The following is a 72089-nucleotide window of genomic DNA, read 5'->3' as shown; positions in this document are numbered from 1 at the left end:
ACTATTTGTGTGTGCCGTTTGATGGCTGCCTTGAGTTTTAGTACTGTTTCTTTTACGTACATGGGTGCTTTTATATTAGGGGCATAGATATTCAGGATTGAGACTTCATCCTGATGAATTGTTCTTGTTATGAGTATAAAATGTCCCTCTCCATCTCTTCTGATTGATTTAAGTTTGAAGTCCGTTTTGTTAGAAATTAGTATGGCCACACCTGCTTGTTTCTTAGGTCCATTTGCTTGATAAGCCTTTTCCCATCACTTTACTCTGAGTAGGTGCCTGTCTTTGTGGTTGAGGTGTGTTTCTTGTAGACAGCAGAATGTTGGATCCTGTTTTCTTATCCAATCTCTTAGCCTGTGCCTTTTTATAGGTGAGTTGAGCCCATTGACATTAAGTGATATTAATGACCAGTGGTTATTAATTACAATCACTTTTTTAGTAGTAGAGTTTGTGTGATTCCCTTCTTTGAGTTGCGCTGGTGAAGGGTCTCTAGATGTCTGAGTTATTGTGGTCATTGTTGGACTCCTTGGTTAGTGATTTTCCTTCTATTACATTCTGTAAGGCTGGATTTGTGGCTACATATTGATTAAATTTATTTTTATCCTGGAAAATTTTATTTTCTCCATTTATAGTAAATGAAAGATTGGCTGGGTATAGTAGTCTGGGCTTGCATCCATGGTCTCTCAGTTTCTGCAGTACATCTATCTAGGACCTTCTGGCTTTCATAGTTTCCATGGAGAAGTCAGGTGTAAGTCTGATAGGTTTACCTTTATAAGTGCCTTGGCCTTTTTCCTTTGCAGCTCTTAAAATTCTTTCCTTATTCTGTATGCTTTTTGTTTCGATTATTATATGGCGAGGGGATTTTTTTTTTGATCCAGCCTATTTGGTGTTCTGTATGCTTCTTGAATCTTCATAGGTATATCTTTCTTTAGGTTGGGAAAGTTTTCTTCTATAATTTTATTAAATATATTTTCTGGACCATTGAGCTGCACTTCTTCTCCTTCTTCTACTTCTATTATTCTTAAGTTTGGTCTTTTTATTGTGTCCCATATTTCCTGAATGTTTTGTGATGAGAGTTTGTTGGACTTGCTGTTTTCTTTGATCAGTGTGTTTATTTTCTCTATGTTATCTTCAGAATCTGAGATTCTTTCTTCTATCTCTTGTATTCTGCTGGTTATGCTTGTTTCTGTAGTCTCTATTCGTTTACTTAGATTTTCCATGTCCAGCCGGCCCTCTGTTTGTGTTTTCATCTTTGCCTCCATTTCAGTTTTCAAGTCTTGAACTGTTTCCATTATCTGTTTGATTGTTTTTCCTTTGTTTTCTTGGGTATCATTCAGTGATTTATTCAATTCTTCAAACTTTCTGTTATACTTCTCATCCATTTCCATAAGGGCATTTTTTTACATGCTGTTTAAGGGCGTCAATCACTTTTATAAAGTCAATTTTTTCTACTTCTTCTTGATTAAGGTGTTCTTGTCCTCCTGTTGTGAGGTTGCTGGGTCTGGTGGTTTCATGTTGTTCTTCAGATTGTTGGGTGAATTCTTGCATTGGCGCGTGCACATTTCTTCCTCCGAATGCTTCCCTATTTATCTTCTTTTACAGGATCAAGTCTCCTTGCCTACTCATGTACCTTCCCAGTGATGGCACTCCCCAGTGATGGCTCTCCTGGTGCTCCAGTGATGTCTCTCACCAATGATGGCTCTCCTGGTGCCGAGATCAGATCTCTGTGCTGGTTGGGTAGCTCGTAAACAAAGTGCCTACCTTTCTTGCTACAGCCAGGCTATTGAAACAAAGAGCTCCAGCCCGCTTGGTTGCCCTCGGGATTAGGCCCCAGCGCCCCGAAGAGGGAAGGGAGGCAGAAGGGAGGAGGGTTCTGGATGCAATTTGGGTGGGATAGGAAGGGAGAGGCAGTATGCTGGGAGTATAGGCCCAGCAGGAAGCCCAGGACGTATAGGGAGGATGAGGAACGTCTGAGTTCTGTGTCCCGTCTGCTGCTGTGGGTCCGAAATTCACCCCAATGATGGCTCTCCTGGTGCCAAGATCAGATCTCCGTGCTGGTTGGGTAGCTCGTAATCAAAGCGCCTACCTTGCTTGCTACAGGCAGGCTATTGAAACAAATGAGCTTACGCCTGCTAGGTTGCCCTCGGGATTCGGCCCCAGAGCCCTGAATAGGGAAAGGAGGCAGCTTTATATTGTTTTTTGATGACATGTGGGGAAACTTTAACTACTACATCATCTACTGGTATTACTCAGCTTAGCACATGATGGTTGCACATTGAGGTTTGCGACTGGCTCCCTCCTACGGGCAGTTGCCAGGACAGGCTTTTCTGTACTGCAGCCAGTATGAGAGAGTATGGGAATCCACAATGTGGCTTATCCCACGGCTTGCTGGCAGCTCAAGCCTGCAGGCAAGGGCCCAGAGATGAGTCCCTGTACTGTGTCTGGCATGAGAGACAATAGCTTAGGAAGTTGCTCTTGGCTCTGTTCCTGTGTGGCTAGACCCTTTCCCAAGCTCTCTCAGGTTTTATATGGATGTAGTTTCCAAACTTTGGGTGCCATTTGTAGGCACAGTTTTCCTGTTCCAACTGTCCACTCAGAGTTTTAATATTAATTGTAAATGCTCAGCAAGTAGCTCAGGTTTGTTACTAGCTAACTCTTACAACTTAAATTAATGTATTTCTATTAATCTGTGGCTGACATGTGGCTAGTGATTTTACCTGTCCTCAAGCATGTCTTGCTTGCTCCATGTCTACTGGCATCTTCTCTGACTCCACTCTTCTTCATCCCAGCAGCCTTAGTGTGTTTGTCCTGCCTATACTTCCTACCTGGCTACCAGCCTGTCAACATTTTATTAAACCAATTCAAGTGACACATCTTTACAGTGTACAAAAGGATTATTCCACAGCAGTGCTGGGAAATAATAAGAAAATAAGAACCTTACTATGTTGCCTTGAGGTTATTTGTGTGATATTTTATTGAAGAATGTGGTTGCTTTTCACCCTTGTCCAAAGAGAGTCTGCCTGAAGACAACCTAATGAGTTTTGGATTAATTCTGTTGGCAGAAAAAATCTCAAAATAATCTAGTATAGACTCTGCCATATGGTTATTGGTATTAACTCTAATGAACCTTATAATGAATGAAAAGGAGCAAGCTCAGCATATTAAAACACAACATGTAGAACAATTTGAGGAGAAAAGGAGCATGCGGAAGTGGAATAAAGCTAAGTTGTGGTTCAAGGAGATAAACAGATTAAGAAATGGAATAAAGAGACGCACAGAGGCGCAGCGGCGGCGGCGCCAGATGCACAGAGGCGCAGCGGCGGCGGCGCCAGACGCACAGAGGCGCAGCGGTGGCGGCGCCAGACGCACAGAGGCGCAGCGGCGGCAGCACGGCGGCGGCGCCGACGCAGCGGAGCAGCGGCCAGACCCAAGCGGCTGGGACAGGCGTGCAATAAGGAGAGCAGATCGCCCTACTACAATTGAATCAAAGAGGTAGGCCTTTGGTTGGCCAGGTCACTGGCACAAGGGGGGCCTGGTCCTGTCCTGAAGATCCTTCGGAGGGGTGAGAGGGTTCTTGGCCTGCAGCAGGAACCACGAAAGAGAGTGAGGGCATTTTGTAAGCGGAGCCCTTGGCCAGTAGGGAAACCTAATCCGGTTTCTAAAGGATCCATTGGATAGGATCAATAGGAGGAGATGGGCAGGCGCCAAGGCAAGAACTCACCCAATAATCTGAAAAACAACATGAAAACATCAGAACCCAATGATCTTACAACAGAAGTATTTGAACAACCTAACACAGAAGAAGTGGAAAAAATCGACTTTATGAAGATAATAGAGTCCCTTAAACAACATGTAAAAAATGCCCTTATAGAAATGGATGAGAAGTATAACAAAAAGTTTGAAGAAATGAGTAAATACGTACATGATACCCTGGGAAACCAAGAAAAAACCATCAAACAGGTAATGGAAACAGTTCAAGAATTGAAAACTGAAATGAAGGCAAAGAAGAAAATACAAACTGAGGACCAGCTGGATATGGAAAATCTAGGCCAACGAGCAGAGTCTACAGAAACAAGCATAATCAATAGAATACAAGAGCTAGAAGAAAGACTCTCAGATGCTGAGGACACCATAGAGAAAATAAACGAACAGATCAAAGAAAACAGCAAAGCCAACAAATTCTCAACACAAAACATTCAGGAACTATGGGACACAATAAAAAACCAAACCTAAGAATAATAGGAATAGAAGAAGGAGAAGAGTCACAGCTCAAAGGCTCAGAAAATATTTTCAACAAAATTATGGAAGAAAACTTTCCCAACATAAAGAAAGATATTCATTTAAATATTCAAGAAGCATACAGAACACCAAACAGACTGGATCAAAGAAAAACATCTCCTCGCCATATAATAATCAAAACACAAAATATACAGGTTAAAGAAAGAATATTAAGAGCTGCAAAAGAAAAAGGGCAAGTAACTTATAAAGGTAAACCGATCAGACTTACACCTGACTTCTCGATGGAAACTATGAAAGCCAGAAGGTCCTGGATAGAGGTTCTGCAGAAGCTAAGAGACCATGGATGCAAACCCAAACTACTATACCCAGCCAAGCTATCGTTCACTATCAAGGGAGAAAACAAGACATTCCAGGATAAGAACAAATTTAAACAATACATAGCCACAAATCCAGCCCTACAGAAAGTAATAGAAGGAAAATCGCAACCCAAGGAATCCAACACTGCCAACACTGCCTACAATAACCCAGGCATCTAATGACCCTTCACGAGCACATCTCAAAGAAAGGAGACACACAATCTCTACTACCAAAAGCAATAAGAATAACCGGAGTAAACAACCACTGGTCATTAATATCACTTAATATTAATGGGCTCAATTCACCTATAAAAAGGCACAGGCTAAAAGATTGGATACGAAAACAGGATCCAACATTCTGCTGTTTGCAAGAAACACATCTCAACCACAAAGACAGGCACCTACTCAGAGTAAAGGGTTGGGAAAAGGTGTTTCAAGCAAATGGTCCTAAGAAAAAAGCAGGTGTGGCCATACTAATTTCTAACAAAACTGACTTCAAACTAAAATCAATCAGAAGAGACCAAGACGGTCACTTTATACTCATAACAGGAACAATTCATCAGGAGGACGTCTCAATCCTGAATATATATGCCCCCAATATAAAAGCACCTACTTATGTAAAAGAAATATTACTAGAACTCAAGGCAGACATCAAACCACACACACTAGTAGTAGGAGACTTCAACACACCTCTCTCTCCAAGGGACAGGTCAATCAGACAGAAACCCAATAGAGAATTAAGAGAATTATTGGAGGTAATGAAGCAAATGGACTTAACAGACATCTATAGAACATTCCACCCAAATAGGAAAGAATATACCTTCTTCTCTGCAGCTCATGGAACCTTCTCAAAAATTGACCACATACTCGGAAACAAAGGAAACCTCCACAGATACAAAAAAATATCAGTGTCCACCTGTGTCTTATCAGATCATCACGGATTAAAGTTAGAAGGCAACAACCACGCTTCCCCCAAAAAACCGACAAACTCATGGAAACTGAACAGTCAACTACTGAACCACACCTGGGTCAAGGAAGAAATCAAGAAAGAAATTAAAGTCTTCCTTGAATTTAATGAAAATAAAGGGACAACATACTCAAACCTATGGGACACAATGAAAGCAGTGCTAAGAGGAAAGTTCATAGCACTAAGTGCCCACTTAAAGAAAACGGAGAATGCATATATTGGGGACTTAAAAACACACCTGAAAGCTCTAGAAAAAAAGAAGCAGACACGCCCAGGAGAAGTAGAAGACTGGAAATAATAAAACTGAGGGCTGAAATCAACAAAATAGAAACACAGAAAACAGTCCAAAGAATCAATGAAACAAAAAGCTGGTTCTTGGAGAAAATCAACAAGATCGACAAACCCCTATCCAATCTAATTAAACGACAGAGAGAGTACACGCAAATAAATAAGATCAGAAATGAAAAGGGGGACATAACCACAGACACAGAGGAAATTCAGAGAATCATTAGATCTTACTACAAAAGCCTGTATGCCACAAAACTGGAAAATACAAAAGAAATGGACATTTTTTAAATAAGTATCATATACCAAAGCTAAACCAAGACCAGGTGAATGATCTAAATAGACCGGTTTCTCGCGAAGAATTAGAAATGGTTATCAAAAATCTCCCTTCGAACAAAAGCCCAGGACCAGATGGTTTCAATGCAGAATTCTACCAGAACTTCCAAGAAGAATTAATACCTATACTCCTTAAGGTATTTCACAATATAGAATCAGAAGAGTCATTGCCAAATTCCTTTTATGAAGCTACAGTTACCCTGATACCAAAACCACAAAAAGACCCAACCAAGAAAGAGAATTACAGACCGATCTCACTCATGAACATCGACGCTAAAATCTTCAATAAAATACTGGCAAACCGAATCCAAGAACACATAAGAAAAATTATCCATTATGATCAAGTAGGCTTCATCCCAGAGATGCAGGGCTGGTTCAACATACGCAAATCTATCAATGTAATCCACCATATAAATAAACTGAAAGAAAAAAACCATATGATCATTTCACTAGATGCGGAAAAAGCATTCGACAAAATTCAACACCCCTTTATGATAAAGGTCTTGGAGAGAATAGGGATACAAGGGTCCTACCTAAATATAATAAAAGCTATTTACAGCAAGCCAACAGCTAACATTAAATTAAACGGAGAAAAACTCAAAACCATCCCACTAAAATCAGGAACACGACAAGGATGTCCACTCTCGCCATACCTCTTCAATATAGTGCTTGAAATTCTAGCAATAGCAATAAGACAACATAAGGAGATCAAGGGGATTCGTATTGGAAAGGAAGAAGTTAAGCTTTCGTTATTTGCAGATGATATGATAGTGTACATAAGCGACCCCAAAAATTCTACCAAAGAACTCCTACAGCTGATAAACAGCTTTAGTAACGTGGCAGGATACAAGATCAGCTCCAAAAAATCAGTTGCCTTCCTATACACCAAGGATAAGGAAGCAGAGAGGGAAATCAGAGAAGCATCACCTTTCACGATAGCCACAAATAGCATAAAATACCTTGGGGTAACCCTGACCAAGGAAGTGAAAGATCTACTTGACAAGAACTATAAGTCTTTGAAGAAAGAAATTGAAGAAGACACCAGAAAATGGAAAGACCTCCCTTGCTCTTGGATTGGGAGGACCAACATAGTAAAAATGGCAATTCTACCAAAAGCAATCTATAGATTCAATGCAATCCCCATCAAAATCCCATCAAAATTCTTCACAGATCTGGAGAAGACAATAATCAACTTTATATGGAAAAACAAAAAACCCAGGATAGCCAAAACAATCTTATACAATAAAGGTTTGTCTGGAGGCATTACCATCCCTGACTTCAAACTCTATTACAGAGCTACAGTATTGAAAACAGCTTGGTATTGGCATAAAAACAGAGAAGTCGACCAATGGAATCGAATAGAAGACCCTGACATTAACCCACAAACCTATGAACACCTGATCTTCGATAAAGGAGCTAAAAGTATACACTGGAAAAAAGAGAGCATCTTCAACAAATGGTGCTGGTAAAACTGGATGTCAATCTGTAGAAGAATGAAAATTGATCCATATCTATCACCATGCACAAAACTCAAATCCAAATGGATTAAAGACCTCAATATCAGTCCGAACACACTGAACCTGATAGAAGAGAAAGTGGGAAGTACTCTACAGCACATGGGCACAGGAGACCACTTCCTATGTATAACCCCAGCAGCACAGAAACTAAGGGCATCATTGAATAAATGGGACTTCCTGAGGCTGAAAAGCTTCTGTAAAGCAAAGGACACTGTCACTAAGACAAAAAGACAACCCACTGACTGGGAGAAGATCTTCACCAACCCTGCAACTGACAAAGGTTTGATCTCCAAAATATATAAAGAACTCAAGAAACTAGACCGTAAAAGGCTAATCAACCCAATTATAAAATGGGGCACTGATCTGAACAGAGAATTCTCAACAGAAGAACTTCAAATGGCCAAAAGACACTTAAGGTCATGCTCAACTTCCTTAGCGATCAGGGAAATGCAAATCAAGACAACTTTAAGATACCACCTTACACCTGTCAGAATGGCTAAAATAAAAAACACCAATGATAGCCTTTGCTGGAGAGGTTGTGGAGAAAGGGGTACACTCACCCATTGCTGGTGGGAATGCAAACTTGTGCAACCACTCTGGAAAGCAGTGTTTCGGTTTCTCAGGAAATTCGGGATCAACCTACCCCTGGATCCAGCAATACCACTCTTGGGAATATACCCAAGAGAGGCCCTATCATACAACAAAAGTATATGCTCAACTATGTTCACGGCAGCATTGTTTGTAATAGCCAGAACCTGGAAACAACCTAGATGCCCTTCAACGGAAGAATGGATGAAGAAAGTATGGAATATATACATATTAGAGTATTACTCAGCAGTAAAAAACAAGGACTTCTTGAATTTTGCATACAAATGGATGGAAATAGAAAACACTATCCTGAGTGAGGTAAGCCAGACCCAAAAAGAGGAACATGGGATGTACTCACTCATATTTGGTTTCTAGCCATAAATAAAGGACATTGAGCCTATAATTCATGTTCCTAGAGAAGCTAAATAAGGTGAATCCAAAGACAAACACATAGGCATCCTCAGGAATATTAACCTTCATCAGGCGATGAAAGGAGACAGAGACAGAGACCCACACGGGAGCACCGGACAGAAATCTCAAGGTCCAAATCAGGAGCAGAAGGAGACGGAGCACGAGCAAGGAACTCAGGACCACGAGGGGTGCACCCACACACTAAGACAATGGGAATGTTCTATTGGGATCTCACCAAGGCCAGCTGGCCTAGGTCTGAAAAAGCATGGGATAAATCCGGACTAGCTGAACATAGCGGACAATGAGGAATACTGAGAATTCAAGAACAATTGCAGTGGGTTTTTGATCCTACTGCATGTACTGGCTTTGTGGGAGCCTAGGCAGTTTGAATGCTCACCTTACGAGACCTGGATAGAGGTGGGCAGTCCTTGGGCTTCCCACAGGTCAGGGAACCCTGATTGCTCTTCGAGCAGATGAGGGGGGGGGGGACTTGATCGGGGGAGGGGGAGGGAAACGGGAAGCGGTTGTGGGGACGAGGCAGAAATCCTTAATAAATAAATAAATTAAAAAAAATGGAATAAAGTAAGTTGTGACCTCGGGGCAAGACCTACCCAGCTACGTTTTCAACTTAAAAAAAATTAAAGAAAATCTTAGAGCAAAGTGTTGATGTGCATGCCTTTAATTCCATCTTGGAGAAAGCAGGAGCTGGTAGCTTTCTGAGTTTGAGGTAAGCCTGGTTTACAGAGCATGTTCCAGGACAGCCAAGCTTAGTTAGTGAAGGTAACAAACAATCAAACACAGAAAGCTGGTGAAGATGTAATTGAACAAAGGAGCCATGTTCCAGCTCTAGCAAGCAGCAGAACTTGGCGGCTTTAACCACTTGGCCATGGTTTTAAAGTTAAAGATAGAAGAAACAGTAGGATCAGAAACCTATTGCCATTGTTCTTGAGTTCTCAGTAGTCCTCATTGTCCGCTATGTTCAGAGAGTCCAGTTTTATCCCAGGCTTTTCCAGACCCTGGCCAGCTTGTCTTGGTGAGTTCCCAGTAGAACATCCCCATTGTCTAAGTGTGTGGGTGCACCCCTCATGGTCCTGAGTTCCTTGCTCGTGCTCTCTCTCCTTCTGCTCCTGATTTGGACCTTGAGATTTCAGTCCTGTGCTCCAATGTGGGTCTCTGTCTCTGTCTCCTGTCATCGCTTGCTGAAGGTTAATATTAAGGAGGATGCCTATATGTTTTTCTTTGGGTTATCCTTATTTACCTTCTCTAGGATCACTAATTATAGGCTCAATGTCCTTTATTTATGGCTAGAAACCAAATATGAGTGAGTACTTTGTGGGAGCCTAGGCAGTTTGGATGCTCAACTTACTAGACCTGGATGGAGGTGGGGGTTCCTTGGACTTCCCACAGGACAGGGAACCCTGATTGCTTTTCGGGCTGAGGGGGGGGGACTTAATTGGGGGAGGGGGAGGGAAATGGGAGGCGGTGGTGGGGAAGAGACAGAAATCTTTAATAAAAAAATAAATTAAAAAATTAAAAAAAAGATAGAAGAAACAGGCTATGGAATTTGTCTCCACATCCAAGGAAAGCTACTGAGGGAAAGCATGTGTCAGGGGTGTCCCCGAATGAAGGCCTGGAGAGACCATAAAGGAAAGCTGTGAATTGCCTTGGAGATGAAGCCTGGATTGCTTTAGAGACTCCCAGATGTTAGCAATGCCAGAATCATGGGGTGTAGCAAGCTGCGTGGTGTCACACCTGATGGAGATGTATAATCAACTCCTGAGATGGCTAAGGCCTGACCTATGCTATGATCATGCAATGATCATCAGCTGCCTGCATATGCATGAACCTATGGGCAGTGCCCACCTGGCGATCTGGGATTGGCAGCCCATGCCTACTTAAGGGCTGGGAGAGGTTTGCCCCGGGAGAGAGGTCAAGGAGAGAGGGGAAGGAGAGAGGTCAAAGAGAGAGAAAAAAAGGAGAGAGAGGAGAGAGAGAGAGAGAGAGAGAGAGAGAGGAGAGAAAAGAGTGAGGGAGAGAGAAAAAGAAAAAGGAGAAAAGAGAGAGAAAGTGAATAATGTCCTGGAATAAACTGCAGTGAGAAGAGCTCTGGTGGTAGCATCATCCTTGCGGGTTGAGGGTGGACGTGACGATTGGTGGCCTCGTACGGGGAACCTCCAAACCTCTCTCCGTGGAGCCCAGAACTTGCTGCAGTCAGGGGGTGCACCAAATAATCCTCAAGGTAAAGATTGGGGATCTGCGACAAAAAGTGGGTTTTCTGCTCTCGCCGGTAGAAGAAGGGAGAGTGGGGGTAATAGGTCCGCTACCAAAGCGGATGGTTTAAAGTCAGAGCCACGATCAAAGTGGATGGTTTAAGAATGGGATTTTAGAATGGGCTCTTCAACATCACACCTGATTTTTCTGGCTCTTAACGAGCTGTTACAGAGCGCTTTGGAGAGGTTTTTGACTGAATGTGACACAATTGCTCCTTGGTTTTCCATCTCTGGCAATCTTAATGTGTCATCCTGGGATAAGCCTGGTAGAGATCTGGATTTTGCCACTGAACAAGGTATGCTAAGGAAGGGAGTGATGTTCATGTGGTTCGAATTACCGAGACCTCCAGAGTTTGCAGTGCAGTTTGAGCAGCTGAGGCTCTAAGACCAAGGAGCTACAGGCAGCTCCAAGGCCAAGCAGTGATGAGGATCTGCGAAGCTGCAAACACAGGGACCTGCCTCAGGGCATAGAAGCACAGCAAGAGGTAGGATCTGTTGGCCTGAACCTCTGTCCTAGCCTGGGGCAGCCACGCCTCCACCTTCCAGCTTGGTGGGGAGGAGCCTCTGCCTCTCCCCCTCCTGTCGCTGTGACCTGAGTCCCTGAGTCCCAGCGCGACTGTAGTAAAAACCTGTGAGAATGCAATGTCCCTGCTCAGCAGGAAGTAGCCAGAGAGATTGACAACGCCCAAATTCCCTAAAATGTAGTTTAAGCAGGGTTCTTTCAGAGCAGAAGCAGGATCAGCTGAGCTGCCAGGGAAGCCAAAGAGGTGCACGAGGGAGAAGGTGTCTTCCATGCACTCAGCTGACAGGAATAAATGAGCCACGGGGTTATGGCAGATGGGGTATGTTATTTAGGGGACTGCTGAAGGAGCAATGGTTTCTGACTGCTCCTGAGGTCATGGCAAAGCCACTCCTAATGACAGGAGCAGGCAGAGGAAAGCCAGGGAGGGGAAAGCAAGATGGCCTCCCCTTCCTCTCCTCTGTGCTGGCCCCTCTGCTACCAGGTCTGACTGCCCTTGCTGCTGCCACAAGCACAGCCGTGGCTGTGGCAATTGGCTCAGCTTGGCTGTGAATGGAAGTATCTGGGGCTGTGTGTGATATGAAAAATCTAAAGAATTGTCTAGATATTGTCTAGATATCTTTTAGGTAATTGGTCTGGTGAATTCGAACAACAACTGGAAAAGTTGCGGGTGGCGATGGTGACTGTGAACTCCACACGCATGAATACCAGCCTGGCAGAAGGACTATCCTCCTGGATCACTCATGGATCATCTGAAGGAGTGGGCGGGAGTAGGAGCCCTGGCAAGCTTAATGGTGCTTGCCTCCCTGGTGATGCCTATGGTGCATTTGCCACATAAGGGTTTCACAGCATCGCAATGCAGTTATGATCATTCAGGCCTTCACGGCTATTGAAGCAGGACAGTCCCCTCAAGCTTGGTTATCTATATTTGAGCACAGGATGCGAGGCTTGCACACTGCACTTGAGGTAAGCATACATCAGCCTCAAGAAGAGCAAGTCTGATTGCATGTGGGTTGGTGTCTAGCTCCCACCTCTGTAAAAAGGCACCGGACAGGTCTAGTGTTCTCTGAGTGGATGACACCTGGACAAACACTAGTACATGTTTCATTTCTTACCTGTGGCTTTACAAAACAAAAGGGGGAACTGTAGCGAGCTGCGTGGTGTCACACCTGATGGAGATGTATAATTAACTCCTGAGATGGCTAAGGCCTGACCTATGCTATGATCACGCAATGATCATCAGTTGCCTGCATATGCATGAACCTATGGGCAGTGCCCACCTGGCAATCCGGGATTGGCAGCCCATGCCTACTTAAGGGCTGGGAGAGGTTTGCCCCCGGAGAGAGGTCAAGGAGAGAGAAAGAGAGAGGGGAAGAGAGAGAATGAGAGGGAAGAGAAGGAGAAGGAGATAGATTGCTGTGAATAAAGTCTTGAAAACTGCTGCAAGAAGAGCTCCGGGTGTTGCGTCATTCCTTGCGGGATGAGGGTGAACGTGACAATGGGGCATCTTCCAAGGAAAACTGCTAACAGGGAATGGAACCTGTGGTGATATTTTGTTTATGCTCTAACAAATAAAGCTTGCCTAAAGACAGAGGGTGGAGCTAGCCACTTGTTAACCATAGAGGCCAGGTTGTGGTGGCTCACACCTTTGATCCCAGCACTTGGGATTTCATGCCTTTGGTCCCAGTACTCGAGAGACACAAGCCTTTAATTCCAGCACTAGGGAGGTAGAGAGAGAAATATAAGGTGAGTGGAGACAGGATCTCAGTCCATTCGGTTTGAGAATTCAGGAGAGGTAAGAATTCTCTTGCCGGGCGGTGGTGGCGCACACCTTTAATCCCAGCACTCGGGAGGCAGAGGCAGGTGGATCTCTGTGAGTTCGAGGTCAGCCTGGTCTACAGAGCTAGTTCCAGGACAGGCTCCAAAGCCACAGAGAAACCCTGTTTCAAAAAAACCAAAAAAAAAAAAAAGAATTCTCTTTACTGGTTGGCTCCTTTACTTCTCTGTTCTTTCAACATTTAACCCAATAGCCGACTCCAGGTTTCTTATTATTAAGACCAATTAGAATTCGTGCTACAGGAATCAGCCCAAGAGAAAGAAGTACACTGCAGTCAACAAAGCTGAAAGGAATTGGAGATCTGAAGAGCACTTTGACAAGAGACCTGGAGGAGCAGAGTTTGGAGTTTGCCCAACTGGTTTTCAGCCTTGCTTTGGTCCAATATTTCCTCACTATGCTCTCTTCCCTATGTTTCAGGATGGTAATGTATAACCTGTGCCATTACATGTGTGAAGTATGTAATCTGATTTTTGATCTTGATTATATAGGGTATTACAGTTAAAAGGTTGCATGAGTCTCAGAGGAGACTTTGAACTTTGGACTTTTAAACGTTGATATTGTGATGGACTGTGGGGACTTTTGAAGTTGGACTAAATGCATCTTGCATTGTGATATTCTTATAAACTTATGGGGGCCAGGGAGTGGAATGTGGTTGCTTGAATGTAATTGGCCTCCATAATTTCACAGGGATTGACACTATTAGGAGATGTGGCCTTGTTGGAGTAGGTATGGTCTTGTGGAGGAAGTGTGTCTCTATGAGTGATGGGCTTTGAGGTCTCTTATGTTTAAGCTGCTGCCAGTGTTACAGTTCACTTCCTGTGGCCTGTGGATCAAGATATAGAACTATCAGCTCCTTATCTGGGAACTTGTCTGCCCGAATGCCATCTGCCATGATGATACTGGACTAAACCTCTGAACTGTTAGCAAGCCACCACAATTAACTATTTTCCTTTGTAAGAGTTGCTGTGATTGTGGTGTCTCCTCACAGCAATAGAAACACCAATTAAGACAGGAGATGTGTCCTGTTGGAGAAAGTGAGTCACTGGATATGAACTTTGAGGTTTCATGCCAAGTCCTGTATCTCTGTCTGTGGATAAGGATGTAGCTCTCAGTTACTGCTCCAATGACATGAGTGCCACCATACCCATTCCATAAGTTAAATGATGAACTAAACCTCTGAACCTGGAAGCAAGCCCGCAATTGCATGTTTTATAAGAATTGTAAGAGTTGCTATGGTCATATGTGTCTCTTCAAGCAGTAGACCAGTAACTAAGAGAAGGCCAAACTGCCTTGAAAGAAGGGCAATGTGCAAGAACTAATGCTTCCCCCTTTAGAAACCATCCACAAAGCTACAACAAACAGTGAAATGGTGAGACCAGCCTAAGATTGATCTGGAATTTAATACACAAAGATTGTTATTTTGATACAAGCACTAAAACGTATTAACTAACAATTTTACTTAAAACATAATGATTAGTCAATGGATAAACTATAATATCTCCCAAAAATGTTAATGAGATGCATGGATATTCACAAGAAAAAGAATGTAATTGGCCCTTGCCACTAACCACACACAAAGTTAATATACAATGGATCAAAATCTAAAATCAACTTAAAAAACAAGAGTAAAGTTTTATGACACTGGGTCAAGAAACAGTTTCTTAGATCTATAGAAAATAACAAGAGATAAAGTTGCTTGGTTAGATGAGTGGGGTATGCCTTTATCCCAGGATTCCTGAGGGGGGAAGCAGGAGAATCTCTGTGAGTTTAAAGGCAGTCTGGTCTACAGAGTGAGTTCCAGAATAGCCAGGGCTACATAGGGAGAATCTAGCTTCTCCCCCTTCCCTGCCACCATGAATTGTATTTAACCAAATAGAAAATATTTGTTTATAATACAAAGGACATCATGAAATAAAAATGCCCCCAGCTGTGGTGCCATGAGCCTATCATCCCAGCACTGGGGAGGTGGTGGCAGGAAAATCAAAAATTCAAAGTTATCTTCAGTAATGTGGTAAGTTCCAGGCTAGCCTAGGGAATGTGAGACTTCTTAAATACATATATGTGTGTATCTCTCTCTCTCTCTCTCTCCCTCCCTCCCTCCCTCCCTCTCTCTCTCTCTCTCTCCCTCCCTCCCTTCCTCTCTTCCTCTCTCCCTCCCTCTTTCTCTGTGTGTGTGTAAAATGTGGGAGGGGAGAAAGGATTATGGGAGCCAGAAGATCCAAGGACACCACAAAATCAGTTAACCTGGGCTCATATGGCTCAGAGACTGAATCACCAACCGGAAAGCCTAAGTAAACAGGAAGTGCATTGTAAGCAACTTCCAAAACTCTAGAAATGACAGAGACATCTCACTGCCTGGACAGTCACCCAGAGTTCTTCTGTACCGTTGGGGCATCCATCTTCAGCTTACAGGCCCATAGTATCCAGCAAACATTTTCATGAAGCAGGAAATTTTAAAGACAGTTCCGTCACTTTCTTCTGTGTCCTGTAGAATGCCTCCCAGACTCTTTCATGAAACAGGAACCCTGAAGGATCATCTCACCTTTAGGCAATTAATTTTATGGAAGTTAGTATATGAAAGAGATTCGTAAACATCCTCAGTTTTCTCTTTTCCTGTCCCCATCCCCTCTCCTGACCAGTCTACTGCTCATAACCCTCACAGCTCTCCTTCCTTTTGACTCAGGTCAGGAACCCATCACCTCTCCAGGCATTTCTGCATCAGTGTCTCCATGTACACTTTACCTCTTAATTTTCCTCTTCAATACAGTCTTTTTTATTTTAATTTTTTAATATTTTCATCAGTATATTTTGATTATGTTCTTTCCCCTCCTCGAAGTTCATATTCTTTCTCCACCCACTCTCACTTTTAAGACAAAACAAAGCAAACAACAAAAAGTGTAAAAGATAAACTAAAAGACATAAAAAGAAAAACAAAAAAACTACAAAAGCAAACAAACATGGAGTCAGTTTTGTGTTTCTCAAGTCCCCCTGGGCTTGTGTACTGCCAGGAGTGTGGCTGAATATACCCAGTGGCACTCCATTGGGAAAAACTGACTTTCCCTTTCCTAATAGGTATCAGTTGCAAATAGGTTCTTGGTTAGGGCAGGAGTTTGTGTCCACTTCTCCATGTCAGTGTTGGGCAGTTGTGGGCATCAACTCTTCATATGTCTGATTCATTTTCTCAAAAATTTCACACTGGTTCTATCTGACCCCTGTTTAAAGCCATTTAAACCCCCATACCCTGCTCCTTTCATCACTGTGGCGATGTGTGTGTATATGTGTGTGTGCGTATGTGTGTGTCTGTGTGTGTGCCACCTCCTCCCACCTATCAGAGTAACAACAATAGATCTACATGCTCTGCTCACTGAAGATCAGTCTGAGCACACAACTATCATCTCTCTCTCTCCATGCTCCACACAAGCATTCCCAGCATCTTGCCTGCCTCTCTCTCACCTAGTTTCTCACCATGGAGGAGTACCACAACCTGCACCTTGTTGCCCACACTATAGTCAGAGCAGGACTCAGCTCAGTCAGGAAGCCTTCCCTGTTATGCTATCACTGCTCACCCCGAACCTAAATAGGTTACACCCTACATTTCTTATTCATTGGCCAGTTATAATCTAAAGAATCCTAAAGGGGCCTGATATCAATTTTGTTACCAAACAACTTGGTCAAACACTTTGTTATTTTCTTGTTAACTGAAACCCCACACAACTAAGAAAGAATTGTCTCTGATGGAGTATGGCTGTACGGGTAACTTCCTAACCTTTACAAAAATTAAAACAACTAATATTTATTGGGTAAATTGTATAATATATCAATTGTTATACTAGCTTTAGCTTAAAATAACACATTTCTGAAGGAAGTATTCTTACCTGTGTGTTATAGATGAAAATCTACAGCCGAGAGAGGGCATCTTATGCCAAAATTACAATCTCTGCATGGGAGAAGCGGAATGTCATTAGAGCCTGGCTCTCAGTCACCTTCTCTGCTTCTAGCACACAGGCTCAGAGGTGGGAGGTGAGGAAGGCAAAGTCTTCACATTGTCCATCAAGTTGAGCTTATGGAGACTCAGCACAGGCCAGAGCCCTCCTAGGACAGAGCTAGATGGCTAGTCACAGACCATCTCTCCTGAGGAGATTTTCCCTCCTGTCTGAATGTGAGAGACCCTGGGATGTATTGAAAGTAGAAGGATCCAAGGAAAGAGGATTTGAAGCGTGTTTCCATAGAGCAGGCAATGAGGGAAGAAGTTTGAGGAGTTTGAAATGTATGTACCAAGTACCAGAAATTGGGTAGACTGACTACTTCTCATCTCTAGTACCACAGATGCCTAGGTCTCACCCAAAAACTTATCACCAAAGACTATCTCGCCACTAGTAGAGCCAAGGAATGTTTCACTGAGTGCCTGTTTCTTCCCCCTGTAGGAAACCTGAAGCAACTGAGTCAAAAGACTAAGGATTTGAGGTTGCTCAGTTTCCAGAAAAATTTCAAGGTAAGGCAAAGTTTGAGGGTTGAGTCTCTCACTCCTCAGCAAGTAGGCCAGCACTGGATCCTGAAAATGGCGCTTATAAAATCCCGTTTAACAAAGGCAAGCTCAGATATTTTCACCTCTTCCCTGGGACCAGCTCCTGGGGTTTTATGACCCTGCCTCCTCTCTGAGATTCCCCAGGAGAGCTGGGAAAGGACCATTTCTGTTCCCAGTAGGGATGCAAAGATGATCTCCGGATGCTGTCAACAAGAGCACTACAGGGAGACCCTGGGGGGCAGAGCTGGAGAAACAGCCCATAGGTGGAGAAGTGGTGACCTGTTCCCTTTTCTAGACTAATTGGGGGAATAAGAGCAGCTCAGAGAAGAGGAGGTGAGACCTGGTTACCTGATACACAGGACAAGGACTTAAGTTCTCATTCTGATTCCTCTTTTACTGCCCAAACCCTGAGTCCATATTTGAATCACACTTCTCTTCCTTCCTCAACTACCTTGGGGGCAATCATAGTCCTCCCTTCTCTGCTGTGTGATATCTGAGCAGGTTACCCAGTCACTCTGGTGTTAATGAAGAGTCATCAACAATGGGGCCTGACTGGAGAGGTGGCTCTGGGAAAAACAGGATTTGCTGTGCTGCAGAAGACCCAGTTTGGTTCCCAGCACTCACATGGCTGCTCACAACCATATATATCTTTAATTCTAGAGAATCTGGTGTTCTTTTCTAACTTCCCCTGAGACCAGACATGCATGTAGTGTACATATATATGTGCAGGCAAAATGCTCATACACATAAACAAAAATAAATGAAAAAGAGTCAACCATGACATGCCAATATGAAAGTCAGCAGTAAACCTGAGGATTGTAAGGATTAAAGACCAAATCCACAGTTGTCCGACTAAAGGAAGCTGTACTTTGGGGTGCACTCCGGACTGGTCTGCTGGCTGTCTCACCCTAGGTTTGGATTGGAGAGAGAAGCCCTAATGGCCTCCCAAGTCCCTTTTATAGGGGAGATAAAATGTTCAAAGGGGTAAAAGATTTGGCTGTGGTGCATTGTTAGAAAAATGCAACAAAAGGGAAGGAACAAGGGTAAGACATGAATGAGGTCAAAATTTTAGTGCAGGTTGAAACCTGGCTTTACAGTTTATATCAGTTTTTTTTTTTAAAAAAACCCAGTAAGTTATTCTTCAACTACAAACAGAAATCTTAACTTTCCAGGACTTAACACAGTACCAACAGGAACTTATTCTTAACTGTCTTCATCGCAAATAGAAACCTTAATCTACAAGGTATGCTGTTCCTGTTTTGGTCTCATATTCCCCCCTTGAATTGTATTCTGAGTCAAATCCTTGACTCTGTAGTGGGCATCTGGTTATATTGGGATCTAATAACCATCGTCAACTTAATGGCTCCAAAATAGGAATTTATATATTTAATTAAGGCATTAGGATGCAAGGGCCAACAGTAATTAGTAGAAACAGAAGGGCCAAAGGCCCTAGCTGACACAAATTACTATCTAGGAGGAGCCCAAATGTGAGAATGATCATCAGTCATTTTTTTCATCGCCGGTCCCATTTTTGTAATGTTTCTTTGGGTATAGCCAAATTATCTCTAATGATTCCTGAGTGGTTTTGTATAGAAATAACAATTTTATTTTAAGGCCATATAATATCGCCTTGTTCTATATAATTCACATGTAATTATATATAACATATATAACATAATATTTATATATAATTCATTTTGTAGAACTACTTCACCTAATGAATCTACCTATGGACAAATCTTGGCCTATATAGTTTCAACACTTACTTTTCCTGGTGTAGCAATAGGCACTATAGGTAGCCATTTTGTCCCCTATGCCAGGGAATTTCCTTTTGACTCAATATTCCAATCTACTGAGGACAAGGGACAACATACTCTCTTCTGTAACTACTTCCTGTTAAAACTAGGATGTCATTGCCAGGGCCCAGGTAGCCTGGAATGCTAGTTAAAGGCTGGGAGGGGACTCAGGCAATGGGGCGTTCATCAGAAGCATCTGGTTAGCTGACCAAGCTTCAGAGAGCAGTTGTAGCAGCTGGCCTGGCTCACATTAGCTTTCTGCGAGTCCAGGGCTCGCAGCAGTTTGGAGTGTGTTGTAGCAAGCCGCTGATTCCTGGATGGTGTCTGCCAGACAACTAGAAATCTGCTGATTCGATATGGACTAGGAACAGAAGTTAAAGTTTAAGAGCTTAAAGGTAAATCTTATATTTGGAACTTTCAGGCCCATAGTCCTGACATAGTAATTGGTGAAGAGAAGATATCCCCAGACCAAAGAAGAGAGAGCAAGATTCCATCCTTAGGAATAGGAAGGTGAAGAAACTTAGGCTGTACTTACCTGGATTCCATTTGACCTATGAGAGATGGATCCTTAATTTCCTGAAGCTTTCATATTTTTTTAAATTTAAACAAAGATAAAAGTTTTAGATATATTAGCATTACCACTGTTGGTAATCTGTACTAAAATCACTATTACCAAGAAAAATCATTGCAAAACAAGTTCTTTTAAATAAAGGAATAGTAAAAAGTTACATCTGAAACCTGCTTTTCCTTTAATAGTAAGGCTGTTAGTAAGGCAAGCCTGTCTGTCTATCTCACCAGGAGACACAGTAGCTCTATAAAAAATGAGACCTGGTTTTTTACATATGAAAGAAACTCACAAGGTGGCTGCAAGCTTGGGGGAAGAAACTGGTTGTGTGCTGCTGTTAAACTGACAAAGTTACAGTTAATCTAGTTGTCAATGCCATCAGAGATCTGAGAAGGATAAGTTATAGCAAGAATTATAGTCCAAATGACCTACGTATCAATTAAAACAACAGAAACTTACCCATTATCTAGATGGTCACCCCAGGCTATGGTGATTTTAATTACTTCCTTGGGGGCAGAGGTCCCAGGGTAGAATTTCTCTTCAGTTGCCAGACCCATGTCTGAGAAAGTTTCTGAGATTTTCAGTAGAAAGAGAACTTGTGAGACTGACTTTATTCTGTTTAGGCAAAGTGGGGCAATAAACTCTCAAAGATCCTGCTGTTTTTATTCAGAAATGATGGCAGGTCCCTGGTGGGCTCATGGGGACGGAACCGCTAGCAGGTCCCCTCGGAACCCCGGAGCGTCCTAGTGGCAAGTGGCAGACACACAACAGGCGGGCAGGAATGAGGCGAGTCCCGGGCAGGTCCGGGAAGGGCCCAGCTGCTGCTCTCACTGGCGGAGCCACGCAGAGGCACTGGCAGCTGTGGTTTCCCAACAAGCAGGCCGTGGATAGGCGTAAAGCTAAAATATTTATTACAGGAGAGAGGGGGAGAGGGAGGGGGAGGGGGAAAGGAGAGGGAGAAGAGGGGAGGGGAGGGGGAGAGGGAGAGGGAGAGGAGAGGCAAAAAAACCCGTGTGCACCCCAAAAAAGCAGAAAGAGAAGAGAGAGAGATGGCGGCGGAAGGTCAGAGGTAGTGTGAGTGGGCGTGGCTTGTCTCCCAAAGAGACAGGAAACCACAACACCTGCCTGTCCACAATTTGCGCTGGGCCCTGGCAGCAGGCAAGGCTTTGAGGGAATTTTTCCAGTGGTTAGTATTACTACAATCCAGGGGCAGTCACCATGCCCCATCATCTTCTTTGGAGACCTTGGGGTTACTCCCAGGAGCTGGAGTCTCTCTGTCATAGTAAGCTTTTTCCATTAAGTATTTTATGCCATATTCAGCAGATATCTGGAAAGTTTGATGACCATTATCTATTAAGTATATCTGAGCTAAACAAACTTTGCTTGTTTTTATTTGTTTCCTTTAGGCTTAACCTTGGAAGCATATACAGGGGGCTAAATAAGACTTATTTCTATAATTAATTACTTTAGCACTTAGTATAACAAGTATAGTTCTGAACACATTAAAGAGTCTGATCCTTTATGAGGCAACTGACCATTAACTTGCATGTCTTAATTATCTTTAACAGCTTACAATAAGCTAACAGCTTTTATAAGATTAGGGCCTTACAACTTTATCCCTGTTAAGTTTGAGTCTTAAAAAAATCTGAATTGAAGCTCCTTTTAGTATCAAAATAAAATTTTAAATCATGAATACAGCCCATAGGGAGACTGGCAACTTTATAATTTCCTGGTTCTTATAGCTTAGAAAAATAGCTGAAGCTTAACAAAGTTAGCAAAGACAAGGGGGCTAGACATCCATCCGCAGTCTCTGTCAGCTTGAATAAACCTTAGGTAAGGAGGGACTCTTCGCTAGACTGCTTAGGTTGTTGTCTTGCTGAATCATAAGGTAGGAACATCCCAGTTACTTGTGGTTAATGCCTGTTGTTCATATCTGTGGACCTAACTCATTAGCCTTTTAGTTATTTCTTAAAATTATATACTAATAATATAAAACATTTTATAAATTTAGAATGTCCTATAGCCTTATTAATTTAAATATTTTATAAAGGCTAAAAACATCCAGACCTTTTTATTTAAATTTGTGTAAAACTCCAAAATTTCCTCTTAAAATAGTAAAAATCTCTAAACTATGTATTCCTTCAATATCAAACAAAGTAAAATAAAAAAATTGGGAGGTGGTGACACATGCCTTTAATCCCAGCACCCAGGAGGCAGAGGCAGGCAGGTCTCTATGAGTTTGAGGCCAGCCTGGTCAACAAAACAAGTTCCAGGACAACCAGTACTGTTGCACAGAGAAGCTCTGTCTCAAAAAACAAAAACACAAACAAACAAAAACAGGAAAGTACCTCTTTTACTTTAAGAGGGAAGACATAGGGCACAATCAGCACAAGGCAAAATCATGCTCTAAAAATGCAAACAATTTAATATTCATTATCTGGGTGTAGCGGCGTAAATGAGTGCAGACAGACTGTAATAATATATACAGCTTTAATGGGGCAATAGACTTACAGAACCACAGGTTCCCGCGGAGAACAGGAAAGCAGAAGGGGCGGTTGGGAGCACGCCCACAATCTTTATAAGTAAAAAATATCCTCGGGGGACCCTGCCCCCTGCTAGCAAGGTGATTGGCTGGGTCTCTCCTACATCTTGGATTCCCTCATAATCTCTGGACTTTCCCAAGGGACTCAGGTCACCTCTTTGGCCCCACCCTAAGCAGCATATATAGCCTTTTAGAACCTAGCCAGCTGAATATCATTGTCATTGGTGTTTCTGGTGACTATCATATCACTTGCATTGCCAAAACTGCTAGGATTACCCCACGACAACTGGGTTCTCTTCAGGAACTCCAGGTCTGCCACACAGGCAAGCCTCCGCTGCTCTCCATGGCCGCTTTATGCCTTTGAAACCAATACCACGGGGCTGGAGAGATGGCTCAGAGGTTAAGAGCATTGCCTGCTCTTCCAAAGGTCCTGAGTTCAATTCCCAGCAACCACATGGTGGCTTACAACCATCTGTAATATGGTCTGGTGCCTTCTTCTGGCCTGCAGGCATACACATAGACAGAATATTGTATACATAATAAATAAGTAAATATTAAAAAAATAAAAAGATAAAACCAATACCACATGGGTGACTCTTACGTTACAAAGTTTGGCTACCAATGCAAGATACATTCTTGTATATGAACACATGAAGGCACAGCTTTAATACTTTATTAAACAAGCATTTTTTAAAAATCTTATCTTTCACAAAACTTGTTTTCAGGACAGGAAATATCATATAAAATTCCAGTCTAATCCAAATATCTTGGAAACATGCTGGTGCCTCCTTGGTTAGCCCACACTGTGTGGTAACGTTTAATCTCGATGGTAAAGTCACATGACATTCATCTTCTCCAATCCTAGCAAAGATGGTTGTCAGCTACATGGCTGCCTAAAGATGGCAGTGAAGTCACATGCTGTTTATGGTTCAAGGTGCTGTCAGACCACAGAGACCCTTTAAGATTACCTATGCATGTACTTTAACTAGCAACCCTGTGTTATGAGTTTTAAGTTAAATTTTTTGTTACAGATTTTTATCCATACCCAATAAACTTAAAAATCTTGAGATAAGGTTTATATCTTGGCAAAAGGTTTAGGCAACTAAATGAAAACATTCATCTTTTTTAGCTGTTCTGTTTTGTCTCTTCTCCGTTGCAGCATCAGATGGTTCGCCAGACCCCAGATAGATATTTTAAAAGCATGTCTGGGTCCAAAATGGGAAGAGCCAGAACCCAATTCCAGAGCCATCTTTTCAATAAAGTAGAATAGCATAAAACAACTTTATTATCCACACTTAAAAGACATTTGAATTTTTATTAAACTGGACCTGCCCAGTGGCCAGAAAGCTCAAAGATAAATTCCAAGCCCCAAACATCAAAGCAGCCATGGAAGCTTTGGAAGCTCACATACAGAGACCCATCTGGACCAAGCATGCTATCATCATACATTCATCTGAGCCTGACCCACTTCTGCCTTGTCTCCATGTTGGCAACAACACTGACAATCACATTAGAGCGCATAAACCTATCTATTCACGTAGAGCAGACAGACCAAACCTTCCCTGCTATTAAAGCCTGGGAGCAATCACTGAATGCTTCCCTACCTCCTTCAGTGTGGTAATTCTGAGAAGGCCTGCCACGGTATCTGCTGCTGTTGAATCCAATATTCAGCGGACTCTAGTGCCTGCCTGTACGGTAGAGAGAAGGGAAGGCAATGGAACCTTCTGGTACAGTGGGAGGCTGTAAGATCAGTGTCTCAACGACGCCATGAGCTACCGCAGTAAATGTTTATGCAGCTCAGTGCTGGGGCCAGAGGGCAGGGAAGCTTACCAGTCTTGCTGCCCATGTCTCAGATCAGCTTCAGTTACCTCAAGTCGGAATACACAAAGACAGGTAAAACACAAGGCAAGACACAGAGCAAAAGTGAGAACAGAAAACACAGGACAATGACATCAGCATTGGAGCCATTCAGAGGTCCATAAGTTTGGTCAAATGAATCTTCCTAACAAAGAGCCCCTTTTTCCTCAATAGCCTCCCCGTATAATCCAGGTGCCAGGAACCCACCAGAAGCCGGACCTCTCTGAGTTCTCCTTGGCTCCCAGAATGCCTGACATCCCAAGCTGGACCTCTCCACACCGTCAGCTTGGCCCCCAGGGATGTCCTATGGTTCCTCAGCTCTGTTGTGCACTTGTAGATGAGTACCTAGGTGCCAAGCTTCTCCTGGTCTTCCGGAGCTTTTCAGCTCTTGCTCTTCTCCAGGGCATTCTCAGGATTTCAAGGCAGGTCAGAGAATAACTGATAGCTGTCTGAACTCCCAATTAACCAGAAATAGCCAAGGGTCACGTGACATCTCACTTTTCCCAGAACAGGGGTCCATAGATTTTGTCAAATCCTTCCTGTTTCCCAGATGGGGATCCCACAGAACCAGAACCATACATCATAGAAAACTAAAAAGACTTCTATGACTTACCAAAAGGAGGCTTCTAGGGGTGATGCTTGCTGTCTCCTTTTTCAAGCCATTCGTTCTGGGAGTGCTGTATAGGACCACGGCACACCCTGGAGCCTTGGATCAGCAAACCAAATGGCACAAGCCCTGGGTGGCTCAGCCTATGGAACATCCTATAGCAAAGATCTGGCTCAGAGTTTGAGTGACTGGTCCTATCTCACTGGGGAACTCAAGATGTTAATCTGAGAATTGTGAGGAGAAAAAAAAATCAAATTCACAACTGTCCAAGTAAAACAAGCTGTATTTTGGAATGTACCTTAGACTGGGCAGCTGCCTGTCTCGCCTTAAATTGGAATTGGAAAGAGCGGCCCCTGCTGGCCTCTTGGAGTCCTGTTTACCGGAGAAAGTGTTCCCAAGGGTGTTAGAAAACTCCAGTGAAAGAGAAGAACAAGGGTGTGGGATATGCATCATGTGGGTGACTTTGCAAGTTCAGTTCAGGTTGAAAAACATGCTTTACAGTTTACATCAGATCTAAGAAACAGTAACTTATTCTCTAATACAAACAGAAACCTTAGAAACTTTAACTTACAAGGACTTAGCATGGGACAGACAGGAACCTGCGGCTTAACTACAAATAGAAAACTTAATCTGAAAAGGACAAATAGAAATATATTCTTAACTGTCTTAACTGAAAACAGAGCCCTTAACCTCTAAGGTGTATTATTCCTGTTTTGGTCTCACATTCTCCATGGCAATAGAATGAGAAAACTCTCCAAAAGGCTCATGTCTCTTGGGTTCAAATAAGAAGTGGGGTCTAAATATATCAACCTCTGGATCATGTTCTCTTGAACTTGGTGTTATTCTGCTTCGGCTGCCTCTTCTATAGAATTCCAATAGTAACCTCTTCCCTTCTAGGATGTCTAGAGAAATAAAATGTCGTAATGTCAGACCCATACCACAAGTTCTGGCCAGTGTTCCTGACCTGGAATCTCCATCTTTGCCTTCTGTGTCCTGGTTTCCTAAGGATTCAGGAGAAGATAGATCAAAAAAGTATTCCTGCTTGAGAGTGATGATTTAGATAAGGGGTTAGAATTCCTGTGAGCTGCTTATTAAACACAGCCAATATTAAAGGTTATTTATAAAATGACAAATAAATTGTGTTGGAAACAAGACAGAGTGCCTAGGAATGTGCTCAACTGCATAGCACCTGAGTAAATAGAGTGCTTGAGGTTAGAGTTTGCATCATAGCATTTAAAAATAAATGTAAAAGCAACACAAGCTCTGAACTCCGCACATCCTAATGAGCAATCCGATTCCCTGAGCTCTGTGTTCTGGCAGTTGTTTAGTGTGATGCATTTGGTGGTTGGAACACTGTATAATGACATGTAATCTCAACTGCTGCTCAGTGGCATGGTGACCATCATAGGTATATTTGCACCTTAGTCATTGGCAATCATCATGAATTAGAAGCACCTTGGCCCCTGCAATGCTGTTGCTAAGTCTTGATCCACAACTCTGACCCCAACTCTGCTCATTCCTGTTGCTGATCCTCATCAGCTCTGAGAGGCATTTGAGTCCAGGCAGAGATTCTTCTCCACCAGGATAATAAGGAAACAGGTTCAGAGAGAAGCAGAGAGAACCCATTGAGTGCCACATATAGAAACAACAGCCCTGGCTCTGTTGTTTTCAGTCATCGAGATTTTATTACGGATTCATGTGGATCTTAAAGTTCAATGGAAAGTGCAAGGAACTCAGAAGAGGCAAAACATTCTTGAAAAGGAAAAACAAAGTAGGAGAATTTCTGCATGCCAAGTTCAAAACCTACCACAGAGCTTCAGAAACCAGGAAGTTATGGTATTGGCTATAAAGACTAACATGGAAGTTAGTGGACTAGAACTGACAGCTCAGATACAAGTCAATCAATTTTATTCAGGGACATACAGATCATTCAGTGAAGAAAAGATAACATTTTCAAACATGGTCTTGAGACAAATCAATGTTCACAAAGAGAATAAAAAGTGGGCATCTCTATCCTACCACCATTATCATTATCAAGGCATGCATTTATTTTACCACCTCACTACAAAATCTGTGTGTCAGGGTCTTGGACTTGGTTCCACATTCTTGAAAAATACTATAATTAAGTTTTCTGTCCTTGAGGTAAGAAGAGTTAATGAGTGCTGTTTTTTATTGTATCCTGCTTGTTCTGTACTGACATCATGCATTTTGTCAGTAGGGGTCGATGAACGGGCAGTTCCTTGCCCAAAAGCCAGTTTGCCAAGAAGAAAACAAGCTCCAAGTGAAGTTCTCAACATTCTCTCAGGAATAGATCAGTGCTACCAGGAGCAATCGTGTCTCATGTCAACAGAACCCTAAGTTATTGAAATGCCATACTCTACAGCTCTTTGAAGTGATTGAAGATTACCTATCTACGCAAAACACAATCTCTATATATCTAAATAATCTGATTAGTATCACTATACGTACAACAAATATGGATGACTATTGACCTATAATTCTTAATACCTATATAGCTTAAAGACTTAGATTTCATATTAGAATATTAAACAGTCTTTAAACAATCTTTAAACAACTGTTGAAACAAATGAGGACAATGACCTCAAAAGGTAAACAATGTATAAGTATCTTGATCAGAGGTAAAAATGTATAGTGCATTATGATACATTTATCCTAAAATTATATCAATATACAAAATGTCTTAAGCAGAGGTAGAAGCATGCATGTATATAATATGACAAAATAACTATGCCTAGGTGCACACATATTGTAAACAGAAATAGGAACATTGTCAATATAATTCGAATTTGTATCAATATACAAGAATCTATACCAATGCAAATTGCCTATAAATAATATCTCACAACTATTCACTCTATTACTCACTATTATTATTAGTGTGAGTAAGCTATTATCCCATCCCATTTCTCTCTTTTTTTAAGAGATCCCTGAACCTACATAATTTCCACCCCAAACCCCAACCTTATACCAATCATAATCAACCCCGAATTGATGTCCTTAACTCTAAGGACAAACCTTGTTGGGAGAGGGGATGTCATCTTCTACAATTACTTCCAGCTGTCATGGGTGTGGTGTTCTTTTGTGGGATCTTGTGGAAGTAAAATGATGGTTAAGTTTCAAGATTGCTGACTGGTATAATTGCAAATAGTCTCTGAGTATTCGGTAGGGTTTTTCTGAGGTTCCTATTTGCAGTTCTGGCCAGAGCGTTGTAAAAAGGTGCACCATTTGAGCTAAGCAAGTTGGAACCATCTTGAGCAGCTGGTTCCCAAAACAGGTCATATAGTAGCGCTATCAGCATCGTAATGTAATATCAACCAGGTGGAATCATTATTGAGGAGTCCCATCTTCTTCCTGGAAGCTTCAAAGAATACTGCAGGAAAATTCATTGCTCATTGTGGAAAACTTAAACATTATTTATACAGACATATATATATATACATATTTATATATATATAAAATGAAAGGTACAATAGAGACATAAATAGGTATGAAGAAAAGTAAAATTTTTCCTAAATTCTTTCTTGTTTCTGTCCTATACCAGATGGCTCCTGACTTGAGAAAGAAACTCTGAATTTATTTTTAACAACATGCTCGGATTTAGAGAAGGACAAAGCCATTGTCCAACTCCAAATCCAGCTTTGATTTTTAAGTGAGTCATGACTATTATTCTAGTAGGTAGTATTTGTGTGTATGTGTGTATATGTGTATGTATATTCAGTGATTCTTACCCTTAGATGACCTGCCCTCATAAGTCATATTCCTTTTTGCTTGGTGATCCTTTCTGAATATCTATTTTTGTCCTCTTTATACATCGGCACATCCAGGGTCTCTTGACTTTCTGATGATGTGTATTTTTCTGTAAAGACAAGAACAGAACCTTGCCCCAAACCTTATGAGGTTTCCTTATCACTTGTATGTCTATCACCTCTGTAGATGAGCTGTCATTTCTCTTTCTCAAGAGGTTTCTCTTTTTCAAACCGAATCTTTATTAGTTTTGATGGTATCCATAGCTTTTCTTCTCCCGTGGAAACAAGAGCAAAACCCCTTCCCCAAGTGTAGAACATCTCCTGGTTTCCATTGTGAAGTCAACACATCCTTGAAATACACCAGCTAATTTAATTCAGAAAATTTTTCTATTATCCAATGTCTCTCTGGGATGTTGTTCCTTTCTCAATAGCATTAAGAAAATTCAAGGTTAATAAAGCATTATGCAATCTATTTCTGAGGGTATTTTTCATTTCTTTCTGTTTGTTTAACATATACTTTATAGTTTGATTTGATCTTTCTATAACTGCCTGACCTTGATTGTTTGGTATACCTATAATATGCTTTATATTATAGTAAGCAAAACACTGTTTCATTTTCTTATAGACATATGCTGGACCATTACCTGTCTTTATTTGTGCAGATATACCCATGATGACCATAACTTCTAATAAAGGCGTGATTACTGAATCAGCCTTTTCTGAACTCAAAGCAGTTGAAAATCTGAATAAGAGTCAATGATGTGATGTACATATTTTAATTTTCCAAAATCTCCAAAGTGGAACACATACATCTGCCAGATTTCATTTCTTTGAGTACCGTTGGGGTTATTCCCTGCATGTAGTGGTATTTGGTTATAGAAAGAGCATGTAGGACATTTCTTTTTTTTATTTATTAAAAATTTTATTAAAAATTTCAACCTCCTCCCTTGCTCCGATTTCTACCCCTTCCCCCACCCCCTTCCCCTCCCTCTCCAGTCCAAAGATCAGTCAGGGTTCCCTGCCCTTTGGGAAGTCCAAGGTCCTCCCCCCTCCATCCAGGTAAAGGAAGGTGAGCATCCAAACAGACTAGTCTCCCACAAAGCCAGTACATGCTGTAGGATCAAAACCCAGTGCCATTATCCTTGGCTTCTCATGGCAGAATTATCCCCCATGTTCAGAGAGTCCGGTTTTATCCCATGCTTTTTCAGTCACAGTCCAGCTGGCCTTTTTCCATCCATTTACATGCAAAATTTAAGATGTCATTGTTTTTTTTTTCCACTGAGTAGTACTCTAATGTGTATATATTCCACACTTTCTTTTCCATTCTTCCATTGAGGGGTATCTAGGTTGTTTCCAGGTTCTGTCTATTACAAATAATGCTGCTATGAACATAGTTGAATAAATGCTTTTGCAGCATAATTAGGCATCTCTTGGGTATGTTCCCAAGAGTGGTATTGCTGGATCCTGAGGTAGGTTGATTGCCAATTTCCTGAGAAATCGCCACACTGATTTCCAAAGTGGTTACACAAGTTTGCATTCCCACCAGCAATGGATGAGTGTTCTCCTTACACCACATCCTCTCCAGCAAAGGCTATCATTGGTGTTTTTGATTTTAGCCATTCTGACAGGTGTAAGATGGTATGTCAAAGTTGTTTTGATTTGTGTTTCCCTGATCGCTAAGGAGGTTGAGCAGGACCTTAAGTGTCTTTTGGCCAAGATCTATTTGACAAGAACTTTAAAGCATTGAACAAAGAAATTGAAGAGGACACCAGAAAATGGAAGGATCTCCCAGGCTCTTGGATGGGTAGGATCAACATAGTAAAAATGGCAATTCTACCAAAGGCAATCTATAAATTCAATGCAATCCCCATTAAAATCCCACCAAAATTCTTCACACACCTTGAGAGAACAATAATCAACTTTATATGAAAAAATAAAAAACCCAGGATAGCCAAAACAATCTTATCCAATAAAGGAACTTCTGGAGGCATTACCATCCCTGACTACAAACTCTATTACAGAGCTACAGTATTGAAAACAGCTTGGCATTGGCATAAAAACAGAGAAGTCGACCAAGGGAATTAAATAGAAGACCCGGATATTAACCCACAAACCTATGAACACCTGATTTTCAATAAAGGAGCTAAAAGTATACAATGGAAGAAAGAAAGCATCTTCAACAAATGGTGCTGGCACAACTGGATGTCAACCTGTAGAAGAATGAAAATAGATCCATATCTATCACCATGCACAAAACTCAAGTCCAAATGGATTAAAGACCTCAATATCAATCTGAACACACTGAACCTGATAGAAGAGAAAGTGGGAAGTAGTCTACAACACATGGGCATAAGAGACCACTTCCTATGTATAACCCCAGTAGCAGAGACAATAAGGGCAACATTGAATAAATGGGACTTACTAAAACTGAGAAGCTTCTGTAAAGCAAAGAACACTGTCATTAAGACAAAAAGGCATCCTACTGACTGGGAGAAGATCTTCACCAACCCCACATCAGACAAAGGTCTGATCTCCAAGATATATAAAGAACTCAAGAAACTAGACTTTAAAATGCTAATTAACCCAATTAAAAATGGGGCACTGAACTGAACAGAGAATTCTCAACAGAAGAAGGACATTTCTTTATAATCTCCTTGGCTTCTTGACATGTAAAAGAAAACTCTTTCTTTAAACCTTAGATATTGACATGATGTTTATTTTGAGATTCTGAGGCCTGCAATATGCTTCCAATCAATAATTGATCAATTTCTACATTACCTTGTGTTGGCGGAAGAACTGCATGGGATCAAATGTGTCTTATGATTATGCAACAAAGCCTATTCCTGATTATATCTTGTACCTGTATGAATAATGAAGTCAATTCTGTATCATCTGGTATAAATTTAGTAGTTTCAATATGCAAGACAACTCTCTGCTTATTGCTGTTAGAGGAGCTGCTTGTTTGTCCCAGCTGCCCGGCTAGCTTAGACCCAAAATAATCACATAGAAACTATATAAATTGAATCACCGCTTTTACCATTAGCTCTGGCTTCTTATTGGCTAATTCTTACATCTTAATTTAACTCATCTCCATTAATCTGTGCATCACTATGAGGTCATGGCCTACCAGCAAAGTTTCAGCACATCAGTCTCTGGTGGTGACTCCATGGTGTTTTCCTGACTCTGCCCTTCTTCCTCCTAGCATACAGCCTAGCTTTCCCCACCTAGTTCTGTTCTTCCTTGCCATAGGCTCAAAGCAGTTCTTTATTCATTAACCAATAAAAGCAACACATAGGCAGAAGGACTTCCCACACCATATTGTGAATTATTAACTATATTGAGAGGTTCTTTAAAATCCCTTAGTACTATGAGATTAACATATAATTCTGCCTTTTGGACAGAATTATAAGGGCTTTGTTCCACCTTACTTAATTCTTCTGATTTGTAACCTGCCTTTCCTGATCTACTTGTATCAGCAGAGACTGTATGGACTCCATTTATTAATGTGTCACGTACAATGCAGGGAATAGTCCAAGTAGTCCTCTTTATAAGGTTAATTCTATCACTTGTGAGATAATTGCTATTAATCTCTCCTAAAAAAAAGAGAGCACAAGCTCTTTGCCAAGATTCATTGTCTTCCCATAAATTTTTAATTTCAACAGTAGTAAAAGGCACTATAATCTCTGCTGGGTCTATTTCTGACAGTTGACAAAGTCTCAATTTTCCTTTTATAATTAATTCAGAGACTTTTTCCACATAAGTTTTATATTTTTTACTTGGTTTATATGGTAAAAGGATCCATTCTAAGATAATATCTTCCCGGGAGACCTGATCTCTCTGTGCCAGGAGAGCCAACATTGGGCTTGCATTCAGAACCCTCCCCACTTCGGCCCCACTGCCCTCTTTCAACACATAACACCACCCAGCCCAGCCTGTCTGGGCACTGGGTCTGAATCCTCGGGGCACCCAAGCGGACGGGAGTTCCTTTGTTTCGATGGCCTGCCTGCACCAAGCAAGGTAGGCGCTTTGTTGGCGAGCTGACCAACCAGCACGGAGACCTGATCTCTCGGCGCCAGGAGAGCCAACATTGGGGTGAGTTTCTGACCCCGCAGCGCCAGCCCGGGAAAGGGAACTCAGAAGTTCCTCAACCCCCTATCCTTCGTGGGCTCTCTGCAGGGCCTCTACTCCCTGAATACTGCCTCTTTCTTCCTAGCCCACCCAGCTTCCATCCAGAACCCTCCCCACTTCGGCCCCACCGCCCTCTTTCGGCACACAACATCACCCAGCCCAGCCTGTCTGGGCACTGGGTCCGAATCCTCAGGGCACCCAAGCGAGCGGGAGTTCCTTTGTTTCTATAGCCTGCCTGCACCAAGCAAGGTAGCTGCTTTGTTTACGAGCTACCCAACCAGCACAGAGACCTGATCTGGGTGCCAGGAGAGCCAGCATTGGGGAGAGCCATCATTGGGCATGGAGATCTGATCTCGGCACCAGGAGAGCCATCACTGGGGAGAGCCATCACTGGGAAGGTACATTAGTAGGCAAGGAGGCCTGATCCACTAAAAGAAGATCCATAAGGGAGCATTTGGAAGAAGTGATGGGCAGACGTCAAGGCAAGAATTCACCCAACAATGCTACCCCCAGAAACCCTACAAATTCACGGAAACTGAACAGTCAACTACTGAACCATGCCTGGATTAAGGAAGAAATAAAGAAAGAAATTAAAGTCTTCCTGGAACTCAATGAAAATAAAGAAACAACCTACTCAAACTTATGGGACACTATGAAAGCAGTCCTAAGAGGAAAGTTCATATCACTAAGTGCCCACTTAAAGAAAACAGAGAAAGATATAGCCTGCCTGCACCAAGCAAGGCAGGCTCTTTGTTTACGAGCTACCCAACCAGCAAGGAGACCTGATAGCTTGGTGCCAAGAGAGCCAAAGTTGGGGTGAGTTTCTGACCCCGTGGCACCAGCCCGGGACGGGGAACTCAGAGGTTCCTTGGCCCCCTGTCCTTCTTGGACTCTCTGCAGGGCCTCTGCTCCCTGCATACTGCCTCTTTCTTCCTGTCCCACCCAGCGTGCATCCAGAGCCCTCCCCACTTTGGCCCCACTGCACTCTTTCGACACATAACATCACTCAACCCAGCCTGTCTGGGCACTGGGTCGGAGTCCTCGGGGCACCCAAGCAGATGGGAGTTCCTTTGTTTCTATAGCCTGCCTGCACCAAGCAAGGTAGGCGCTTTGTTTACGAGCTACCCAACCAGCACGGAGACCTGATCTCGGCACCAGGAGAGCCAGCACCGGGAAGGTACATCAGTAGGCAAGGAGACCTGATCCTGTAAAAGAAGATCCATAAGGGAGCATTTGGAAGAAGAGATGGGCAGACGCCAAGGCAAGAATTCACCCAACAAGCTGAAAAGCAACATGAAGCCACCAGAAACCAGCGACCTCACAACGGGAGGACAAGAACACCTTAATCAAGAAGAAGTAGAAAAGATTGACTTCATGAAAGTGATTGACGCCCTTAAACAGCATGTAAAAAACGCCCTTATAGAAATGGATGAGAAATATACCAGAAAGTTTGAAGAATTGAATACATCAGTGAATGATACCCTAGAAAACCAAGGAAAAACAATCAAACAGATAATGGAAAAAGTTCAAGACTTGAAAACTGAAATGGAGGCAAAGAAGAAAACACAAACAGAGGGCTAGCTGGACATGGAAAATTTAAGTAAACAAACAGAGTCTACAGAAACAAGCATAACCAACAGAATACAAGAGTTAGAAGAAAGAATCTCAGATTCTGAAGATACCATAGAGAAAATAAACACACTGATCAAAGAAAACAGCAAGTCCAACAAACTCTCATCACAAAACATTCAGCAAATATGGGACACAATAAAAAGACCAAACCTAAGAATAATAGGAGTAGAAGAAGGAGAAGAAGTGCAGCTCAATGTTCCAGAAAATATATTTAATAAAATTATAGAAGAGAACTTTCCCAACCTAAAGAAAGATATACCTATGAAGGTTCAAGAAGCATACAGAACACCGAATAGGCTGGATCAAAAAAAAAACCATCCCCTCACCATATAAAAATCAAAACACAAAGCATACAGAATAAGGAAAGAATTTTAAGAGCTGCAAAGGAAAAAGACCAAGGCACTTATAAAGGTAAACCTATCAGACTTACACCTGACTTCTCCATGGAAAATATGAGAGCCAGAAGGTCCTGGATAGATGTACTGCAGAAACTGAGAGACCATGGATGCAACCTACTGACTGGGAGAAGATCTTCACCAACCCTGAAACAGACAAAGGTCTGATCTCCAAAATATATAGAAAACACAGGAAACTAGATTTTAAAATGCTAATTAACCCAATTAAAAAGTGGGGCACTGAACTGAATAGAGAATTCTCAACAGAAGAAGTTCAAATGGCCAAAAGACACTTAAGGTCATGCTCAACCTCCTTAGCGATCAGGGAAATGCAAATCAAAACAACTTTGAGATATCATTTTACACCTGTCAGAATGGCTAAAATAAAAAACCCCAATGATAGCCTTTGCTGAAGAGGCTGTGGAAGAAGGGTTACCCTCATCCATTGCTGGTGGGAATGCAATCTTGTACAACCACTTTGGAAATCAGTGTTTCAGTTTCTCAGGAAATTCAGGATCAACCTACCCCTGGACCCAGCAATACCACTCCTGGGAATTTACCCAAGAGATGCCCTACCATATGACAAGAGCATTTGTTCAACTATGTTCATAGCAGTATTATTTGTAATAGCCAGAACCTGGAAACAACCTAGATGCCCTTCAATGGAAGAATGGATGAAGAAAGTGTGGAATATACAAATTAGAGTACTACTCTGCAGTAAAAAACAATGACTTCTCGAATTTTGCAAGCAAATGCATGGAAATCGAAAACACTATACTGAGTGAAGTAACCCAGACCCAAAAAGATGAACATTGGATGTACTCACTCATAATTGGTTTCTAGCCATAAATAAGGGCAACAGAGTCTACAATTGGTGAACCTAAAGAAGCTAAATAAGAAGGTGAACCCAAGGAAAAATATATAGTTATCCTCTTGGCTAAGGGAAGTAGACAAAATTGCCAGGGAGAAAATTGGGATCCTGGGGGTGGGGTGGGATGGGTGTAAGGGGAGATGGGGAGAGAAAAGGGAGAAGGGGAGGATGGGGAACTTGGTGAAACAGGATGATTGGGATAAAGGAAGGTTGGATAGGGGAGCACGGAAGCACAATTCTTAGTTAAGGGAACCACCTTAGGCTTGGCAAGAGACTTGAACCTAGAGTGGCTCCCAGGATCCCAAGGCGATGTCCCCAGTTAGTTCCTTGGGCAGCTGAGGATAGGGAACCTGAAATGACCCTATCCAATAGCAATACTGACGAATATCTTGCATATCATCAGAGAACCTTCATCTGGTGATGGATGGAGATAGAGACAGAGACCCACACTGGAGCACTTAACTGAGCTCCCCAGGTCCCAATGAGGAGCAGAAGGACGGAGAACAGGAGCGGACCACGAGGGGTCCACCCACCCACTGAGACAGTGGAGCTGATCTATTGGGAGCTCACCAAGGCCAGCTGGACTGTGACTGAAAAAGCATGGGATAAAACTGGACTCTCTGAGCATGGCGAACAATGAGGGCTGATTAGAAGCCAAGGACAATGGCACGGGGTTTTGATCCTACTTAATGTGATGGCTTTGTGGGAGCCTAGCCAGTTTGGATGTTCACCTTCCTAGATATGGACGGAGGGGGGAGTACCTAGGACTTACCACCAGGCAGGGAACCCTGACTGCTCTTTGGACTGGAGAGGGAGGGGGAGAAGAGTGGGGGGAGGTGGAGAATGGGGGGAGGGGGAGATGGGTGGGAGGAGGCTGAGAAGTGTGGGAGGAGGGGGAGGGAAATGGGAGGCTCGGAGGAGGTGGAAACTTGTTTTTTTTCCTTTTCTTAATAGAAAAAAATGCATATAAAAAAAGATAATATCTTCCCTTTCCATTAAAATTCCCGTAGGGGAAATTGTAGAAGGCAATATGACTAAAATGCAATGAAGATTTGGATTCACATTATCTACATACGCTTCCTGTAATTTTTCTTCAATGATAACCAATTCATTTTCAGCTTCAGCTGTTAATTTCCTGGGACTATTTAAGTCTTTGTCACCATCTAAGGCTTTCTGTAAATGAACTATTAGATCAGGTGTTATCCCCAACAGCTGGTTGTAGACTGGAAATGTCTCCTAAAAGTCTTTAAACATCATTAAGAGTCTGACATTTGTCTCTCTTAGTTTGTGCCTTTTGTGTTCTAATTTTCTGCAAACCTATTTTATAACCTAGGTAATTGACAGAATCTCCTCTCTGTATTTTTTTCAGAAGCAATTTGCAATCCTCGTTTAGGCAAAACTCTCTTTATTTCTTCAAATATTCTTTCTAAAGAATCTATGTTAGGATCAGATATCAAAATGTCATCCATGTAATGGTAAATTATAGATTTAGGAAATTGTTTATGTATTATTTCCAATGACTGACTTACAAAGTATTACCACAGGGTGGTGCTATTGAGCATTCCCTGTAGAAGGACAGTCTACTGGTATCTTCCAGTGGGCTGAGAATTATTATAAGTAGGCACTGCAGAGGCAAATTTTTCTGTTCTTTTTCTTGTAAAGGTATAATGAGGAAACAATCTTTTAAGTCAATAACTATAAGAGGGCATTCTTTTAGTAATAGAGAAGGTAGAGGAATTACAGATTGTAGAGGGTCCATAGGTTGAATTACCAGATTTCTTTTTAACAGCAAATACAGGAGAATTCCAAGGGCTGGTTTATTCTTCAATATGGTGAGCATCTAGTTGCTCCTATACCAGCTCTTCTAAAGCCTGCAGTTTGTCTTCTATTAAAGGCCATTGTTTAACCCACAATGGTTTCTCCATTAACTATTTTCTAGGTAGGTACCTCTAAAGGTTTGCTAGGTGCTTTGTGTTCTTGTACAGCCTGAATGGCTGGTTACTTTTGTATATAGTACCTTATAATATCATTCCCAGAAATATGAGTTTCTGGGACTGCAGAAATGTTAATCTGGGTATTCCATTGCTGCAGCAAGTCACAACCCCATAAATTCAATGTGAAATTAGCCCATATATGGCCTCGGCCTTCCTCTCTGTCTTTCTGACCCTATGCATTCAACTCATTTCATGCTTTGTTTCACTTGAGATAGGGTTCCAATTCCTTAATCATTTCAAGTAATTTTACTACTCTCTTTTGTAAAGCCTGAATCTTCTGGCCTGTATATATTTCTAGTGATTTCATTGAGGCACCTAGCCTCTGGGCCTCATTTTTCACATGTGATTTCAAGGTCTGAAGATTTTTCTTTAAAAATGACATCTTATTTTGGACATTATTTAGATAGTGTTCAGATTGCCTTCCTGGAGAGATATCTGCTAACCTATTACAACTTTTTTTTAAGTAGGAAAGCCTTATTTTTTATTCATGATTGAATGGAAATTGACTTTCTAATTCATGAAAGTCAATTAGAGCAGGAAAGACATCACTATGAATGTATGACTGCTTGTGCATGTCCAGGGAGATCGGGAAACAGAAGGATGAAAGAAAGTACAGTTTGAAAAACCAGAAACAAAGAAAATCCAAAAACCAAAACCAACAAAAACACAACCACCTCAAACTCCAACCACAGACGACCACTATTATAACTTTTTAACAGATTTTGATTGTCAAATTCAACAGTATGTATTCTTACAGATAATTTCTCAGTACTCTTTGACATGGTTTGAATTTTATCTGTCAAATTGATGTTATACTTTTATTTAAGAGTATTATTTTTTTCAGGTAACTTTTGATTTTCAATGGTTTTAATCTTGTCAGCTAGCCTGTTCATTTTTAGTCTGTAAAGACTGTATCATTTCTAAAAGTGCCTCATTCTTAGCTCTGTTATCAACCCATTTTCTTAAGGATATGATATGGAAAAGAAAAATTAGTTTTGATATCCAATAAATGGATGTGTCAGAAAAATCATATAACCCTTGCAGAATACAATCCATAGTATAAATAAAAAGATCATTAAATTTCTGGATGGTAATATTGTCTACAATTATATAACTTTCAAGTTTATTGATTTATGTATTAGTCAAATAGTTACCTTTGTTATTAGATTTCAGTAAATTGCTATAGATGTAATAATCTTTATTGTCCAGCGGGTGTCACAATTGCAGCTGCATGTAATGGCATTTAATGGAGATGTAAATGGCAGTGGTCAGCATGAACAGTCCTGCACCACTTTGGTTTCTTGCCTTGGTGCCTGATTGAATACTGACAAATATGCTTTGCTTGACAAATTAAAAGCAATTAAATCAATTCCATACATGAAACAAGGAGCCCAGAGCTCACAAGCAGAGAACACAAACTGGAAGCTGTATAAGTCAACACACAGTGGGGAAAGTGGAAGTTGGGGGGAAGCGTGTGCAAGCCTGGGAAATTTCCAAGTCACTGCACTTAACTCCACTGTGGTGGGGTTTTGCAAAAAACCACTTAGTAGTTGAAAGCAGGCAGGGGTGAGAGACCTTTTGGGCTGCAGACCTTTTGGGCCTTTCAAACCGCTCCATCTGGTTGGCATGGAGTTGGGATCCATGTGGGTGCCAAATGAAGAAGGATGCTAAAAAGAAATCCCACACTAGCTCAGAATTGAGTATTAAAAAGGGTTATTTAGTTAGGGGTAAACTCACAGATCACATTCCTCTGCACAAACGGGGAAACAGGAACAGAATCCAGCAGCCAGAAGAGAGAGTGAGCATGTACTTTACATCAGCATTTATAGTATAAGAAGCCATTCCCAAGTGGGTGGGTAACTTAAAGGCTACTGGCTGAAGGAGTTCCTACAACAATCTAGTCTCAGCCTAATGATTCCTGTAGAATTCAAAGTTGTATGCAAAGGCCTTGTGTGTCTTGAGTTTTTGTTGTGTTTTTGAGATAAGAGTCCCACTATGTATCCCAGATTGTCTTCAAGTTCAGAATACTTGCACCTCAGGCTCCCAAGTTTGGTATCACAAGCAAAAACTGCTATACCTGGCTATTCTCTTTAGTCACTTCTAGCTTTAGCATGTGTACTGAGTCTCTTTTTATACCCATGTTCCTGTGTTCTAAAACCAAATATTTTTACCTCTAGATATTTTATATTCATTTGTATGTCCTGTAACTCAAAATTATAAACAATTCTTCATGATGTTAAATGTTTTTAAGTGCTTCTTTGAAATAGTCAACAAATACCAATCAAAAAAAGTAAATTAAATTTGCAAACATCAAGAATGAAAAATGGAACAATATTACATGCCATTTAAAAGATGAATTAAATGCTAAAAAAAAAGCTTTAGATGGGGACTGGAGAGATGTCTCAACTGTTAAAAGCACCAACTGCTCTTCCAGAGGACTCAGGTTCAATTTTTAGCACCCACATGGCAGCTCACAACTGTCTGTCACTCAGGTCCCAGGGCATCTAACACCCTCACACAGGCATACATGCAGGCAAAACACAAACACACATAAAATAACAATAAATAAAGTATTTTTTTAAAAAAGCTTTCTGCTGGTAAGCTGGACAGTGTAAATGAAAGAGAAAGATGTCCTCACAAAACACACATTGCCAAAACTGACACAGAGGAAGAGAAGTCAGAAGAGGCCATTGCTGCACTTAAAATAAGACTGTAAGTTTAAACTTTCCTAAAAGAAAACTCATTTGTAGTTTAGTAAATTCTTCCTATGCTTAAAGAAAAAAAACCCATTCATTATAACACATTTTCCAAAGAATAGGAAAAATATTGAAAACAATTTATTCCATGTGACAAAATAAATTTGATATCAGAAAATGACAAGAACATTACAAAAACCATACACAATTATCCATATAAGCGTGTTGGAAAACTTGAAAATACAGTATTAGTTGAACTCAGGAGTAGAGAGATGGTTCCATGGCTAAGATCACTGACTGCTCTTCCAGAGGACCTGGGTTCAATTCCCAGCACCCACATGACAGATCACAATCATCTGTATCTCTGTTTGCGGGCATCTGATGCTCTCTTGATATGATCACAATTGTCTCTCATCAAAAACGATGACAGAAAATGTTAAAATGAATGATGAAACATAAATTTCCTTTCCGTAAGAGTTCTTACCCAATAGAAAGAAATAAAATATTAAATGTTAGAAATGAAAAAAGAAAGCCGTCATCTGTAGATTCTGTGATGGTGTGGGTGGAAAAATGAATACAAAGAAGAATTGAAATTAATAAGTAAGTGCCTACAAGTAAAAAGAATTCACCATTAAATTTAAAAAATAAAATAAAATGTAAAAATGGGCTGGTGTGATGATCCAGCAGGCAAGGGCACTTACCATGTAATACTGATTTCTGAATTCAATCTCCAGAACCCACATAAATAAGGAAGGAGAAATCTGCCTCCACGGAAGTTGTCCTCTGACCTCCTCACTTTCACAGCAGCACCTTCTCTCTCTCTCTCTCTCTCTCTCTCTCTCTCTCTCTCTCTCACACACACACACACACACACACACACACAGCAATAACAAATGAAATAAATTAATTAAATATATAGACATATAAATATATAAATAAATTCAATAAAAAACTTGTAGAGAAAAAATTAGTTAAGTTATTGAAGACCTCTACAATTGATGGAACATGTAATAAACAATATAATGATGAAAAAGTGATTGGTAACTTTGGTATACTTCCAACCAAATCTAAAAGCTTCTATTTGGGGAGTTTGTTTGTTTTGGCAAAAATCAACACCCTAATTAGAAAACTTATATGGAAAACTGGAGAATCTTAAAGGAAAGAAAAAGTTCTGGAGGCCTATTGCACATCAAGGCTGGATATGGGGAGGCTAAGTAACAAGGAGAGCTCAAGGAGGATGTGTGCATCTTCCTGGGAAGGGAAATAGAATAAATTTTGTGGATGTACTGGACACAGGAGGGATCAAGCGTGGAATGGATGAGGGGAATGGAGGAAAAAGTATTTGGAGAGACAACAGGAATTGGAGGACTTTGGGGAGGGGCGATGTGGAAACCACAACACAGTGGAAGCTTCCTGGAATCAATGAGAGTGATCCTAGGGAAGATTCCTAGAGCTTCATATCCAACAGAGGATATATGACCAGGCAAATCTTCCAGTGGTAGGGCTGGGACATCAACCCAGCCACAAAACATTTGACCTACAGTTTGTCCTGTTTGCAAGATGCAAGAACTTGTAGGAGTGGCTGACTAATGACTGGTCCTACTTGAGGCCCCCACCATGAAAGTAAGTTCATGCCTGATACTGCCTGGATGGGCAGGAACCAGAGGCTGGATATCCCAGAGACCTAGGATAGAGTCAAACATACTATCTCAAAAAAGTCAATGAAATGATTCCTAATAATATGCTACTATACTCAGACCAGAGACTAGACCAATCATCAAAGAGGCTTTATCTAGAAACTGATGGGAGAAGACACAGGGACACTCAGCCAAACATTGAGCTTGGAGAATCCTGGTGGAAGAAGGGGGTGGAGTATTGTAGGAGACAGAGGGTCAAGGACATCACAAGAACACAGCCCACATGATCAACTAAGCAGGGCTCACCGGGGCTTACAGAGATAGAAGCAACCACCATTAAGCCTGGATCTACATTAGGTGTTCTGCATATATGTTATGATTGTGCAACATGGTGTTCTTGTGTGACTCCTAACAGTGGGAACGAGGGTGTCTCTGACTCTTTTGCCTGCTCTCCAGACCCTTTTCCTCCTACTGGGTTGCCTCATCCAGTCTTGAGATGAGCGTTTGTGCCTAGTATATTGAATGTAGTCATGCCTTATTTGGTTGCTATCCCTGGGAGGCATGCTCTTTTCTGAAGAGAAACAGAAGAGGAGTGAATCTGGTGAGGGAGGAGGTGTGGATGGGGATAGTGGGAAGAATTGAGGGAGGGGAAACTGTGGTTGGAATGTAATATATGAGAAAAGAATTAAAAACAAAGAAAGACTGCACCAGAATGTGCAGCTCACGTCAGAGTCCATGCCTGCACAGTCTCGTGGGTTCAATCCCTGGTATCATAACAGCAAAAAGTAAACAAGGCTCACTATGAAGTTGCAGTCATTAAACAAGTATGAAATTTACCTAAGAAGAAACAGATGAACAGGCAGAACAAACCAACCTCAGACACAGGCTCATGTGTATGCAGTCAAATGATTAAAGATAAATTTGATCCTACAGTGCAAAGGGGGAAAATGGAATTCTCCATAATGCTGAACCATGTGGATATTCCCACAGGAGAATTCTTTGTGTGCTAGCCCTACCTCAGAGCGCACAGGAAAGTCAATGTGATCCCCCAGAGACTCACACCTCACAGATGCAAAGGCAGAATTTGGATCTAGAAAGTTCTGTTGCATGTTCTCTTAAACCCCCTGTTATTCTGACTCAGTTGTTTCGTCTTTGAAGTGTTGATAGCAATCTCTACCCTCTGTGGTTGCTGGGAGAGTTAAATGTGACAACTGAGCACCCTGGCACACATGCTGGCCAACATTCTACGACTATGAATGGTCAGACCAGATCTGCCTGTGCTCTATTTTCCAACTATTTAGAAAGAGGTTGAACTATAAGGCCCTTCGAAGTCAGGCCACCAGAACAACTGATAACAATTTAGAAATTATAAAACAATATTTCAATAAACTACAATAAAAACAAAGGTTGTGTGCCTGGAAATGTGACTCAGAGACAAAGCACTCAACTAAAATGCTTGAGCCCTAGCTTTGATCCCTAGAACTAACAACCAACTAACAAAAAATAAACAATGCAAAAAAAAAATCATGAAACTCCCAGCACTCAGGAGGCAGAGAGGCGAAAGGATCTCTATGAGTTCAAGGTCAGCCTGGTCTACAAAGGGAGTTCCAGGTCAGCCAGGGCTGTCCCTTCCCCCAGAAGGGAAATTAATTGATTAATTAAAAACTCGGTGACACTAAATGATCAAAACTCTTTCCATGCCAATTATTTGAATATATTTTATTTACTTAGTCTCTCTCTCTCTCTCTCTCTCTCTCTCTCTCTCTCTCTCTTTGTGTGTGTGTGTGATGACAGATGTTTGTCTACTGGGTTTGTTTGGTAATGAGTCAAAGTGCAAACACATTCAAGAATAGAATAATAAGACCTTGACTATGACCACTATAGGTGTATTTATACTACAGAGTTTGGGGACAATTCAAATTCAAAGAAAGAAAAGAATGGAGGGAGAGAGAGGAAGGGAAGGAGGGAAGAAAAAAGGCCAAATCGTTTCCAGCACTAACCTAACTCTTCCTACACGTCACTAACCCTCACTCCAGCACTAACCTAACTCTTCCTACATGTCACTAACCCTCACTCCAGCACTAACCTAACTCTTCCTACACGTCACTAACCCTCACTCCAGCACTAACCTAACTCTTCCTACATGTCACTAACCCCCACTCCAGCACTTTTCTTTTGAGACAGTCTCACTATGTAGCATGAAACTCACTAGATAGATCAGGCTGGTCTCAAACTCTATATAAGTTCAGGCTGCCTCTGCCTCACTCCATTTCTTATAGGGCAGTCCAATCCAGAAGATGATTCATCTCACCTTAGACAAATGAGGAAACTGAGGCTCAGAGAGTTGGGGTCACTTGTCTCAGGAAAGAAACAATCTAGGGCTGTAGACAGGATGAAATGTTAACCACCTGGATTTTTAAATATCAGAAATACTTCAGAATAGTCCAGAGTGGTTCCACCTGCCTGTTTTTCAGACAAATGAATCCAGAAAAGAGGAGCAATCTGGCAAAGATCATGCAACTAGACAATGGGAACATCAAGGAAACCTGGCTACTTGCCTCCTGAGTCAAGTGTGAATCTACAAAGTACATATTAAGCTTAATTACCTAAGTTTATGATAATGGTTGTACAGGAACTCAGACCAAAATGACTCCTGCTGCTGAGAGCCATTCCCACTCCACCTTGGGCATGGAGCTACCAGCCCAGAGGTCAGCCTAAGGAATAAGGGAGACTCTAGAGTTTTCTTTCTCAATAAGACAAGACCACAGACTCCAGAGAGGTGCTAAGCCTTGAGAAAGTCAAAGCTAAAAGTTAACTGCAATTCTAACAACCAGGGATGCTCTACTGGACCCAAGCTGACAAGGCCTCATTGAGAGTCAGCTGACTTTGGTAAGATGAACACTTCAGAGGGCTTTTCTGGGTTAGGGTCTAGAGAAAGACAAAGGGGGTAACAGGAAACTATGAGGAACCTAGAGGTGGTAACATTCATTTGAGACACATTTTTTAAAAAATTTTCTTCAGTTCAAGGATGGTTATCCACAGATCTCTCCCCATACTCACGCTCACAAATTATTTAATTAAGTTCTATCCAAGTCCCTGACTATCTGGCCACACATCCAGCTAACTCATGGCCAGTGGGCATTAGCCAATATAAACTTTTCCCTGTACACTGCTTTTTCTTCTAAGTCAAAAGAACAAGCGAATACCCTGCTCAGTGTGACCTGTCCCCCAGAGGGTTTCTCTTCACCATTGTTCTCGGGCATGTTCCAGAAAGACACATGGTGTTCTAGCTATCAACTTGCAAGTAGGGCAGGCACACCACACAGAACCATCTGTCACCAGCATGCATGTGTTCCTACTCAGCCAATCACAGAGAACTCACCAGGGAGACTACAAGTTCAGACTGTGGAGGAGAAAGTAGCACTTGGGCCACTTCCTCATGCAATCTGATATGGCTTTCCGGGACTACTTGTGATCATCTAGAATGCACATTGACATCTGATGGTGTGTACTTGCTGCAGATGCCAGCTCTGTGACCTTAAAATTCAGATACCATTGAGTTTACAATGTGGATGTAGTCACTTTAGGAATTTTAAAGTTCATGTGTCAGACTTTAAATTGTTTTTTAAAGGTTTGTTTTATTTTTAATTACGTGTATATGAGAGATAGCATGTGAGCTTGTGGTTGCTGGTGCTCATAGAGTCCAGAAGAGCGCTTCAGATCTTCTGGGGTTGGAGTTACAAGCAGTTGTAAGCCACCCAACATGGGTGCTTCAAACTGAACTCGGCAAGAGTGGTATACACTGTTTTTTGTTTGTTTGTTTTTTGAGACAGGGTTTCTCTGTATAGCCTTGACTGTCCCCATACTAACTCTGTAGATCAGACTGGCCTCAAATTCACAGAGGTCCACCTGCCTGTGCCTCCCAAGTGCTGGGATTAAAGGTGTGCGCCATCACCTCCCAGTCAGTACATACTCTGAATGGCTAACCATCTCTTCAATCTCTTCACATTATTAAGATGTCAATATGTCTTAAACTGATTAATCGGAAGACTCAATCAATGCACTTCTATTATAACCCTAGCTGCTAGTTTTCTTTAGAGTAGTCAAGGAACTCAGAATGGGTCAAACAACCTTGAGAGGTAAGAATATAGCTGGAGACCTCTTGTTCTTCAATTTTAAAACCTACCACTAAAGTAATTAGAATTGACAGTCCAGACATAGTCTTAAAATGTGTTGTCAATTAGTTTTCAGCAGGAACACAGAGATTGTTCAATGAAGAAAGAATAGTGTTTTCAAAAATTAGCGCTGAGACAAAGAGATACCCGTGTGCAAGAAGAAAATTGGGCCCTGCCATATCTAATACAGAAAATTACTTCAAAATGAATCAAAGACCTAAATGACACTTTTAGGGCAAAACATAGGATTAAATTTTCATGTTCTTGGGTCAGGCAATCGTTTCTTAGATCTACTCCAAAAGTAAGAAGAGAAAAAAATTAATTGAACTTTATCAAAGTAGAAACCTTTATAAGACAAAGAAAACCATCAAGAAAATTCAACCAGGTGTGGCATCACAAGCCTGTAATTCCAGTCCCTGGGAGATACAGACAGGAAAATCAGGAGTTCGGTTTCAATTGCATCTACAAAGCCAGCCTGGACCTGGCAGCTTGATTGCACTTCAGGGGATGGTCTGTTACCTACAAGTATAATAACAGTTTGCTGTGGAGTCGATGGGTATTAAATAAAATGTTTTAAGGGAGAACACAAAGTTGGGGAGTTAGAAAGATGGGGATGGATCTGGAAAAAGCTCAGAGGAGGAGGTGAGGGCGAATATGATCAAAATACATTGTATGAAATTTTCACAGAATTAGTAAAAAAAATAAAATATCAAAAGAGAAAAAAAAGTGATAGGACAAATGCACAGAAAAACATTTTCACATAAAATATCTGACTAAGGTTGTAGCTACAATATAGCTTTCAAAGCCTTAAAGCCCAGGGCTGAAGATTAAGTGATTAAGAGCACTTGCTGCTCCTCCAGGGACCCAGGTTCAGTTTTCAGCATCTACGTGGACACTCATAAACATCTGCAACTGCAGTCCCAAGGGATCAGACCCTCTTCTGGCCTCCACACTGCACATATGTGGTGCACAGACATATCTACAGGCAAACTAAGTATGCACATAATATAAAACAAATATTCAAAAACAAAATTTTAAAGCTCAAGAGTTTAGAGAGCGAGAACTCATTGTCAAGATGGACAAATGACCTGAAAAACATTTCTCTGAAGAGCATATATGACTGACCAATAAGCCTAATGTAAAAGAAAGGTGTGGCAGCTTGAAAGAAAACGGTCCCCGTGGGGAGTGTCACTATTAGGAGCTATGGCTTTGTTGGAGTTGGTGTGGCCTTGTGTCACTTTGAAGGTGGGCTCTGAGGTCTCCTTTGCTCAAGCTATCTATGTCTAGTGTGAAATGCAGCTGCTCATGCTGCCTGCAGAACAGGATGGAGAACTCTCAACTCCCTGTCCAGCACCATGTCTGCCTGCATGCCACTATGTCTGCATACAATGAAGACAGTGGACTAAACCTCTGAAATTGTAAGCCACCCCCAATTAAATATTTTCCTTTGTAAGAGTTGCCATGATCCAGCCAACATTGAGTCAAGTTCAGGGAGTCCTGCTGAGGAGAGGGAGGAGGGATTGTAGGAGTCATAGGGGTCAGGGACTTCAGAGGAATATCCACAGAAATGGCTAGCCCAATACAGAGGAGGAGTGAATGGGGGCAGGAGGAGGGGAGGGAGGAGAGGAGGCTGTGGTTGGGATGTAAAATAAATTAATTAACTAACCTTTCAAAGAATAAAAATAAGAAATAATTATTGTGAAATTTTTTTAAAAAGTGTTGCCATGGTCATGGAGTTTCTTTACAGCAATAGAAACCCTAAGGCAATACTCCCCATCAATAGCCACTGGGAAAATAAAAATCAAAGCCACAGAAAGATACCATTTCACACTCCCAAGGTGCTATGCTAGATTCTTCATACACTGCTGAAATAATGATTTACTTCCAGGAACATGGGTGACTCATTGGTTGCTCTACCATGAAAGTCTCACCGCAACTCAACCTTCTGCCTCTTATATACCCTACCGTCCCCAAGATCCTGTGCAGCTGGGTCAGGAGGGAATGGTGATCAGACTCTCAAATGAAGGACTAGAGAACCCCCTCCCACAATCTCCTTCCACAGAAAGTGTTAGCAGCCTCATTATCCTGGACATAGCTACGAACTACATAATAGTTACAACAGGATAATGCAGTTATAATAGGGTAATTAGGTTATCCTAGACTTAGCATTGTCTGATTATTCTATTGACTTGTCTGTGGGCAAGGTCTTCCCAAATCACCATACCTGCTCTGCTTCAAGATGGTGATACTCATGACAAACCTAAAGAAAACAGTTACACTCTACACATCCTCTCAGGTCAGCCTAGAAACAGTATGAGGCATATGGTGACATAATCCAAGCAATCGGGAAGCTGAGGCAGAAGGACTTGGAGTTCAAGGTCATCCTAATCTATACAACAAAACACTTCTTTAAAAAAATGCTGGGTGGTAGTGACACACACCTTTAATCCCAACACTTGTGGAACAGAGGCAGATCTCTGAGTTTGAGGCTAGCCTGGTTTATAGAATGAATTCCAAAACAGTCAAGACTATACAAAGAAACTCTGTCTTGAAAAACAAGGCAATATTATTATTATTATTATTAATAATAAAGTTCAAATCAAATTCTTAGGAAGAAAGTATTGTTGGCCTGTATCTCAAAGAAGAAAACCCAAGCTCAGAAAGGTATCAGTTCTGTATCCCAAGTCACATAACTCTGCCAGGACAAATCAGGACTCAAACCCAGTTCTGTTGATTCTATTGCTACTGCCCTTCCCCCGTACTACTCCTGGAGCCAGGATCCCAGTCTTGGGCCCTGGATACTGTGTGCCCTATCTACCCCCACTCCTGCCCTCTCCCAAGCCCCATGCTGCTGGTTGGGTTCAGACTTTCTGTTCATTTCCCTTGCCAGCCAGTCTGTGAACAAAAGCTAATCTTGGCAGAATAGCTACCTGGCTCCATTCCTTATGGGAAGGAAGTCCATTGCTAGAGAAGTACACTGTGTCTAAGGAAGCCCTGAAGGTCCTAGGGGAAGGGACAGAAAATGTTCTCCTCTGCAAATGGGTCAGGCAAGAGACTCCTGCCTACCTGTCTACTTACCAGGGACCCTTAGAAGGAGGAGGGGACGAGAAAAGCATGACCCTTGCACAGGAGCTCATGGCCAGATACCTATTTCAAACAAACATCAGAACAAAGGGTTATAGTGGACCAGCATTGGGAAAGCAGGCACTCTGTAGTGGGAGTAGTCAGAGCTCTGGTTTGTGCCGTAAGTTCATAGATCGATGTCTAACCCAGTCCTCACCCCTTCTCAGGGTAATACAGCAAGTTTAGAATGGTCTACCTACTCCCGTTCCCCTTCTGATCCTTTAGCAACAGGAGGGCTGGGCTGGGAGATGGGACTTTTCCTAGGAGAGAAGATTGTGGAAGGTGGGATGAAGAAGATGTGGGGAGGGTGGTGTCAGTTATCATTGTCATCTCACCTGATAGATCAGGCCTTAGTGCAGGGCTGCTTTCATTGGCTGAGTCAGTCAGGCCAGAGGCGGCTGGTGGGATACGGGCCAAATATTGCCAGAGTGTGCTGTTCCTTCATAAAGAGAGGATGAGCTGCTCAGAGCTCAGCAAGAGTTTCAGGACCATGGTCAAGATGAGTGGTAAGTGGGGACCTCCTCCAGGTCTGGGAAAGACCGAATAAAGAAGTGTTAGACACTGAGATAGGCATAGGTGCTGGAGGGGAGAGGGACGTGGGTCAATGGGTGGGGCATAAATCTCAGCGAAGGATCATATAAGAATAAAGAGAGTAAGAACTGAGGCAGGGATTCAGCTTCACCAGGACCTGAGGATGGAGAGGGATTTAGAGGATGGGTCTAAGGGTTGGGTCCGTTCAAATGAAAGGACAGAGGGGCCAAGAAACAAATCCTCAGGGGAAACTGTAAGGGCTGGAGACTGGAGAAGAAGGTTAAGGAAGATCTGTGGGGTGGGGAGAGGGATGGAGGCTTAGGGGTTCTCTCCTTTGGGCTTGGTGATGTCTCTCCTCTTTTCTAGTGAACTGTCTTCGTGTTGGGAAGGGTCTAATGGACCTCCTTAGCTAGTGACCCCTAAAATTCTTCTTCTTTTGAGGAGCTTCAGTTACCTTGACATTGCAAAGACCAAACACAGGAGGCTCTCAAAACTCAGCTTCTGGGGGAAGCTCAGAGTTACAGTCCTTGCCCGGTCCACTTAAGAGCAGGTGACACTGAGGAAAGCAAATAGGCCTTCGTGTCAGACAAGACTAGCTAACGGTGAAAGAGGAAATTAAGTCACTCAAGCCTTGCTACAAGGTATTCACCAACTATCTGAGTGATGAGTTCTAACCTTGATATCACACTAAATACCTGGGAGGCCTGAAGAAACCAAAGATGAGGCTGGAGAAAACATAGGGACCATCTGTTTCCCATAGGTCACTTTTCATTCCCCACTCAGGGACCTGAGCCTTCCTCTCTTGCACACTCGTCTTCTCATACGTACACACACACCCCTCTCTCCCTCTCACTTGCTCGCTCACTCTCTTCCCCACACAGCTTCACCTCCAGACCCCACACAAGCACCCACCTTCTTGGACATCTCATCCTCCTCATTCACTCTCAAATCCAGCCCAACTCCCACTCCAGTTCAGTGCAACTCACTTTCCTGTGGACTCATACACACTCATAACAACCACACCATTCCACAAACGCATCCATCACGTACAGCTATGAACTCTGCAGTCATACAAAGAACAGACTACAACCACCCTCCTACCCACAAACTGACAGTTGTACATGATCACAGTCCTTTACACACATGTAGGTAAGCACAACATCACACTTCCAATCAGGAGCAGATATACACATAGTCAGCTATGAACCTCCCACACCCACGAGCTTCCAGCATGCAAGCTGTGTTCACAATCACATTAATCAGACAAATAGCACTACGGTTCCCAATGCCCTGCACAACACAATTGCCTTCATATAGACATAACACCAAATATCCGGATCTCCAGCCACACACTTGTCAGGCCCTGCCCTCACCTTACTGCCCTCTGCCCGCTCATCCTGGATAAACAGGTCCCAGAGCCTGGGTTCCATTAAGGCCACGCTCTTGTTTTCTCTGTCCCCAGGAATCTTTATTTTGGGGATCCTGCTATCCATCTCCAACTGCCTTGCCTTCTACAAGGACCTTTTCAGGTGTTTCCAGGGCCCTGATTACGAGAACTTCCTCCTCATAGCCCAGAATGGGCTCCATGCCTCCCCAATGCCCAAGAGTGTGGTGGTAATAGGAGCTGGCTTAGCAGGCCTAGCGGCAGCTAAAACCCTACAAGATGCTGGTCACAAGGTAAGAAGATCTTGAAAGGCCTTGGTCATAAGCCTCCAATTTGCCTCCTTGGGGAGAAAAGGAGTGAATGACCTGACAGGGAATGAGGCACAACTGCAGGTGCCTACCAGTCTCTGAACGGCCCCTACCCCCAGCCCTTAATCATTGTCAACTGTCATTCATGTCCTTATGGAGCAAAGAATGAAGACTATGCAAGAAAATCACTCAGGACCCCTGGAGCAAACAGCCCCAGAAAGGTTATCCTGCATGTTCATGGCCTTCAAGTCAGAGCCTACAGCTATTTGGAGGTGATAAGTGGGATGGGAAGAAAGAACAGCACTCCTAAGAATGACAGCAGCTTCTTTGAACTCCAGGTCACCATCTTGGAGGCCAGTAACCACATCGGAGGTCGGGTGGTCACAGTCAGAAACAAGACAGAAGGCTGGTACTTCGAACTAGGACCAATGCGAATCCCAGAAAGCCACAAGTAAGTCCTGTACAAAAGAAGGAGCAAAGGAGTATAGTGGGAATGAGGGGGAAGGCAGGAGGGACCCTGCTGCCATCATGTCTAAGATGTTTCAGACTCACTGTGTCATGCGATCCAACCCAATAAGTCAGGGCTGATACTCAACTCCCATGTAAGAGAGAAGACTGAGGTCAGAGAAAGCCGTGGTCACAGGAATAATTACAAACAGATAATTACAATCATTGCTGCCAACTCATTAAACTGTAGTGTGTAAATATGGGCAGTTTCATATTTGTCAGTTACATCAAAGCAAGCTAAGAAATTGTAACGTTACTATTAATAATATCTACCATTTGTTGAGCACTAACTTTGCTCTAGACCCTATCTCCACAGACATTTCTCTTCTCTTTTTCTTTTTCTGATTGCCTTTAATATAAATTGAACCCACGCTCACCCTCCAAACCACCGAAAACACAAACAACTGCATCAGCCCAAAGTAGGAGTCATTAAATACGGCCTTCAATTTACCTAGAATTGCATGGTGGGATCTCAAATGCTGTCTGAAACAAAAGACATCTGTCTATACTTTTGAGTACTATTAGCTGAGATTTCCTAAACAGCCTTAATTCAATGAACTTCTCACCCTCCACAGCCTCGGGAAGTGGGGAGCGAATCCCCACAACATTAAATGAGATTACAATTGAACAAGTAGTTTGAGCTTCCTAGGCACAAGATTACCCTAACTAGACCAGAATCATTTCTAATAAGGGACCAGAAGGAACAAGGATGTTATTATACCTGTCTCTGTCTCAAGGCTAACCCACGCCTATGTCAAGAAGTTTGGCCTAAAGATGAATAAGTTCATCCAGCATGATAACAACACCTGGTACCTATTCAATGGACAGCGTTATCGTGCCTGGGAAGTCGAAGCTAACCCAGAGATCTTGGGCTATTCCACGGACCCCACAGAGAAGAACAAAACTGCCCAAAACCTCTTTGACCAAGCAGTCATTAAGGTACCTGCTACCTGCTGCCTTTCCCAGCTGGGATCAAGAAGGAAAGGGGTGGTGCCTAAGGTTACACAGCAAATCAGTACCTGGATTCAGATCAACTGACTCCACCCAACATTCTTATGATTGGTCCTCCTGCCTTATCACATCTCTTAATGATATCACCACCCTCAACTCCACCCTCAACCCTTCTCCTCTGTTTTTGAGCAAACTAGGAAACAGGACTTGATCAGCAGCAGTGTAAGAAAGGGGCAACTAGATTAGGCAGCCCTCAGTAGTGAATCAGCAGTCATGCTAGATGATAGTGAAAGTCTTTACCTTAAAGCGTCTGTGCCTGGGTGTCTGTGTCTGTGCGTATGCATGTGCCTGTGCGTGTGTATATGTATGTACATGTTTAGGTAAATGTGGGTGCATGTGCATATTTGTGTCAAAGCCAGTGGTCAACATCAGCTGTCTTCTTCAATTGCTTCCCACCTTATTTTATTTTTGGCAGAGTTTTTCACTGAACTGAGCTTACTAAATCTGCTAGAATGGCTGACCAGCAAGCTCCAGGGATCCTATTGTTTCTACTTTCACAGAGCTGGCATTACAGTCATGTGATACCACACCATGATTTTTTTTTTAAATTTTGATGCACATTGGTGTTTGGCCCGGATATATATCTGTATGAGGGTGTCAGATCCCCTGGAACTGGAGTTACAGACAGGTGTGAGCTGCTATGTGCATGCTGGGAATTGAGCCCAAGTCCTCTGAAAGAACACCCAGTACTTTTAACCACTGAGCCGTCTCTCCAGCGCCAACACACCCTACTTTTATATGGATACTGGGGAATAGGGCTCAAGTCCTCAGTCTTGTATAGCAAGTGTTCTACCAACTGAATATTCACCTTAAATTTTCATCTTAAAAAAAAATAAAAAAATTAAAAAAAAAATTTTCATCTTGAACAGGTCTTTTGTTTCAAGTCAGGTGTGGTAGTACAAGTTTTTAATTCCAGTACTTGGGAGATAGAAACAGGAGGATCTAGAATTGAAGAGCAGCCTCAGGTATGCTGTGAGTTTGAAGCCAGCCTAGGCTGTGTAAGACCCTGTCTCAACAAAAGCACGAGTGTCTTTAAATGAAGGGATGGAGCAGAGTCCAGGAGCTCTGGGAATGGCCCTTTCCTGGCTTTTTCCAGCCTCTCTGAGGGACATCCCAAGAACCTGGTCTCTAATCTAAAAGCGTGTGAAACATCTGTCACCCTGTGACCTTGCCGACAGCAGCCTAGATGTCCTGGTTACCTGGAAGCCCAGCTTGATGAATATCTCTCCTCCTTTCTGCAGATCAAACAAGATGTGAAGACATCCAACTGCAGCCAACTGATGTCCCTTTATGACTCTTACTCTACCAAGGTAAGTGAAACAAGGGGCCCCAGGAGATGGTGGTGGAGTGACGGCCTCTGTGCTCAGCCAAGGCCCTGGGGCAGTGTACTATCTACAGAATGCCTTCTTCCTATTGCCAAAACCTTTGTCTCCCTCAAGCCCCCATCTAACCCTGCTAAAGCCTCCCTACATGCTAGACCCTCTAACCCATCCTTGCATCTATGCTGCCCCTCCACACAGGCTTATCTGGTGAGGGAAGGAAAGCTGAGCAAAGGAGCAACCAAGATGATCGGGGATTTGTTGAACGAGGACGCTGGATACCACAAGTCCCTCCTGGAGTCCCTAAGGAGTCCTGCTACCTTCTCCAGAACTGATGAGTAAGGCTGATTTAGGGCCAGGAAGAACCCAGTCACTAGCACTGGTTGATTGGGTATTTACCATATAGGGGGCACTCAAGTAACAATGCCCGCGTAACACAGGGCTGTATATTCATGACGGTGATGTTTATAAAGTGTCTCACACGAGAGAGCAGGGGGATAGGTTCTTCTCTTTTCAGACCAGAGGAATGGCCAGTACTGGGATACATGACCTGGCAGTGTCTCCAGTCTCATCATCCCTTCTCCACCCCTGCAGATTTTCAGAGATCACTGGTGGCTTTGACCAACTCCCCAATGGCTTCAATGCTAGCCTGAAGTCTGGCACCATCCGTTTGAGATCCAGAGTAGAAGCAGTGGTGAGAAACGGGTCGAAAGTTGAAGTTTTGTACCGCACTGATGAGCCCATCTTCCCACTGCGCAAACTCACTGCTGACTATGTCATCAACTCAGCCTCCGCCAAGGCCACACGCCTCATCACCTTCCAGCCACCGCTGTCCCCAGACAAAGCACATGCCCTGCGCTCTGTGCATTATACCAGTGCCACCAAGGTGGTTTTCATGTGCAACGAATGCTTCTGGGAACAGGATGGCATCCGGGGAGGCAACTCCATCACAGACCGGCCCTCGCGTTATATTATCTATCCCAGCCACAGCCTGCCAGGTGGCAAGGGCATGCTGCTGGCCTCTTACACTGTGGGCGATGATTCTTTCTTCTTCGCTGCCATGAAGCCCGACCAGGTGGTGAATATTATCCTGGATGATCTGGCTGCTGTGCACCACATACCCAAGGAGGAGCTAAAGCGCATGTGCCCAAAAGCAACGGTCAAGCACTGGGGGTCTCTAGACCCCCTCACCATTGGCGCCTTTGCTGAGTTCACACCCTACCAATTTGTGGACTATTTGAAGCAGCTCTCCCAGCCAGAGGGTCGCATCCACTTTGCTGGAGAGCATACCGACCTGCCCCATGGCTGGATAGACACTGCCATCAAGTCTGGCCTTCGGGCTGCCAAGGACATTCAGGCCATGGTGGACGAGGAGGTTACTCGGGGACAGATGCCTCGCTAGAGGCCTTTTACCAACAGTCGGGGTGTTTCCCCCAAAATTAGTCTGCAGGGGAGTCTGGAAGAGGAGACTGGAAGATGAAAGGAGGCAGAAACTCAGGAGAGAGGTCACCGCTGGTCTCTTGGTGCAAGCAGGAGCGAAGCTGGGAAGCTGGCAAGACACATTGCCCCTTTCCTGTCTTGCTCTCTGCCTAGCTCTCTACAGGAAACAACAGAGCTGGGGTACATGGGGGCACGGGTGGGAGTCAAGGCTGAAGAATCCCAGAATCAGCCTTTAACTTGAAGGAACTTGTCTCCTTCTGCAAAACAATAACAAACAAATAAAAGAAAAGCTTCTGCGCCTGGCTTGTGTCACTTAAAACTAGAAGTTCCTAAACAAGCACACTTATTGGCAGACTGACACGCGCGCTTACACCCACCATACATACAAACTCCATCACTTTGTGCCTGAGCCAAAGGCCTCTCACCTTGGCCCAATGTGGGTGGAAAAGGAGGGGGCCTTTTTAACTGCTTCTTTTCTGCAGTGCATTAGTGGGATCTCAGCTACTCTGAGAGACTCTCTCCCCCTCACCAGCCAGACCTCCTACCCATAGCAACCACAGTTGGCACACAGTCCTGAGGGGACCCCATGCTCATTACAACTCCCTCTTCACTCATCCCCTCACCAAAACTCACCTGTCTTTACCAAACCAGCCTATGCTGTCATCCTTCTTCAAACATTCCGTCAACCCCTCCCCAACTCCAAGGTCCTCTCTCCTCTGAGCCACAATTCTTCTCTTCTAGAATGCCAAATGAACTGAAGACCTTACTGAGATTGTGTCCCCAGCCAGATTGGAAGACCCCCTAAGGGCTGAGATTACATATTTTATGGTGTGTGTGTGTGTGTGTGTGTGTGTGCCGTGCATATGTGCTATTTCCTTTAGCCTGCCAATACTTACTAAATAAGTCGTACACCTGGCACCATATGGTACCTGGCTGAGAAGCAGAAACACAGAGAGTATGAAACTGAAAATCAACCCCCCTCTGGCTGCCTCGCTATGTGGTCAGAGATCAATTCCCAAAACCAACTCAATTTTTGTTGCAAATTTTTAGAAACCAAGAGTTATTCCTTGGTCTTGGGGAATCAACTAAGTTAAAAGGAAAGGTAAACTGAGTCACAAGCACTCCTCATTTGACAGACTCCGGAGGACCCAGGAGGAAGCATGATGATGTGCTGGCTGGGGTTTTGTGGAGGACTGGCATAAGATATGGAAGGGAGGAGGAGGGAAAGAAAATTCACGTTTTCTTCTGCAACATGGCCCATTGTTAAATCTAGACATCTCTTCTTGAATACCCAACTATCACTGAGAGTCAGGGCGTTTTTAGTTCCAAGTGACAGAAATCAAACTGGGGCTTTCATGGGTGTGTATCCCTTGTCCAGGAGTCCAGGATGAAGTTGCTTTTATCAGAGTTACTAGGCTCCAGACTGAAAAAAAAGGTGTTAAGGGCCCATAGTCTACATCATAGTGGACCCGACCCTCTTCTCTGTTACAGAAACACACCTGTGCTATGACATATACAAAGACTCAAAAGAAAGGGCTCTCTGGCAGTACAAACAATAAGAAGACACACACTTGGTTAAGTTGTTTCTGAAAGCAAGCCAGTTATTCTTTGGTACCTGGAAATACACTCGACCACCATTCCCAGGGTCAAGCTGCTGTACCTGGATATAGGGGTATCTTGATGACATTAAACAGTCACCTTCCCTTGGAGGTTAGCCCAGGGTGAGCTTAGACTGACCCCTTTTACAACTGTTAGGGTTGGAGGTGGAACTTATTGTTTGATTAGTTCCAGTCCCAACATAATATAGGGGTTTGGGGGTCTAGGCGTAGCCAGCAGTCTCTATCTATGTCTGGCTAAGAATGGTAAAGAAACAAATGCCCTCCATCTAGGATACCAAATTCCAAGGGACTGGCTTCTGCAGCTCCTTGGCTTTTAGTCTCAAGGTTACTGAGGGAGTTCCTGGGCAAATTTGAGTTTTGGGGCTTACATTTACCACCTTGAAGGGATCATATCTCAGGGTTGCTAAGTTGGGCTGGTTCAGGCCAATGGGCCCATTGAGCCCAATGGGCCAGGTGACCCTAGGAGCAGGTTTCTTTTCAATAATAAATTGCTGTCTGGGTTTGGACCATTCATATATAACCTGACTCCCCAGGTTCTGCCAGGTTCCCAATAATGGGCTTCCTGTCAAGCCCTAACCTTTATGGATATGGGATTTCATTGTCTGTGGCCACAGGTAGGTCATAGATTTCCCTCTAGGACTACGAAGGGATCAGTGTACCCCCAGGAGGACTTGGCTTTGCAACTCCACTGAGCACAGTAGTATTCTCCTGGCTTCTGGCAGCTGAGAGGCATAGGGCATCAGTCAGGCAAGCATGGTACTGGATAGATGGGGGCTCCTTTTCTTCCCTAGTGGACCCACAGCCCCAAAAGTGAGTGAGTCATACCCCAGGAGCCTCTGTCTATAATAGCTTACCTGGAAGGTTGGTTGGGTCTCTGTAGATACAGCTCCCCAGTCCTAGTCCTTAATTGCCATACCCAAAGTCCTGGCTTATGGAGGGAATTTGGAGCCTTTCCCACAGGGAAACAAAGAAGACAAAATAGGACAACCATAATTATAGGTTCCTTGTCAGTTGTTTCTTTAGGGTGTCAGGGAATGTAGTGGTAACCCATCTGTGGGTGTCTTCTGGAGCCTCCTTCAGCTGGGTTGCAGGATCCATGGGTGACCAGTGACCTTCACAGCTGTGGGGGAGGACCACAGGGCACGGACCTTTCTATGCTGGATCCAGGCTCTGGATCAGGATCCTCTTTACTCACACAAGGTCTCCAGGCTAAAACTTGTGGGCAGGCTCAGACTTGGAAAAAGTCTCAGTCTCCTGAGTTGTCTGATGAATAGTCCTCTGAGTCTGTTGCAAGGCCTGTAAGGACTTGAGAAGAGGGTGGTTAGTAATGTCTGTCTTATGAATTGCTTAAGGGGGAAAGAGGCATTCTCCCAAATGATTTCAAATAGGGTGATGGGGGCCCTTAGAAGGATATATTATAGAAGGTTGGCCCAATTTTTGCTAGACTCTGGGACACATTTAGCTAAAGTCTTTTTAAGGTCCTAGCCATCCTTTCTACCTGCTGTGAGCTTAGTTTCCAATCAACATTTAGGACTTTTGCCAGATTTGGGGAAACTTTGACCATGAGGGCCAGGCCATTGCTGGACCTCAGGGAGAAGGGCAATCCAAATCTAGAAATGAACTCTTTGAGGAGTTTCTTGTTGACCAATGAGGCTGTTTCCATTCATGTAGGATAGGCTTCCACTCATCCAGAGAAGGCAGCCAAGACAACTAAGAAGCACACTTATATATAAGAACCATTGGTAAATTCCACTTCCCAAAGCACGATTAATAAAGACTCAGAGAGAGAAGTTGGAGTTCAACATGAAGGTCAGAAAATCAAACAGCCAGCTACTGGCTCTTACCTCTACTTCAATCCAAAATGGTGATCTTACCTCCAGGAATCTCAGAATGAGACTGAGGCTGAGCACTGTCTCCTCCCATCTATATTCCTCTCTAGAGTTGGGATTAAAGGCATGTGTGACTGGGATTAAAGGCATGCACCGACCAGTTTCTATGGTAACTAGTGTGGCTACTGAGATTAAAGGTGTTATACTGCCTGGTCTGTAAGGCTGACCAGTAGGGCTGTTTTACTCTCTGATCTTGAGGCAAGCTTTATTTATTAAAATATAAATGAAACACTGCTATTTCCCAGCATTCTCCAGAAGTGTTTTGTTGGGTGTAGATTTCCCCCAGGACTTTTTTCCCCCCTTCTTTGTGGTTCACTTGTGCACAAATGGTATATCAGGACACCATGTCTTCAACAAGATTGTCTAGTTGAGGGATATAATATATGGGCCTGAGTAACTCAACAATTTTTGATGCCCCCTAATGGGTGGCCTGGTAGAGTCTGACAACCACTTTTCTTTTGAGAGCAGCAGTGAACTGGGATCTCCCATTCTGTAAAAAACCTCCACTCATTTGTGTCCTGCTTGACATCTCTTCCTGCCATCTGGCCTCTTCCTGGGTATAATCTGGGCATTGGAACATTCAGGTTCAGACAAGGTGACCAAGATCTGGAGAGGCTCCAGTGGTTCCAGAGCTGCCTTCTGAGTGCTAAGTCTGCTGCCCTTTTTTCTTGGGCCTCAGGGATTTCCGTTTTGGATGACCTTAGCAATGGGCAACAGCTACCTCTCTTAGCAGCCGTAGGGCCTTTAGTAGGGCCAGCATTTCTTCATTGTGTTTTATTTCCTTGCTGACTAAGGTGAGGTGTGCCCACTCCCTGTAGAGGGCACTATGGACATGGGCTATGGCAAATGCATGCCAACTGTGTACCCAATAATGGCTTGCCCTTCCCCTGGTGTAGCATCTGGGATAATGCCAAGATCTCAGTGCTTTGTGCTGATGTCCCTTGGCTGAGAGCCTGGGTTCATACTATCCTGTCCACGGTGACAACTGCAGCCTAGCATCCCTGATTCCATCTTGAATAAAGCTGTTCCTATCAGTATACCGTACCTCGTTGGCTTTTTGCAGGGGGACATCTGTTTGTTCAGGTCTGATTGACTGGATCACATCGGTCACCCCAATGCCATTGTAAAAGGGCCCCGCTGGGTTATCATCTGGCAGTAGGTTAGTTGGGTTGATGGCTGAAGTTTTGAAGAATTTGATAGTAAGCTGGTCTACAAGAAGCGCTTGGCCATTATTTGGTCACTGGATATCCACCTGTCTGGGGTCTTCCTCAAGGGTGCTTCTACAGAGTGTGGGGTGGTTAGGAACAGTTCCTAGCTAAAAGCTGGTCTGTCAGCTTCTTTTACTAGCATGGTCGTGGTAGCCAGTCGGCAGAAACAGAATCAAGTGGCTACTGAGATTAAAGGTGTTATACTGCCTAGTCTGTAAGGCTGACCAGTAGGGCTGTTTTACTCTCTGATCTTGAGGCAAGCTCAAGATACTTTTGGATAAGTAGGCCATGGCCTCTCCCATGATCCTGGTACCTAGGTAAGGGCACCCTTTGCAGTCATTTACACAGGACAAGTGTCCTTCTCCCACTTTCGTGGTGTTCTGGGCTTCCCCCATGGAATCTCTTTCATTGGTTTCCCCACTGAGTGTTTCCATTACTGCTCAGGGCAATCTTTTATTTGTTCTTCTACTGAGTCACGGTTATTATGAGCCTCTGAGCAATCTCCAGCATTTGGAACCTATTCATACCCTCAACCCCTTCTAACTTCTGAAGTTTCTTTTTTTTTTCAATTTGTATTTCATGTGCATTGGTGTTTTGCCTGTATGTATGTCTATGTGGTGGTGTTGGGTTCACTAGAACTATACTTACAGACAGTTGTGAGTTGCCATGTAGGTACTGAGAATTGAACCCAGGTCTTCTGGAAGAATAGCCAGTGCTTGTAATAGCTGAGCCATTTCTCCAGCTGAAGTTTCTTTCAAATATTTGGGTCTGACTGTACAACAAATACAATAGTGGTTGCTTGTTTGGTGTTTTGGTTTTGTTTGGTTTTGGTTTTGGTGTGTCTGGGTCTTCAGGGGTGAACACTGGGTAAGCCTTACAAAAGTGCTCTAGGAACCAACAGGTGATTCTCAAGGCTCTCGTATCACCTCACTTATCTTAGAAACAAATCAGTGGGTTTTCAATTCCCCTAAAAGGGCATGGTGAAAATTGTCCAGGGCCTCCTTACCTTGGTCAGTGTTGGGGTCCCTCCCAGTCCGGTTGGGCAAAGGGGAATATCCACTCTATCTGCGCTGCACTGTCAGGCAGGAATTCCTGCCCAGTCCCAGGACAGCTTTCTTACTCTCAAGCTGGATTCTGTCCCACTCTTTGGCCATAAAGAGATGTCCAAGAGCTTTTGGCAATCATCCCAATTAGCTTGGTGGGTGTAAAAGACTGTCTCCAGGCAATTAATGTGAGCCTGGAGCTTTTAGAGAATGACGAGTTTTGAGTTTTCCAATTGTACCAATCACCAGTTGAGGAGACAAAAACCATGAAAGGGAATGGAGGGGAACCTCCATGTCTTCGACCCTCTGGAGGCACCTTCTTTAGGGAGAGGGTGGAGGTTGCCTCTGGCCCAAGGCCTCTCAGAGCCACTCTGAGTGTATGCATGCAAAGAGGGGAGAGGGAGCCCAAGGTAGTGGGTACAGGAGGAAGCTAAGGGACTGTGTGGTCTGGGAGCCCTTTCCCCTTCCCTGTGAATGCTCCACAACCACATGGATGGCAGAAGACAGATGACAGAAGGGTCCTTATGGATGCATTGAGGGGCCAGACTGTGAAGGGCCAGGTCCCTTCCCACCTCCACATGAGGACCTGGGTAGGGGACCATGAGCAGGCGTGCAGAGAAAGAAGCAGCAAGTGAGACAAGGAGAGAGAATGGTGACTCACAGAGGCACTCTTAGGGTCAAGACAAGGGAGACAAGGGCACGAGGCATGTGTCCAGTACCATTTCAGGGAGCAGAGCAAAGACAAAAACCTGGGCAGCAATGGAGAAGCAGTCAGAGACAGGAACGAGCACAGCAGGAGTGGGAGCAGAAGAACGAGCTTCACACTGGTGGTGAAGGGAAGCTGCGGGAAGGGGCATTTACCCTATCCTGGGCACAACCAGGGTCCTCACTGGAGCATATGGAAGGGGGGGTGTACATTTTCTCCAGTGTTGCTGAGAGAACAGGTGCAGAATTTGGGGTTTCTCTGGTTGACCCGGATGAGTCAAAAGGATTCAGGTTCCCAGCAAGGGGACACAGGTCTTTGGCCATGGGTGTGGATCTCACACCAGAGAAAGTCAACCATCAATATATGGGTCCTAGACTGTAAAACCCTCCTTGAAGTGTTTTAACACGCACGTCAAGGGTGGCTTGAGATTGCTTACTCCCCCTTCCTCTTTAGACGTGTCTTTCGAACCAAAGAATTGGCAGAAACACACTGAGGCACACAGACATGCAACAACAACCAGGGGTGGCCACCACACAGACAGGAACCAGGGGATCCAGTGATGTGTCTCAGGATCCCAGACACTGGAATTAGGGATGCATGCAGATTTTCCTAAGTGTCTTATTCAGAAGGTGCCATAAACAGACTCACCTCTGGAGGGGACAGATTCAGATGATTTTCTGTAGTTTCCCATGTAGGGTGGTGTCAGAAGTCTCTGGATTGACAAAAGCAGAGACAGCAGTCATTCCTGGGGCCCTGGAACTTCTCAGGGTGTTGTTACCCCCTCAGGAACTGTCAGTGCTCAGTGCTCAGCCCAAGGAATTCAAGAGCCCCAGTGTCCTGACTGCTCAGTCTCTAGTAATCAAAGAAAGTCTGTATTGCTACCTGGCAGCTGCAGGGGTCCCTTGCCCAAATCATGCAGCCCCAAGCCTCATTCTTCTTTGTATTTTATGCACAAAATCTACCTCTTGGCCGACACATTCCAGTTAACAAAAAACAGTTAGAGAAAACCAAACCTAAAGAAGCCAAAAAACAAAGCTAGTACATTTAGGGACTTTCCTGGATCTTGGCACTATGGCTAGGTCTTTGATGGGTTAGTTTTTTGTTCCCTTTTTGTCAGGTTTTGGGGTCTATGTGCTGAGTTCTAAGGTCAGACTGGTGCCACCAACATGGCGTCAGTCTGCTAAGATCTAAGGGTCTGTTACAGGCAGCCCCAGTGGTTACCAAAGATAAGGGCTGAAACAGTTTTAAATATTGTGGGTAGATAAAAGCAACAGATACACAACACAGACTGCATCTCCTCTGGATCCCAGGGCAGAGCCAATGAAATCAGCTGAGCCACTCCAGGGCTTGAGGGAGCCATCTCCCTTGGGTTTCCAAGGTCAGCAAATTCACCATAGTCAGGGCCACAATGTCCAGGAGAACCAGAAGCCAAATAAATGACACTCTATGATCTGACCCACAGAGAAAGGAATATAGGCAGACTTTTCTTCCCCACCAGTCAACTCCCAAATAACCATACAGAGACTTATTATTATTATTTTTTATATTTTATTGAAAAAAATTTCCGCCTCCTCCCAGCCTTCCATTTCCCTCCCCCTCCTCCTGCCCCTCTCCCCCTTCCCCCACCCTCTCCCCCTCCTTCTCCAGTCCAAAGAGCAGTCAGGATTCCCTGCCCTGTGGAAAGTCCAAGGTCCTCCCCCCTCCATCCAGGTCTAGGAAGGAGAACATCCAAACTGGCTAGACTCCCACAAAGCCAGAACATGAAGAAGCGTCAAAACCCCCATGCCATTGTCCTTGGCGTCTCATCAGCCCTCATAGTTCACCATGTTCAGAGAGTCCGGTTTTATCCCATGCTTTTTCAGTCACAGTTCAGCTGGCCTTGGTGAGCTCCCAATAGATCAGCCCCACTGTCTCAGTGGGTGGGTGCACCCCTCATGGTCCTGACTTCCTTGCTCATGTTTTCCCTCCTTCTGCTCCTCATTGGGACCTTGGGAGCTCAGTCCGGTGCTCCAGTGTGGGTCTCTGTCTCTATCTCCATCCATCACCAGATGAAGGTTCTATGGTGATATGCAAGGTATTCATCAGTATGGCTATAGGATAGGGTCATTTCAGGTTCCCTATCCTCAGCTGCCCAAGGAACTAACTGGGGACATTGCCCTGGGTACCTGGGAGCCACTCTAGGTTCAAGTCTCTTGCCAACCCTAAGGTGACTCCCTCAACTAAGATATGTGCTTCCCTGCTCCCCTATCAAACCTTCCTTCATCCCCAATCATCCCATTTCCCCAAGTTCCCCCCATCCTCTCCTTCTCACTTTTCTCTTCCCATCTCCCCTTACCCCCATCCCATCCCATCCCATCCCATCCCATCCCATCCCATCCCATCCCCAAGATCCCATTTTTTTTTTGCCCGGCAATCTTGTCTACTTCCCATAGCCAGGAGGATAACTATATGTTTTTCTATGGGTTTACCTTCTTATTTAGCTTCTTTAGGATATCAAATTATAGACTCAGTGACCTTTATTTATGGCTAGAAACCAATTATGAGTGAGTACATCCCATCTATCACCATGCACAAAACTCAAGTCCAATTGGATCAAAGACCTCAATATCAATCTGAACACACTGAACCTGATAGAAGAGAAAGTGGGAAGTACCCTACAACATATGGGCACAGGAGATCGCTTCCTATGTATAACCCCAGCAGCACAGACATTAAGGGCAACATTGAATAAATGGTACCTACTGAAACTGAGAAGCTTCTGTAAAGCAAAGGACACTGTCACTAAGATAAAAAGGCAACCTACTGACTGGGAGAAGATCTTCACCAACCCCGCAACCGACAAAGGTTTGATCTCCAAAATATATAAAGAACTCAAGAAACTAGAGTTTAAAATGCTAATTAACCCAATTAAAAAATGGGGCACTGAACTGAACAGAGAATTCTCAACAGAAGAAGTTCAAATGGCCAAAAGACACTTAAGATCATGCTCAACCTCCTTAGTGATCAGGGAAATGCAAATCAAAACAACTTTGAGATATCATCTTACACCTGTCAGAATGGCTAAAATAAAAAACACCAATGATAGCCTTTGCTGGAGAGGTTGTGGAGGAAGGGGTACCCTCATCCATTGCTGGTGGGAATGCAAACTTGTGCAACCACTTTGGAAATCAGTGTTTCAGTTTCTCAGGAAATTCGGGATCAACCTACCCCTGGACCCAGCAATACCACTCCTGGGAATATACCCAAGAGATGCTCTATCAAATGACAAAAGCATTTGTTCAACTATGTTCATAGCAGCATTGTTTGTAATAGCCAGAACCTGGAAACAACCTAGATGTCCTTCAATGGAAGAATGGATGAAGAAAGTGTGGAATATATACACATTAGAGTACTACTCAGAGGTAAAAAACAATGACTTCTCGAATTTTGCATGCAAATGGATGGAAATAGAAAACACTATCCTGAGTGAGGTAACCCAAAGACTTATTATTAATTATAAACGCTTGGCTGATAGCTTAGGCTCATTACTAACTAACTCTTTTAACTTAAATTAAATCATATTTCTTGTCTACACTCTACCATGTGGCAGTACATTTTTTTCAGCTTGGCATTTTCATCTCCTGCTTCCCCTGCATTTCCTAGAACCTCCAATCCTTCTTTCCCTCACTCTCTTTCTGTCTGCAAGTCCCACCTATCCTCTACCTGCCTATATATTGGCCATTTAGCTCTTTATTAAATCAATGGGAGTAATACATATTCACAGCATACAAAAGGATTATTTTGCAGCAAATGAGTCTTTTTCAAATTATGTCTTGGGCTATTCAGATTTGGCAAGCCCTCACCTACAAGGTCACGTCAAAGCCACCCTTTCTTTAAGATGTTCAGGCCTGTGTCTGGTAGGAATTCCGATTCAGTAGAGTTCAGCACAAGAAAGGAGCAGAAGGCAGGACCAGAAGGAAGGACCCTGGGGAATGGGATCAGAAGGGTAAAACAAACTGACTTACTTGAGCACATTCCTCCTGCATGTTCCTTTATTTCTTGGGGGGAGGAAGGGGAGAAGGAAAAAGGGGGGAAATAAGGGAGCCATTCTCCACAAGGCTTTCAGTTTATATAGGGATATAGAGATGTTAGCAACTCTATAGGCAGTAACAATAATATCAAGCATGCATTTGACAGAATCATAAAACACCTGTGGATCTGACAAGCAGGCACCTTATGTTTCAGAGGGAGCTTGGCTGTAAAGCCCCATGGTGGTGAGGAACACGTGCTGGTAGTTATAGCAAGGGCCTGGGAGGGAGGCAAGGTACCTGTAGTTGGTTGAGTTAAAAGGAATCTCTTTTGAGGACTTTGCTTTTGACTATAGTAGGGTGCCCAAGTGAGAATTTTTCTCTTTGAAGCTAGTTTTAGTGACTCAGGCCTTTTTCCTGTATAAACAGCTAATTTCCTGGGCTTTGATCTTATGTTAATTGAAACCAACGTGAAATGTAAATACAGAATGTTAGTAATTTGTAAAGTTAGAGCAGAAGAGTAGGTTACATCTTCCGGAGTCTGCTATTAGAGCAGACATGCTGCCTCCTGTTTGGGGCTCCTTTCTTATCAGTGAGAACTGCCAATAAAGAAAGTTGTCTGGGACTAGTTATATAGATTTTGACTATGAGAACAAAGGTTAGACTGAGTGAATGGTTTCACAACAGGTCTTCACAGTTTAGGGGGAGGTGTATGGTTATCCTACAGGAAAAGTCAGGTTTATACACTGCTGGGATATTATAGAAGGGAGAGGTGTCATGATTTCACAAGGTTTCTACAGAATTGACAGTGAATTATCCAAAAGACAGGTTTTCCTGGGGCTCTGCAAAATGGGTCCTTCAAAATGTCATATTTTTTGTGAATTTGTCTAGTGCTCTGTCAGCTGTGCGTTTACTGTAGAATACTTGTGGGCTCACCACACCATGCGAGGCTCTTAGCTACAAACAATGGAAATAAAATATGAAGTCAGAGAGAAACTGGAGTAAGTTTATCAAGAAGCTTGCAAGATCAACAGGAAGGCTCAAAAATGAGTCTTAGAAGTGGGCAGAACCCAGTAAACATGTGGCAAGCTGGAGGATCAGCCTAAAAGATGATTCGATGATCACTGAGCACTGGGTGCTTGCCACCCAAGTTATGGGAACTTACCAAAACCCCGCCTCTTCTGCCACTCATTGCAACCATGGAACACCACCTGCCGTTCACCAGCGAGGTCCTCTGCTGCTGCTACCAGCACTCCTCCTGACTTCTTTACAAGGCCCAGTCCAGCCAGGTCTGGAGGGGAAGGATTCAATGTTCACTCAGAGGGCTAGCAGCTCCAACTCAGCCTAAGTCTCCTAAGCAACCAGAACCCAAACAAACTCACACCTTTCCCTTTCCTGCTGCTACATACCCCACAAATTCTCTTTCTCCCTACTTATTCCTATAGGAACAACAGCTTCCTTAGGCCTGAGTCTGGGCCACTGAGACCCTTTTTCAATCTTCCCCTTCCCATAGACGTTGCCTGCAAAGTCCTACAGCTCTCTTAGGTTTCTTACTCCTCCAGACTCTTCCCTTAACTTGCTCCTTCCAAGGTTTTTCCTTTCCTCACTCCTTTTTTCCTCATTCCTTCCTGTTCTATTCCCTTACAAGGAATGGATGGTCTCTCCAAAACTAGCATGAATTTTGCCTTCTACCCTGATAAGAGCTGCCAGACACCCCTCCATCCCTCCTTTTCCTTTTCTCGGCCTCTATTCGTACATTCCCACTCTCCAGAATCCCAAAACCTCTCTTGCCCTCTGCCCACTTTTTAGTCAACCCCAATGTATGGGGTATCACCTCTCCTCTTGATGCACATCATACTCAAAGATTCTTCTGCCTACGTCTCTAAAACTCAATACCCCACCTCTAACCATGCTGTGCTTGGGACTCAAACCCATCATTTCTATACCCCACCTACTTACCAAACAATACTCCCACACTGACAGTCAAAAACTGAACAAACCCTGCCACCTCATCCTGGACCTTTGCTCTATAAACACTGCCATTGTCCCTACCCATCCTATGGCCTCCTTCCAGGCCCTGTAGACCTGGCCTGCCTCCCTGTTTCCCCTCCCATCTGCTTCAGTGTGTAGCGGCTCCTCCTCCTTTGCAGTCCTTACCCCTCTAACAGCCAGTTTGACACTGTCTCACTCCTCAATTTCCTCAGCTCCAGGGGTTACCAGATCCCTCCTTCTAAAGCTCAACTCTCCTCTCCACAAGTTGCCTATCTTGACTTCTCTCTCGCCCCAACTCCTAAACACCCCACTTTAGACCACCTTGCCTATCTTCACTCTTTATTTCTGCCCTTATGGCCCAACTTCCTACATCCTTGGGTCCTTAAATACTCACTTACTTCTGATATATTTCCTGTGCCAAACCAGTCCTGTACCTTCTCATGACCGCCTTTCTCCCATCCTCAGTTTCTTAAATGTAAAACATTCTCCTTTTTTACCCTAGCCCTGTGCCTCCCTAATCTACACAAACCTTCCCATCTTTACACTTCCATAATACATAAACACTTCCCTGGATAAGCCTTTTTCCCTGTCACCTGCCTCCCCCAAACTAAGCAATACAAACCCCAGCTGACCTCCTAGTCTACACACTCTTGCCTATGTCTCTCTAAACACCTCTAAATCTAACAAGCAAATTCTGGGATCCCCTCTCACAATCTATTACCACAGCAATCTCCCTCAAGTCCTAACTTATAAAGGACTCTAATGTCTTCCACCACGTTGATTCTATCCCTCTCATACACAAGAGGGTCCTTTAGCTACTACTGACTACACCCTTTATACAGATGGCAGCTCCTTCCTGCCATGTGGCATGAGGCAGACGCCTCCATTATCAGTAAAGACAATAATCGTGCTGCCGTGACTGTTCGTTAAGCTGCCTTTTCATCCTTTACCACCCACCCCACTTCTCTCCAAGCTACCCTACTACATAACCCAAATAAAAATATACCTAGCCCTCCTTCAACAAAGGATGCTCTCCTAACCCACTTCGTGTGTTCATCCTCATCCTCTGGTTCCTGTTCCTTCAAGATCACCCTTTCCCCACATATCTCACCTCTTTTCTCACACTCCTATTTTTCCTCTGCCCCATGATTGTCCAACATCTACCAGAATCCAGCTCCCTAAGTTCATTAACTGTCTAGGTGTCCTCAGATATGAAACACTCTAAACAAATCCTACACTCCCAATTACAAGACATAAATAAACCCAAGCCATATCATCTCAGACACACACACTTTGGCGGTCAACCCCTCACTTGAATTGAGGTCACCCAACAAACTCACTCATCTCAACTTCATTGATCTCCCCCTTTAACGCCTCTCACTACATTCCCTGTGCCTCTCTTCGGTGTCCTCCATTAGCCACAGTTCCTCTCACTGGCAATACTCCAGCTGCCATTGTCCCATCCCCACTACTGACTGCTTGTCCCTTTGACCATCAGAGTTCCCCTTTAGGAACCAAAGTTCTCTCAACCTTTCCACATGAACCCACAAAAACCTGTTACCTACTGCCCCTCTCACCATTTTCCAAGAGACTTCCCAATCATCCATGTAATAAAATATCTCAGTTTTAAAACCCACCCGGACACCCCAGGGAAGACTTCTGATGTAACATAAGTCTCTCAAATTGTACTATTCCCAACACAACCAGACCCTGATTTCAGATGACAAATGTCCTCCCAATTAACCTTAGATAGCCAGTCTAAATTTTCCTGGATCCTCTCAAACAGACTCCAGATAAGTAATCCTGCTAACCAATAGCCTAAGTTTTCCTACCTACTGCCTATCCCTGTGGGTGGAATTTCTCTCTCCCTTTCTTGGGGGGACTTGGTCTTGGGACTCCTCTTCCCAACTACCAAGACCATTGGCCAAAAAATTTTAAATGTGCAGCCAAGATAAACAAAAATAAAATTCTGAGGCTGGAGAGATGGCTCAGCATTTAATAGCACTGACTGCTCTTTCAGAGGACCTGCATTCAATTCCCAGTACCCATATGACAGATCACAACTGTCTGTAACTCCAGGATTCAACACCCTTACACAGACATATGTACAGGCAAACATTAGTAAAATATAAATTGGAAAATAATAGTTTTTAAATTTTTTCTACACTTTTAACTTTACCTCTGTCCCTAGTCTATCTTTTCTGGCAGATTTCAAATCAACTGCAGTCTGCTCCAGCAACTTCATCACCGGTCCCAGCTAGTTCCTTGGGATCTACATCCTGCTCCAGCCTTAAGGACAACTTCCCTAGTCTCAGACGGTCCTGCAGAACCTAGACTGATCTTCCCAATCTTGACCAACACTCCAGCCTCCTTGTGTCCCTAATAATGATACCCCCATGTCAGCAGGAAACATCCAAGGAGAAAGACACCCACTTACCAACACCCAGTGTCAAATAATAAAACAAAAGGAAGAGAATGAATGGCTCTAGCCAGGCTGAACATTGCAAACATGGCTCTAACAGGCCTTATCCTTCTTCCCATCCCCTCTACTTTACTAAACCATTAGATTGTATTCCTAAAGCTATCCGCTAAGATCTAGTTCCTTATTGTCCACTCCCTCTCCCTGAGGTTGACTACCAAGGTCCATCTATCAAAGTATTGAAGTCTAGCAATCCTAAACCCCCTTTTGGCTACCCTAATTAATGTGCTCAATTAAAATTAACACAGGGTCTTCCTCTTTCCCATTATAAACTGTCATTTGCCTATGGGCTGCTTCTGTCTCCTCTCTATCCAGAGACAGTCCTTTCTTCCTCGGAGGCAAATATCCCTTCTTTGTCTCTCTTGTTCCTTTTCCTTTCTCTTTCATCCTCTGTCTTTGTCTCTTATTCTGTCCTTTGTCCATCTACGGCAAATAATTTTCCTTTATTCTGACAGATTGGTCTTGGGGTGTCTTGTACCAACTTCATGGTCCTTTCAGGTGGATTTTAGCCATTTGTGCAATCAGAGCCCTCATGATATAATTACCCCTCAGTAGGATCACCCTCTCAGGACAAGCCTTCAACACTTTAGTTTTCTTGGGGGCCCCTTCATGTTCAAACTATAACAAGGAATTGGGGGGTAGGTTCTGTAAATCCACATGCACAGAAAGCAGGCATTGATGCTGAGGATAAGACATATATCAAAGTAGGACTTTAAAGGGTGTATACAGGCTACTTTTGACCCATTAACCTTTTAAATCTTCTGAGATAATGCATCATGTGAACAATAAGGAAAATATTATGTCATGTTCAAGAGAGTTTGGATCCTTAAAATCACATCCAGAGATTATGTTGTAGAGCATTTAGTAGGTTCTTGACCTTTGCTGCTCTGAGAGATGGATTGTTCTCCTTTTAAGAGACTTGACAATGACATCAGGGCTGTCTGATTTGGAACTCTAACTTACTTCAAAGAATAATGATACTTTCATTTAGAGACAAAAAACCTAGACTAGCC

At 43.2% G+C, this 72089-nt stretch overlaps 1 protein-coding gene and 1 long non-coding RNA gene across 2 annotated transcripts; one reads left to right on the top strand and one right to left on the bottom strand.

The window, feature by feature from the left end:
- Positions 1–15812: 15812 nt before the first annotated feature.
- Positions 15813–20753, bottom strand: LOC121442706. The gene is made up of 3 exons (XR_005973586.1): positions 20669–20753; positions 17199–17260; positions 15813–15865 (listed from the first exon to the last, which is right to left on the bottom strand). It is a non-coding gene; the product is annotated as an uncharacterized LOC121442706 (long non-coding RNA).
- A 29334-nt stretch (positions 20754–50087) lies between these two features.
- LOC121442718 (L-amino-acid oxidase-like) lies at positions 50088–56095 on the top strand. Its single transcript, XM_041644323.1, has 7 exons — positions 50088–50139; positions 51627–51841; positions 52195–52307; positions 53101–53302; positions 54616–54684; positions 54895–55031; positions 55288–56095. The coding sequence occupies exons 1-7, from the start codon at positions 50088–50090 to the stop codon at positions 56093–56095; spliced, it is 1596 nt and encodes a 531-aa protein (XP_041500257.1).
- The last annotated feature ends 15994 nt before the right edge of the window (positions 56096–72089 follow it).

Source organism: Microtus oregoni, unplaced genomic scaffold, assembly GCF_018167655.1.
Source record: "Microtus oregoni isolate MIOR12 unplaced genomic scaffold, Mior012 000094F_ref0000399, whole genome shotgun sequence".
NCBI lineage: Eukaryota > Metazoa > Chordata > Mammalia > Rodentia > Cricetidae > Microtus > Microtus oregoni.
This window is presented reverse-complemented; position numbering and strand designations above follow the sequence as displayed.

Bases quoted from the DNA above. Each gene is read 5' to 3' on its own strand.
- LOC121442718 (XM_041644323.1), top strand. From the start codon at position 50,088: ATGAGCTGCTCAGAGCTCAGCAAGAGTTTCAGGACCATGGTCAAGATG. The intron at 51,842-52,194 runs GTAAGAAGATCT...TTTGAACTCCAG, and splicing joins TACAAGATGCTGGTCACAAG to GTCACCATCTTGGAGGCCAG. The intron at 55,032-55,287 runs GTAAGGCTGATT...CCACCCCTGCAG, and splicing joins ACCTTCTCCAGAACTGATGA to ATTTTCAGAGATCACTGGTG.